The sequence below is a fragment of the Zonotrichia leucophrys genome, chromosome 3 (genome assembly GCF_028769735.1).
Source record: "Zonotrichia leucophrys gambelii isolate GWCS_2022_RI chromosome 3, RI_Zleu_2.0, whole genome shotgun sequence".
NCBI classification, from domain to species: Eukaryota; Metazoa; Chordata; class Aves; order Passeriformes; family Passerellidae; genus Zonotrichia; species Zonotrichia leucophrys.
The window spans coordinates 89399934-89470770 of record NC_088172.1 but is presented as its reverse complement, the minus strand read 5'-3'; the positions used below and the strand labels follow the sequence as shown (position 1 = coordinate 89470770).

The window sequence follows — 70837 nt, the reverse complement described above, 5'->3', positions numbered from 1 at the left end:
GGCCACAAACAAACTTCCATATTTCTCTGGTTAAATTTTTAAATCAGCTTGTGTATCTGCACCAGGACTTCATTTGAAAGCTCAGAGCACATCACCAACATGCTTTGTTTACTACATCAATTGCAAATTGCAGGTGCTGAGGGGAAAAGAACCAATCTTGGATTTGTTAAGCACAGATAAAGGCTGTTCAGAAGGGGCTGCAACTGCATATTTTGAGATTATATTTCAAAATGCATTCACCACTGTCTGCTGTCCTTGATTTAAAGTTTGATCATTGTTTAATGTAACATAAATTCTGATATTCTTCAGCTTTTTCCATTTCCCCCATGGTTTTCTTGTGAACAGCATTATCCTGTTTGGTTGCTCATGGTTAGATTCATCTCTCCCAATTTAAATATGTAAAATGTTGGTATTTAGTTTAGTCTAACGGTCTAATTTTCTCAAAAACACAACCAGATGTACATCATCAGAGGGAGGCTTGGTCAAATCTAGGACTGGAGAATCAACCTCTTTACCAATTTCAGAGGAAGCCTGGAAGTCCAAATAACTTACTGGCCTAACTTCGTAAATGCTAAAAAGAAATGGCTTTGCCAGTCTTCTCTGTGTGCTGGAAGTAAAAACTCTTCTTAGCATTTCACTCTAGGTTGCTTCTCAGCTCTTTGAGAAGGCTATTTTTTTCCTTTGGTAATAAATCTCATCAATATTTCATTCTATTCATCTGGGGTGTTAGCTTGACTGTTGAATATTGGGATTTGGATAGATCTCTCTGTTTGCTTTTGTCATACACTGTGCATTGATATTTAGTATGTAAGTCTTTCCTGCATGACAGAAAAGGTGAGTATTGCTGGAAATATGAACATTATCAGATAAGAAAAGGCTACTTTTCTATCTGAGATGGACTTTGAGGACTTGTTGCTTTATAAGTTTGAAATGTATCTTCCATGAAATTCAGTTGGACTTCTGCACAATTGCAGGATGTCAGATTTTTTCCTGTTTGCCACAGTTTGGAAAATGCTTGTAAGGGATGTTCAGAAATGTATCATTTACAAACGTGGGCTTCAGCAGACTCATTCAGAGTGCTGATTTCACTGATGTAAATTTGCTGCTCTTTGACAGTAGCCTTTGCTTTTCTTGCCCTAATCAAGATGTGCTGTTGGCTTGTGGCCTAGCTTGGCATTTTTAGACACCTGATGAGTCAGAATCTGTGATATTTATTATAACACAACAACTAGTGTCACTCATGACACTAGAGGAAGAGGAAACATGATTAATTAGATCCTGATTTTCCATCCAGAAGATCACTGGATGGAAATGAGTTCAAACAGTGTGAACTTTGTTGGATGGTTTTGGGGGTTTGGTTTTTTTTTTGTTTGGTTTGGGTTTTTTTCAGGTTATTGTTATTTTTTCTGTTTACAACTACCTCTAGATGATCTATTCTCATTTTTTAGGAAATACAGTCTTTCCATTGTTGTTTGGATAGGTGATCCTAAGGTGTAGTCAAGGGTTGGAGGTATCATCTCTCTACTAAGCCATTAAAGGTTTACTAGGCTGCAAATATACTCAGGTACTCTCTAGTGTATGACCTTTTCTCCCCTTGTGAGACAGTAGCTGAATATGATGTGAGGTATTTTTCCTTCTTCAGACTGCTCACATGTCTCTAAACATTAAAAAAATTTACATCCATTGTAAGCTTGCAGGGGCTGGGTGCTTCTGATGCCTAAGGATTTTAATTTTCATCTTTTTCAAATCCCAGCGTATAATTGCAAAACTCCATATAAAGTGTTAGCTACTGCTTCACATTTTGGTCAGACAAAATGATTCTCTAGGCCTGAAGCCCAAGGACACCTCACTGTTCCAGGCCCTGAAAGTATAAATAAAAGTGAGTTGGGGAGAAGAAACTGGGGGTACATGACTTCATTACCTGAAGCTGTAATTGGAATATTAACTCCTGATACGTAAATGGACCAAACTTATATCCGTCTGAAAAACTCATGACCATTGTCCATCTTGGGTGTAGCCCCTCGAAGGCTTCTGACTGCCCAAAGTGTACCTATTGAAGGCCTTTAATAAATACCCACTTTTATTCTCTTAATCTTGTCTAGCCTCTTTTCCAGGTAGCCACTCCAAGGAATCACTTCAGCCTTTCAGCTGTATTGAACTTCTCAGCAAAAGTTAGAATCAGCAGCTGTACTGGTGCCACATACTGTTGCTATTGAGTCAGAAACAACACAGATAAACCTAATGCCACACTCCATGCATTTACAGAAGACTAAATCATTTTATTAAGAAACCCATTCCTTTTATACTGTAGTTCACTACAGGTGGACCTGATTGGTCCTTCAATTAAAACACCGTCAGCATTGGCTAATTAAGAAACCACCCTTTTGGTAAACATATCTCCATAACACATTCCACATATTCCCAACACCAGGTGCAGCAAGTTAAGATAAGAATCGCTTATAATTCTTCTCTCTGAGCTCCTTACAGCCTTTTCCAGAACAATGCCTGGGAAAGTTGTCTGTTTCTCTTTGTGACTGGAAAGCTGCCTCCACAGCAGACCTTGGATGTGCTGATGATGTCAGCATCAGTGACGGTGAAGTAACAAAAGGATTCAGTTATGTGCAGTGCTTGTTCATGGTTTTCTTTGGAATTTCTATCATTTTACTGTGTCTCTAAGGCACCTTCTATAGTCCTTGGGCATAGGTATGCTGTATGCTGTGGCAGCTTAATTGTGCCCAACTGGCTGCACAAAAACAACTTTAAAAAAAACCTCCTGTAACTTATTATTCCAGTTTGTCTTCAAGCTTACTGTGGCCAAGCAGCAGGACCACTTTTTTCAAGCTGCCTACCTGGAGGAGAGAGATGCCTGGGTGCGGGATATCAAGAAAGCAATTCATCACATAGATGGAGGCCAAAGATTTGCCAGAAAATCCACAAGGAAGTCCATCAGATTGCCTGAAACAATCAATCTGAGGTTTGTTCTCATGGCTTTGCTCTCCCATTTACTTCCATCTGCAGTCAGTGTGTCAGACATGTAACCTTGGCCACTAAGAACAATGAGCCTGTCTGTCCATGGATTCTCTCACAGCCCCGTTTGCATGACTAAAAACTTCAGTTTGTACAATGTGTCAGAAATGAGCTGGCAATCAGTACTGGAAAGATCTTTTTGAATATACTATCATTTACCAAAATATGCTTGTTTATCAAAGATTTTTTGCTGATAAAGAGATTCCTGGGCATAATGGAGTGCAAGTGGATGTGCCAGCCAAAGTGTGACTCTTCCAGGAGAAGCATTTTATACAATAAATCATTTGTTACAAAAAATATTTTAGACCTTTTGTTTGCTCTCTATCTTCTCTTCTTCTGATGTTAGCCTAGTTTTTGCATGGTGAGGGGACTGTGGTGCCTGCCAAAGAACATGAAACTGGCAAAGGGAGAAGAGGAGATAAAGGGAAGCAATCTGTTAGTACTTTTCAAAATCAAGGATGACTTGTTTTCTGCCTCTGAGCTGTAAATACCAAGACAAAAATGAGCCTGAATTGTTCTTATAAGACAGTAAAACTGCACAGGGCCAAGATCATCTGAGAGCATGCAGGCTTTGGGACAGGGACAGGTTTTCTGCTCAGCCCAGGACCTTTGGGTGAACACAGAGCACAGCAGTGAACCCTCCTGCTGAGTCTGTGGGCCCTGTGAAGGTCCCTCAGCAGCGGGTGTTCCTCTCTTCATGCTACAGTCACCACAAGTAGTTGCATTCTCAAAATAGGGGGATGTGGTGAGCCCTTTGTGCACTCCGCCCTCTGCTCCCACAGCTGTGAAATAATGTAGTGAGACCTCTAGGCTTTTGCAACTTGAATTTTTCAGGAGATGCAAGAGATGAAACTAAGCCATGTTACAGCTCTGCAGAGAGCTGAACATGATGACAATGATATTGTTGTACAAACTGGCGAAACCTTTTCACTTGCTAACAGTTTATGTCGTTCTTTTCATGCACAGTGCTTTGTACCTCTCAATGAAAGATCCTGAAAAGGGAATAAAGGAGTTGAAGCTGGAAAAAGATAAAAGAGTGTTTAATCACTGCTTTACAGGTAAGGAGGGCCTGTCCCTCTATTCTATACAATAAAGGGAGCGCAGAGTTGAAAAACTAAAGAAGTGAAACAGCTCTAAACTCTGTAGAGCACATAGAAGTTTGATATTTTTCTTGACTAATTCAGGTGATGCTCAAAGATATATCTTGGAAAAGTGTTCAAGTGTTTATGGCCACGGTAAACAAAGGAGAAGGATGAAATTTTACTAGAGTTAGAAAGATTAAAATAATCTTTTGAGTAGATTGTAGAGTGAAACACTTAAATACAGAACAATTATTCCATTCTGGATTTTTCATTACCAAATGGTGTCCCATTGTAATTCCTGTTTCTCTCAAAATCAAATCTGTATTTGTGCTCAAAACACATAGATGTAGCACTTGAGGACATTGCTTATGGGGCAACATGCCAGTGTTGGGTTAATGGTTGGACTGATGATCTTGGAGGTATTTTCCAACCTTGGTGATTTCCAACAGCATTATGTTAGCAGCATAGCAGCCTGGATCCAGGCTTGGCTATCCTCTGTACATCCCCAGTCTCTGCCTTTGAGGCTTCCCAGCTCAGCCCTGTGTCCCCTTCCAGCTCTCTTCTCCACTAGAAATGGTGTTTGAGAGCTGTCCCGGCCCCTGCCATCAGCTGGAAAGGCTGTACCTCGCTGGATGGCCAGGAACCTCCCTAGATTAACTCCCCATATTGTTGCTAAGAACATTTTTCAGGAGATTGATGAATACATGGAGTAGGCTTGTTTCCTGTGTACTTTTAGGCTTTTTCATGTCTCTCTTAGTTTGTGGTTGATATTTTTTTCCTTTGTAACCAGGCACCTGTGTGATTGACTGGCTGGTGTCCAGCAGCTCCATCCGAAATCGCAAAGAAGGTCTCCTGCTTGCCTCTTCCCTCTTGAGTGAAGGCTACCTACAGCCTGCTGGGGACACGTCCAAGGCAGCTGCAGAGGGACTGTCAGACACCCCCTTCTTGGATCTCAGTGATGCCTACTATTACTTTGTGAGCATTGATTCTGGTTTTTTATTGTCTCACTTACTGATGCTCTGCTTTTCTCATGCTTCTTGTAGGGCTTCTTAAATCCTGGAGGAAAGATTGTACAGAAGTGGAGAAATCTGTCTTAATTGTCTTTATCCTGTGATGCTCAGAATGAGCCTGCTCACGTTAATAGTTGTAACTAGGACAGCTTTTTTTTTTTTTCTGGCACCTTCTAAGTGTGAATTGAGTGCTAAGTGTGGGAAATGAATTTGTAGAGAATTCTCAAAGCATGACAGAAGGCTCACATAGTATGCATCTTTAGGCTGGGTTCTTTTTAACTTAGACTTTGTTCCTGTTTTTGTACTGGTGACCAGAATTTAACCATCTGTTTCCCTGTTGATTCAGTGGAAGAGAAGAGAGTAAATCATTCTCACAGGGCTTCAAAGAGTGGCAGAAGCTACAAACCCATTTTTGTGCAGAGACATCAAATCTGACTCAGTGTGAACGTGCACACACACAGCTTGCCCATGAGCAAAGAAGTAAAAGTTTTTAATATCCCCCAGTAACCTGTTCTGGGTGTCATACCCAGCCTTCTCCATTTATTACTTCATATTGTGTGGACTGATTTGGAGAACTTGAAATATCACATCAAATACTGTTTGAAAGATATTTGACTTATGGGCTTATGCTAACAAAAAAGTATGCCTTCTATAAAGTGAAAAACAGTAAATTGGTATTGCAATTCTGTTTATATTTACCACATGGAATCACTTCGCTTCAGCAGAATGACTCTCCCACTACTCATTTGTTTTCCTAAATATGTTTGTGCTAGGGAGACTTTCCCTGCTAGCAGAGACACTCCTGGTAAAGGCAGCCTTGTGGCCTCCTGGGGTGCTTCTTGTAGCAGCCCATGTGTGACCTGCTTGCTTTTGGATTATTTTTAGATTGATTCAATGCCAGTGTGGTGTGAGGAGGCCACAGAAAGTCAATGTCTTCATTTGGTATCTTAGAAGTGTGGTTCCACCTCACATTGAAATGTGTCCACGGTGACTTGGAGAGCTCCTCAACTTCACCAGGAGGCTCTTCCAGTATTTAACAATAACCATAACAACAACAACAATAATAATAATAATGTCTTCTTTGGGGTGGCAAAAAACAGCATGGAGGGAAGCAAAAAGATGCCATATTGGTACATGTACATAAGCATGCAGCAGCTGTGTAACTTCTGTAACATTTCTCTTGTGGTCTTGCAGCCAGACAGTGGATTTTTCTGTGAGGGATATTCCAGTGATGATGATGTGGTCCTAAAAGAAGAATTCAGAGGCACAATTGTAAAACAAGGATGTTTGCTGAAACAGGTCAGTGCTGCCCATGTTCCATCCTGTCACTAGGATGATGTTCCATGGGTGCAAGATTACTCTTTTACATTTAAAAGCTTTAGATAAGAGAGAAACTACCCTATGGCATCTCCACTCTTGGCAGGTTTCTTCTCTGTCTCTCTTGCCTTTGCACAAGGAACACTTACTGCAGCACAGCAGCAGGACTCTGGAAAAATATTGCAAGGTTAATTGCTCTTACCACAAAATAAAACAGTTGATAGCTTTAATTAGGAAAGAGTCCTAAAACAGAAGATGCGACAAGTCATTGGTACAATGCAAAACTGAACTCAGGTAAAAAAGCTGTCACTCTGTGTCCCTCTGGACACAAAACTGGATTTAGTTGCCAGTTTTCGTGGACTTTTTCAGCATGCTTGAGCAAAGGAGTTGTTTCAGTCACTAATATTTGATGTATAAGACAGAAGATAATGGGATACCTTCATTTCCCGCAAAACTTTAAGCAATACAGTAAATGTTGTGTTTCCAAGGCCATTGCAAGCAGATATCAGTGAACTGAAGGCAAAATCAGGATTCTTCAATGAATAAAATGGATCAGGTGGAAGGGACTTGCAACAATCCTCTGGTCCAACCGCCTGACTACTTCAGGGCTGACCAAGGGTTAAAGCACATTAAGGGTTTTGTTGTCCAAAAGCTTCTTACACATTGACAGACATGGTGAATTGCTCAAGACTCTAGGTGGCCTGTTGCAGTATTTGACCACCCTCTCTCTAAAGAAATGCTTCCTAATATTGAGTCTGAACCTGCACTGTTAAAATAGTCTTTGAGGGCCTAGGAACTTTTTGGTGGTGCTAACAAGTATTTCTCTTGTTTAATCAGTTTACTCAGTGGAAGAAATTAGACCCACACCTTGCTGGTCTTTTACTCTGTCACATCCTTACCAACCTAGTTAGTAAGAGCTTCCATGCAAACAGGAGGTAATTGAGAAACTTGTATTTTGAAGTGCCAGAGGAAGTGCTTCATGACAATCTTCCACCAGTGTTAGTCTGCACTTGGTCACCCTCAGTGAGTTGAGGGTCATTGCTTGGGAGGGTCCCTGCTTCTGCTGAAAATGCTTCCATACCCATCCTTTTCAGTCATGAAAACGGGCCATGAGGCACTTATGTCCATATCTCTGCCTGAGCTTCTCAGCCATGAGCCCTCCAGGGTGTTTAAGCCAGATAAGCTTTTTTTTTTTGTTGTTGTTATCTTTGCAGGGACAGAAAGACTTTCAGCTCATCCATGCCAATAATTCAAGGTACCTTCCTGCAAGGCACTTTGCAGCCATGTTTTCTAGCAAGTAGTTAAACCCAGTTCTCACAGAACTCTCGTGAATATCATAACTACCAGACTGTGTGATATGTTTGTTTGATAGCCCAGTTCTAGTTTGATAGCCCAGTTCTTGTGCAAAAGATTAAAATGTAGAAAAGGCAGATTCAAGTGAGTATACTCCAGTGAGTATTTCCTGTCCAGAATATTCAGTTTATTTCCCTTTTGTATTTGCCCATCTTCTCACGCGTGGGTAAGATTTGCATGCAGGCCAAGCAGCTCTGTGACATTCCTGGTTTTGAATTTTCCTAGGGACATCGGAGGAAGAACTGGAAAGTGAGAAAGTTCGTTTTAAGAGATGATCCTGCATATCTTCACTATTATGATCCTGCTGGAGTGAGAGAGATTTGGTTTATTTCCCTGTTTGTTTTGAATCCAGTGCCCTGTAGAAGTACTTGAAAGGAGTATTTGCATGAGAATGTGACAGGGAAGATCAGGCAGGACAGTGGGACTGTTCTTCCATGGCCTAGCCATCCTCTGGAAAAGCAGAGTGAAGGATAGTTTCTGGGGCTGTAAAGTCAGGGTGGCAAGTGCCCCCCACACCTGGGAATAAGTAACATCAATCTTTCACCTCTTATTTGTGATTAATTAGAATTAATGCATACTCTCACTTGATCAAAACAAATTAGGTCCTAAGTGCAAATGAACACAATGCAGTAATTTTGCAATTTATATTTGAGGTATTTGCCATGCTAGGCTGAGACATGGCATCCTATTTCTTGTGTATTTCTAATGGACCCATTCCCACACTACATACTATGCAGATCCTGAATTCTAAATCACAAGAGATTCCCTATTTATTTAGGGTATTTAACCAAAACTCTAACCTTCCATGTCAACACCGACTGAAAATTTTTCTGTTCTCTCAGGTGAGACATACTAAGTAATCAAATGGTTTTGTCTCCATTCTGGAAATGTAGCCATATGTTAACATGCTGCTGGTTTCAGAAGTGTTGCATTTCATTTTGATTTCATGTTCTCTCCAGGGAGAAGAACCACTGGGAGCAATTCACTTGAGGGGCTGCGTGGTGACAGCAGTGGAAGATATGCCAGACAGTAAGGAACCATATTGAATGAGCTCTCTAAAAAATTTTTGATACAAACCCCTCCTTTCAATTTGCCTAAAATCACAAGTGTTTTTTATTCCAAAGCAATCTATGTACAATCATTCAGTAATTCTAGTAACTGATCTCTCTCCTTCTGTCTGAATTACTGGGGAAGGGCACTATGGTAAAAGTAGGAATAGGGAATCTTGTATATTGTCAGCACTTTGGGGAAGGCTGATCAAAAGGATGACACAAACCCTGTGTTAGGAGAACTGGCCTTTAGGCAAATTAAGCTGAGTTTGATCTCTTTAGTTAATGAATTTGGGATGGAAGCTTCATGTTAGAAAGGGTTATGCCAAAAAATTGTTACTGTCGATATTCTCTTCCTTCCCAAAGCTAGAAGTTGTGGGAACACAAAAGGTGTTGCTGCAAGGACCAAGAAACATTAATTTCATGCATTCTCCTCTCCACATGAAACACTGGCTATCATATCCAGCAAGAGAGTTTGTTGGCATCTCAGAAAAGAAACAGATATGACATAAACATCTTATTTTTGTAGCTGGCAAGGCATGGGATGGTTTGGGGAATAGGATCTGTCTGCAGGATTGCAGATCCTTCCATGATTTGAGACCAACAAACCTGTGACTCCTGAAAGTGAAATGTGCAGAATTCATGAGTGGTTTCGCTAAGAGAGAGAGAGACTCATGTCTTGGACCCAATGTTTGTGAAGGCCTGATCAGGCTGAGCTGTAAAAAGAAAGGAGATCCCCTTACAGTGTGTAAAGGAGGAAACATTGAAAGTACAAGACTTTATTCTCTCATACCTGACTTTCTTACTTTTTTCCTGTAGCCAAGAAGTATGATGCTGACAACATCCTCTTTGAAATCATCACAGCAAATGAAATCCACTATTACTTGCAAGCAGCCTCATCCACAGAGCGTACAGAATGGATCAAAGCAATCCAGTCAGTTTCTAGGACTGGTAAATGAAGATGATCTTCCAACAAGACAGACAAATTAAATTAGTTATTCAAAGCAAAATTTGCCATTTCCCTAAGAGAAAGCAGTATCATCTAAAGTGATTGTATGTTGCAGTTGAGGACTGGGTGGAAGTTTCAATTTTATAGTGGGCACTAACAAACTAACATTTTTTCCACTTGTGTTATGGTAATATTTTACTAAATTATCACATAGAATATGCCATATTAGTGTGTTGCTTAGAGTAATCAGTTGACCTTGACAAGGTTGTACCTGTTACCGCAGCTGATATTGGGAATCTCACCATTAACAGGGAACACAGTCATGTCACTGACAGAGAGTACCTCAATTAATCACTCTCCTCAGCCTGTGGTGTGTTTCAGGATTTTCACTGTCTTCTCCACACAAGTTTTACACTTTCTTCTTTACCAGATCTTGTTGCTGCTTGTTCACTTATACAAATAATGCCACAGATATAAGGAAAAGAAGTCAACTCATTTGGAAACCTGATCCACTCCTTTCCAATCTGTCAGCATTAAGGGAGGGAAGAATGCAGACAGCTATGGAAACACCATAGTATAACTCCATGGAGTTATATATATGCTATGGAACCAAGTATAACTCCATGACAGCAATATGAGGAAAAGTCTCTTCCACAGTATTTCAAACACAAAGGAATCTCACTCCAAACTCTGTATCACCCAATTTTAAACCTTGCCAAATTTCTTCACAAGAATCTGCCCCGGGACCATTGTTTCCTTTTATTTAGGTCTACAAAGCAGATGGTGGGTTGTTAGGTACAGCACTCTATTTGAATTAAGAATCTTGCAGGAGAAGGGCAAGGATGCATGGGTTGGTTATTTGAACTATTGATTGAAGTGGTTTTGATTAGGTTTTCCTTTTTTAACCTCCAGTACCATACTCAGTCCTTGATTCTGTGCCTTAGAAATATAAGAGAAACCTTGTGCTTGTAACTGAAATAAATATTTTTATTTGATAATCAGTTCACCTGATTAATCCTTGCATTTTTGTCTGACTCTATATCAAACAAATTTCTAAGTCTTAAAATCTAAGGAGGAGTTGAAAATCAAGTTAATGTCAGACTCTGCGTGTAGGCTGTTCCTGGTACAGACTGAGGTTTGAGTGAAGGAGACTTCAAAATCTTTAAAACTCTGTTCATAGATCTAATGAGGTACCTTATACTTAAGAATTCTTATTGGGATCTCTCCCATCTAAAAACAAATGCAGACCTAAAGCTTCTCTCCAGTTGTGCTTAATTATACCTGTAGCTGAGCTAATGAGCCTGAAGCCCTGTTGCCTTGCATTTCTTATCCCAAAGAAAACACAGCCTTGCAGGAGCAGCAGGCTGAGACACTGCATCATCATGCCCACTTCAGCTGGCCAGCAGAAATCAGTTTCTGGCAGGCATTTCCTGTCTCTCATGCAAGCTACCAGGATCGTTGAAGTCTGATGTGTCATTCTGAGGAAGGAAGACTAATAGTAAAAAGACCCACTTTTTGCTCAGCCTGCTTTCTTGATAATTGCTGCTTGTTGCTGCTTATTTTGCTTTCAGAGCTCACTAACCCAAAAATACCCAAGGGCACAGGAAAAGAGACAAAAACACCCCACACAACCACATAACAGAAACTTGTCCAGCTTACCAAAGGAGAGATGTGACTGCCAAAACTTAATAAAACTAAAATGTTTTACCAGTCCATGACCTTATAATTTTAACTTGTGCCCAGTCCAAGGTACGGCTGTCCACCGTAAATGCTGTTTTCTCAGGCAGAGGGTGATAGTCAGTGTATTTATGGGAGAGCTCTTATATTTGTACCATCCTATATTGATGGGGTCTGTGATCTCACAGCTAGTGCTTCAGAAGACACATTTCAAGGGTTTGTAGGTGCCTCTGCTTCTTGGCAGCAGTGAGAAGATCCAAGGGAATTCAGAATTAAAAAGCAGCTACATGTCAATCAGAAATGATAAGGTCAGCTCAGTAACTCAGAAGGCATGGAAGAGGCACAGATCATGAATATAGGCACAAAGAAGAGAGAGACAGCTTTGTGCAAGGAACTACCAACAAAAGGGAGGAAAAAGAGGAGCAGACCTACTTGTGTCATGCTTCCTCTAACTTTCACCCTCTAACTATTTAAATCACACTTCTACCACACCCTCAGCAATTACTACATTAACATCGGTTTATTTTTTACTTATAAGAAAGACCTAGTCTAAAGGACAGCAAAATACACAAATCATTGTAGATAAGGATTGTATTTATTATCTTCAGTCTGAAAGACTCGTGTAATATAATCTTATATATATATCCTCTTAAGTTCATGTTTGTCTTGCCACAACCTGCACTGAGCAATTTTCTCTCCCCTGGAACACTGCCTACGTGCTTACTACAGTCAGAGTCAGATTTTTTGTAATGTTGCCTAACCATGCACTCATAAAAACACCCACACAGACACAGCGCTCCTACTTCCATTTTAAAATGAAGTTTAAAAGAAAATGGTATGAAGCAAACCACAAACACAGATGCTGAAAAAATAATAACCCCAGCCCAACAAGCTTTTAGCTAGAGACAGTGTTAGTACTTCTTATAATCCAACAGACAACACATATGGATGTAGTTTGGACTTAATATGTCTCTAGCATTTTTTTTCAAACAGCTGTTTACTTTCCCTGCCCCACAGCTTTCTTCTGAAGGGTAAGGTGATATAATTTCTTCATAAGTGTAGTTATTTTGGTGGTTTTTTTTGCAGTGTGCTGTCTTTGCTTTTTATTTGAAAGAACAGTTAACAGAAAGTGTGAACTGTCTACTGAAAAGGTGTTTTAGTAATAGAACAGTTTACTTAGTAATATTTAATCAAAATTCCTTCATAAAGACAAAAAAACTCATTAAAGCCTCTGAGGTATCTAACATTTACTGTCAAACCTCTCTTTTAGAAAAGTTTTTCTTTTCATTTCTTCTTGCAATATTACCTATAACTCTTCCATGTAGTAGTACCTCTTCTGTCTTTGGCTTAGAGTTCACTTTACTACAAACATTAAACACCTATTTTTCCCCACTAATTTGTTCTCAAATATTTGAGAAGTTATTTTAAGTTCAAACTACTTGCTTCACAGGGCTCTTGGTAAGTGCTTTTCACTGTTTGAAGTGTTTCTCCATTTGTTCTGAGTTCAAGCTTGGGCAACATTGAAATCCAGAAAAAAATTCCCTAAATAATCTTTTTGGTGGGGGCCAGAAACATTTAAGTAGGGTGGGACTTTTTGGGAGGAGGGCAGTGGGGCGGGTTTTTCGGTTGTTCTTTTTCAGTTTGTACCTTTTAAAACTGTAGGAGACTGTAGGAGGAACTTGAAAAAGGAAATGAGTAGATGGGAGTCCTCTGCAGGTTGTTGGTATTTCTGTTGGTATTTCTTCAGTTTGTGTTTTGAAAAGTGTAAGTAATTTTTGTTTGTGAGCTGTGATCTTCTCGTTGATGTATAGAGATTTTTCTATGCTCAAAATGAACTCTGACGGTAAACAAAGTTCTTCTTGTGTTGTTACTCATCAGACTTCTTGAAATAGAACTTCTTTTTTGGCTTCAAAATAAGCTTGGGAGGAGGGTTTTGATAAGAACATAGCACTTCCTGCTTTGCATTTAGAACAAAAACTGTGGCTTTCCATACTTTGGGTCTTGTAGATTGCTTAATTTTTTTTTCCTTCCAGTGCAGTAAAAGGGAGACTTCGACTATAAGAAAAGTGAATAAAACACTGCTTTTCATGCTTCATTTGCCTTCCACGTGAAATTTTATGGGCTACATTAAAACTTTTTGCTTTCCTGCATGGTCCTTTGTTTTAAGATGACAATGTCATTCCCTCCTTTTCTTCAACTCATTAAAAGATGACTGAGCAGGCAGAAGGAAAATAATCAAAGGGAAATGCTAATAAAACTGATGGAACTTTGCTTCCAGCACTTGAAAGGGAGAGAGATGATGTTAGTATTGTTTAAAATTTGCCTTCAGTATGTTTTTCACCACAGTTTTGAATATTAATAAATGGGATCAAGGGAGAGGAAAAAGACCTGGGGATTGACTAGTTTAATTAAAAAATCCCAAACAATTAGACATCCTAATCTTCCTACGTTCTCAAACTCTGATATAAAATGGATATTGAGAACTCTCAAAGTATTGCCATTAGCCTCTCTCTCTATCAAATATACTAGAACGGCCTATTGCAGACTAATAGAGTATCAATTATGTAAATCAGTGTATGATCATGTATAAATCATAATCATAAATCAGTGTATGTCTTTTCCTGTACCTGCTTCCATATTGTAAGGAAAAGTCTGAAAATCCTTTCTTAATCTCCAAAGTATATCAAAAGAAAATCAAGAAACCATCTCTTTTGTCCCCTATTGCTTCTGCTATATGTGTATGTAGATATCTTGCTTTTGAAAGCATAAGTGTTTCCCAAGTACATGATGGTTAAAGTAGAGTAACAAAATCATTGCACATGTGTGAGACATTTTTGAATACTAGGAAGAGTTATTTAGATCAGGCTTTTAACACTCTTATGTAGCTTTTTGCTACAAGGAAGTCTTTAATGATTCTGGTATACAACTGGTAAAATAAGATTGGCTTGTTGGTTTGGGTTTCTCTCAATTAATATTTTTTACTCAAAGAAACATTTTATTTCCCAAGTTACATCTTGAATTTTCCCTTTATTCTCTTCTGCCCTCCCCCATATCCTTCTTCTTATAAGTATTTTGACTTAAACATCCTAAAGGTAGCTTGCATTTCTGCTTTTAGGCATCATAGAGTGGATCTTGGATGAGAAAACATAAACGCCTACTGTCATTTTAGCATTGCTACAACATAACATGTTCTTTAGTCACCCCCTTAAAACAGTAAAAACTTCCTCTCTTCTCCTCATACTTGTGGGCTGTACATAGACGTGTAACTCCTCTATGGGTACTGGGTCCCTGTTTGAGCAGGTCCCTGGTGTTATCTCCAAGTACACACATTTATGAGCTGCATGTTAAAATTACTTTAAAGAGAAGTGTAACTTAGTGAAATAAACTGTCTATAGACCAGTCGTGTTCAAAAATAAAGATGCATTAGAAAAGCCAATTTATTCTGGTCAGACACAGTGGGCGACTTTTGGCACCTTTTTAACATTGGCTATGCTGTTAAAGGCCTATATAGTGTGAAACCTAGGTGTTGGGATATCCCACATATCAGCAGCAATGTGTTCTTTAGCAATGGGATGGAAAAGCAGTAGAAACTATTGAAAATATTCCTTCAATGGAACAGACAAGTAAAGCTCTTATGGGGTATTGTAATATTTCATTTAATAGTTGCTAGATACTGCTGCAAAAAAACCTCACTTTTGTCTTTCTCAACTTTTCCTTTTTCCCATACAGGATTAAAGGCTTAAGGTGGCTGGTTTGTTTGACTGAAGTTTTCTCTCTGCTCCCAGCTTGCTCAACCTACACCTTCAGTTCAAGTCTTCAAGCTGAATCTTCCAATAGGTAGCTGACAGCATCTTTTGGTTTTGGCATTCTGAGACCATGGAAATGTTTAAAAACAATATTTGGTGCTATGAGTGATACATTAGCTCATGGCCACTGGTGTCCTGTGGCATCTGGAGAAGCCCTTGTGTATAGCTCTGGTATCTCACCAACAAAACAGCTCATGCAGTCAGCACCCCTGGATTGGCAAAAAGCAGCTCCTTTGCCCCTTAAGGTTTTTAAAGTTTTTAAAAATGCAGCTTTAACAACATTTTTTAAATGTGAGCTGGGGGAGACTGCAGCAAACTGTGCCAGTACATAGAGTTATCCTCTTGGGTTTCATCTTTCATCTAGGTCATTCAGGATCTCTGAGTTTGCAGTCCATCACCTCCCTCCTTCCCTTTCAACCCACAGCTGTAGCTTGGGTTTTTTGGTTTACCAGAATAACAGAAGTGGGTCTAGCCCTTCACACTGAGGCCTCAACCCTTCCCGGCCCCCTACACTCAATTCTTAGCATTGTGCTGATCAGAAGCTGCTGCTGACTTAAGGTGTTAAATGCAGCAGGTGATTTCTTCTGTGGTTTTGGAGATGGACTTTTCTAAACAAGAAATATGGTGAAAAACAGCTGTCAAGTGTCAATGTGCTCTTGGGAGCCCAATATACCTCATCTCAAGTTCATTTGGAGGGAAAATAAAGAAATAATACCACCACCACCTAAGCCCTCCCAGCTGTATGCTTTTATTGTCTTCCTGTCACCTCTGGTGGACTGAAACAATTGATTCCAGTCCTGAGCTCAACTGTTCTGCCTTCAGTTGGGACAACTTTGTCACTTGGTACCTTCCAAAGATGATCAGGATAAAGACATGACTATCTGCACGTTTCTGCCTATTGGCAGAAACACTTGACAAAATTAGCCTTGAAATTTGAGTGGTCTGATTAAAAGTCTGTAATGATTAAATATCTCATGCATACTTTTTCATTTAGTCAGTTAATGGCGATGGCCCAAAGCCACATCCTGCACCATGATGAAATAAAGCCACACTGTCAGCTAGTCATTTCAAAAATGGAGCACTGCAACGAGTAGTTGCAAAGAAGGTTCTAACACCAACAGGTGTTATTAAAAACACCACAGGTGGCTTTGGAGATGCAGAAATAAAATATTGACCTGGGGGGCCCTCCAGCTGAGCTTTGCTGCTAGTCTTTTTGATATCCAGCTGCGCAGCACCTCAGAGGGTTTCGTGCAGGAGAGAAGACTTTTTTCTCACAGAAGCCTGGCTGGTTTAAGGCCTTGTTGCATAGTTGAGTTCTGTGGGCAGAAAACATTTGCAAGCAGCTCTGCACACAAAAACTTCACGTGCTTTCTCCAAAGAGCTCTGTATCCAGGGAAAACCAGGTGGGTAGGATGGTGAATTGCAGGAAGGCCAGACTTGTGAAGGCTGACCTAGAACAGAGACTCAGTGGAGCTAAAGAATAAAGTACATATTTATTAAAGGCCTCAATGGATACACCTTGGGCAGCACAAGAGCCCAGCCAGGGCTACACCCAAGATGAACTCAAAATGGTCACAAAATGGATGACTGGTCACAAGGTCTCACACTTTTATAAGCTCTGGTCCATTAGCATATTGGAGCTAATTGTCCAATTATAGCTTTAGGTTATGAAGTCTCATCCTTGTTTTTCTCTCTTCAGTCCACTTTTGTTTATGCTCTTGGGTCTGAAATTTGGATCATGTGTCCTTGGTCTCCATCTGGACAAGGAATTGTTTTGTTTTACCTACTCTGTGAATTACCTACTCTGTGAAGAGAGCCTACTACCCCCTAATATGAAGCTCAGAAGTACACTCTAAAGCAGTACGGAATCAGAAAAATATAAAAGCTAAAACCTGAGGCATCACAGGTGGCTAATGGAAAGCCTAGGTGATGGACACCTTGGGCACCTTTCTGCAGCTGACACCTTCCAAATGTCAGAGGCATAAAAATGGCATGACAATGGAAGGTCAGTGGGGTTTGCAAAAGCAGAACTTTGCACTTCAGCAAAAACGTGTGGGTAAGAGTTAAGCACTGGAGCGGAAAAAGAGCTTCACCAGCCAAGGTGTGAGGGCAGCTAATGTGTGCCCCAGGTGGTGTGGGCTTTACATGCGTGGTTTTAGCTGCTGAGCATGCTCTCTGGGGAAGGACACCCACATACGAATGCTAATTTAGGCATTGGTACAATCTTCCTATTTCTGGCTTTCAGTGGCTTCTGTTAGCAGATGGAAGGGGCAAGAGATGAGCCCAAACCAGGTGGTGCAAGGAGTGCACCGCTGGATGCTGCTGGGATGTCCTTAAAGGGAAAGGCACACATCCATCCTGCAGCAGAGATGGGAGGCTGAGTAGATGGTGCAGGGGCAGAGAGGAGTAGAATAGATGACCAGAATTGATGTAATGAAATCTCCAGAGGGAATTAAAACCCTTAAAGTGTTATAAATGATAAAATCGGTAGCCAAATTTATAAAAAAATAACAAAGATTTCTTAGATCGTTAACAAAATAGAATTTTGAGGAAAAAACCTCCACAGCCTCGGGCAGCATCAACCCCGGGTGTCGGCGCTGGGTGAACCAGGATCCGACTGACAAAGTGTCAGCGTTTCCCCAGTGGTTCACCTGGAATGCTTCAAGCAGCTAGCTTATATAGAGTTTATTCTGCATGAGGCAGGGATGACCGAATGTTTCTTTGTGTCTCTTCACATGTAGAACTGAATCCATACATGTGCAGGAACAGACAAAGGTAGGTCCAGGGATCCAGTCGGATGTCTGAGCATCTAGGTAGAGTCTGTATTCATATGTAGCAGAGTTCTAGAGCACAGCAGATGTAATCTTCTCCGTGCAGGTCTGGTGAGTAGCTTAGACATTCCAGCAATCATGGTCCAGGAAGGTGTAGATGCAATCTTCCCAGGTGCAGATGCCAGGGAAGTCAGCAACCACGGCCCAGAAATGTTTCATTCATACGTTAACAGACTCGATATTATCTTAATGTTGTCCGGGAACTGATTGAATGGAAATAAGACTCTGCTCCCAGTCAGAGTGGTCAAAAACTTCGGACTTTTACAATATTTATACATATATAGCATGAATTATCTCTACCATACACTACAAAAGGAAAGAGTCAGAGTAGGGAGAGGAAGAAGACTTTGTTTTTATGTGGATTTGTACTTAAATATTTTTTTTCTCACTAATAGATTTTTCACAAGAAATATACACCACTGGTACTACAGCTTTAGAGATGCAGGCCTTGTGTAATTGCATAGCTGCATGTTTAATTCCTTGCTTTTAAAGAGGCACAGCCATTTGATCTGAATAGAGGCAGAGACCCAGCAGATACTGAGGATTCTTAATTCTCATTTGAGAGTGCGGAAAAGCTACAGCCAAGTGCACAGTGAAGTAACTGTTTTAGGATTCATACCTGAATATTATTCTATTTACAAACTGTATCCTGAGACAAGTACATGAGAACTTACAGCATAAGGGCATGAAAGGAGCAGGAATAGGGGATAAATGTCAGGGAGTTACAGACTAGAGGTAACATTGAAGGCTGGATGAGAAAAGTGAGGAACTAGATCCATTATTGAGCAGTTTCCTTATGCTATGATTAAAAAAAAAAATGGGCAGATTTGAGGTGATGAGAATGTTCTGCTAGTATTGTTTTCATCTTGATTAACTTAGATGCACTTTTTGCACTTCTAGCTCTCTTAAGTCAGGGTAAAACATACTGTGAGCAGGGAGTGAAGCAGTACCCTCAATGTACTTGGGTATGCCTTTTTTTTTTTTTAATTTGAGCTAACTAGATATAATCTTGGAGCAGAACAGCTAACAATACTGGAAGCAGTGTTTGCAGTTCACTGATTTTTCTGCTACATCCTCTATATTTAGGAATGCTCTTTACTCTGAGTTACACTTGTTGGAGATTATGATTTTTCTTTTTTCTTTTTCTTTCCCCTTTTTATCTCAGGGATTTTTTTCCCATCTGTTGCCTAAGAAAAGATAACGATGGCACTTAAGAGAGACAAAACATGTAGCCAAGAGGGAGGGGAAGCAGCTGGCTGCAGTCTCATAGGTGAGGGTTTTTTTCCTTGGAAAGGGCAGAGATGCAGCCAGGGGGTGAGGGGATGGGCTCAGCTCCTTGCTCTCTCTCTCTCACTTTCAGCTCGGAGGGGAATGGAGCATTGCTGCGCAGAGGATTCTTTCCGGTGTCTGGATCTGTCCCTTCCCCAGCCTTCCTTTGTGGGCTCTCATGTGCTGCTGATACGGTACGCTCCATGTTGAAAGGTCAAACACACTTTGGGGGTTTTTGGGGGTTGGTTGGTTTTTGGGGTTTTTTTTTGTTTTTTTTTTTTTTTTTTTTTGTTTGGTTTTTTAAATATAAAAATCATCTCTTCCAAAACAAAAAGTGCAAACAGAAATTATAATCAGCATATTTTTGACAGTGCAGTAGAACATTACAATTATAAATATAAATTACAGCTGAATATTTAGTTGTTTTTAGAATGTTACATAAAATTAATACAGTAAAATGCAAATTAAAAAAAGACACTCATGACATTTTTTTGGGGAAGTTTTCATCATAAACTCATAATCAGTTCAAAATCAGTTTCACAACTGCTGAACAGTGTGTCTGCTATTGGCAAAAGCTATCTGAGTTGCAGGAATCAGCAGCGGTTTATCATCTCTCAAGTTCTGCTTCCAAGATTTCTCCCCACGTGTCGACATCCATTGGATACATGCTTTTCTCTGGCAAACTGAATTGTGAAGGAATGTTGCTGTATTTCCCACTAAGCCATTCTTGCTTCATTTTGCTTTTCCAGTAGTTTCTCAACAATGTAATCTGGTGGAAAAACACATAGTCAGATCTCGGAAAGGAACCAATTTAAATTTCATTCAATATAGTAAGTTTACACTAGAAGAGTAGTGCTAGAAAAGGGATTTGGAATGTGCCTTTGGATATCTAGACATTAAATCCAGGAAAGGGCAATGCTGCCAAGAAGCAGAACTTTTCTGTTCCTGCCTCAATTCTTTGGTGGTCAAGATGAAAAACCCATACTAGGAATTTGTCTTACAGCTTAAAAAAGGCACCTTAAAAAAGGTGTGACCTTAAAAAAGGCTGTGACCTTTCTTTACTTTGGAGGCTGTCTGGGTTCTTCTCTTCTGCCAGCCTTTAAGGGCAAGAAAATGTAGACTTGGTGTGTTTGTAGCTTCTATTTCAAATCCCTTCCAGATAAAACAGACAATCGGTGCAGGGAGCTCTGGAAATTGCTGTGCAAGGGCAGCAAGATCTACACACCGAAAGGGTAACCACTATCTGCTCACGGCTGTGCCTCACACGGCAGAAACTTTACCGAAATGTCAGAGTCTAGCGGCTGCTTTTGTTTCTTTTGCTGCTGCTTCTCTCTTTTCACCCCTCCAGTGCTCTCAAACACACAACTAAAATAAGGTGGGAGACTATCCTATAGCTGGCCCCGAGTAATCCGTGGAACCACCTATCTGGTCTACCTGATCAGGTCCTGATCTATCTCAACTTCCAGGCTGAGTTCAACTCTGAGAGATCATTCAGCAAGTTCTGGGGCTAAACCTGCTGCAAACTCCTCAGAGTAGTCTGTGTGTGGGGAGAGTTTCTAAACCGTTTATAAAAGCTCCTGCTCATTTCCTTTTTTATTCCCCATTTTTTTGCCTTCTGAATGTGCATCACTTGAGGTGGATTGAGACAGCACTATCCAGGATAATTTTTCAGGAAGACATTCCTAACCAGCACATCTATTCCCACAAAATAAAACCAGAGAGCACACACCACCTATCGGAGTTCTGTTACCTAGTCCCTGCCGGCCCTATCGGTGGGAACGTGGGTTTTGTCTCGTGTTAGGGCTTGTGTATGACGAAGGTCAGCGCTGAGGCTGTGCGGGGCAGCAGGAGGACTAATGCCGAGCCGAAGAGGTTGTGTCCTGGGTAGGAAAAGGGACAGCTCTGCTTTATGTCCCAGTGTATTTTACCAGATGTCCGTCTGCCAGGATGCGCTACCGAGCCACGCTGTCACCGCAGCCGTCCCCCTCACAACCCTGGGATGGGTGTGACAGGATGTCATTTCCTTACACTTTTCTATTGGCCCCCAGCATTCTCGATTATGTCACTGCCGGTGTTCAGCCGCGGGAGGTGGATTTACCTTCCAGGAATAGCCATTCCCTCGGTCGCAGTCGATCTCCCGCTGGCAGACGGCGCGCACGGCCAGGCAGTGGTGCCGCCACAGCCGCTCGTTGCTGTCGATGACGCGGTGCCAGACCTTGCACGTCACGGACACAAGCGTGGCACAAGCTCTCGACATCCAGCCCACTGAAAATCCGGGAGATGATCTCGGGAGGAAGGGCGGACACAAAGTCACCCAGTCCTCCTCTTCCTCCCTCGGCGCTGTCCCGGCCGGCAGCGCGCTCCGCGTCCATCCCCGCGGCCTCGGGGTGGGGAGGCGTCACTGCGGCCTCTCTGTGTGAGGGCGGCCGCCGCCGGCAGCGCTCTGGGCTGGGTGCCTGCCTGCCTGCCGCCATGTGCCCGTCACCCGCCCGCTGCGGGTGTGCGCGTGGGGCGCTGGTTTCGGGGCGAATCTCCGCAGTTGCGGGACCACGGAGGCGGCGCCGCCGCGCGGCCCAGGGAAGCTCCGCGTCATGGGGCGGCCGCGCGTCATCAGGCGGCGGCGGTTCCTGCCGGCCTCGGCACCACCTCTGTCCCTGTCCCGGCGGCTCCGGCAACCTCGAGGTGAGGCCGGCCCAGCCCCGCAGAGCCGCGGGCCCGAGGGAGAGGCCCCCGTTCCCAGGGCCGGAGTGGTTCGTGTCCGCAGCTTTGCGGTTCAAGGAGGAGCGCTGTAGCCCGCGGCGGCTCTGCCGTGGGTGGAAGGGGCGGGGAAAGCTCGGCTCCAGCGGGAGAGTGGAGCATCGAGAGTCTCGTAGTAGGAAAGCCTGGAGGAGCTGGGTCTGATCAGCTTCGAGAAAAGACGGCGGAGAGGAGACCTCATTCATGAGTATAAGTATCTAAAAGAAGAGTGCCTAAAGGATGGACCAGGCTGTGCCCACTGGTGCAGAACTATAGGACAGGAGGCAATGGGCAGAAACTGATGCCCAGAAGTTCCCCCTGACTATTAGGAAGAACTTCTTTACTGTGCCGTGGCTGCGCATGGAATAGATTACTGAGAGAGGTTGAGGAGTGTCCCTCAGTGGGGATATTTCAGAACCATTTGGATGCCATCCTATGCCATGTGTGGTAGGATGAGCTGGGGCCAGATGACCCCTGTGGTCCCACTGAACCTCTCCCATCCTGGGGTTTTGTGAGGCCCTGAAGAGCTGAAGGGGTAAGGGCAGAGCTTAGCCTTTGGTGTTTCTCTTCCCAGGGTGACACAGTTCATCTGGTCAATGTGCCATCTCTGCAGTGCAGAAAGTTCTGGAAGGGTTGGCAGAGACTCCCCCGGGATTCTGTCCTGGGAATACTCCAGCTATTATTTTTCCCTGATTATTTGTGCTGGTGAATTGAGTAGTGAAAAGACAATGTGTTGAAGGAAAAACAGTTACAGTTTGGGTGTGCTTTCATAACCTAAAAAGCTTTTTAGATGTAGTGGCTCTGCACTGTGGCTTTTGAATCTAGCACCTGTGTATCTAGTGTCACTTCAGTGCTGCAGGCTTATAGCCTGTAGTGAGAACTTGCTGGGAAGTGCTTGATTCATTTGGCATCTGATCCTGAAAACTGCCTCTTAAAATTGTTGCCTGACTTTTAAAGTAGGATCAGATTTTGGGGAGTTGTGCAGATTTACCATAAAGCAAATTCTAAGATGCAGTTTCAGCTTTCTCAAAGTTTTGTCATGGCAGCAACCACTGTAAATTATGTACTGAAGCCCCAAAGCAGCACAGTCGTGGTCAGCAGTTATTAGAGAGTCTATTATTCAAAACCCTTTAGGTATGAGGTAAAAGGAAGGTGCATTTATTTCCTCTGTAAGCTGATGATAAGAGGATGTTGATGATCAGTTTCAAACTGCATTTGTTAATGGCAAGCATTCAGACCAACTTTTGTGTTTGAGTCAAAAGTGCATTTTTATATTTGTAGTGTGTGAGTAGATAAAATTGATTTTGTTTTGTCAGAAAAAAATCAGGAGGCTGATGCAGAAGCACCAACGTTCTTGCTGTTGAGATGTCCTGTATTCCATTGTTAATGGAACCAGCATGTTCCAGCTCTGACGTACAGGGAGCCACAAAAACAAGGAATAATGATGCTACTTCCAGATTTTTGGTGGGTGTTGAAGTTTTTAATGAAGTTTAATATTTGTAAGCATGTGTTGAAAGTTAAGGAGGTGTTATGTTCTCTATACAAATGAAATGTCAGCCTTTGCTGTGGTTGAGATCCCTGGGGTGTACTGGCTCAGGAAATTCAAAATGAGAGTGTTATTTTCAGTAAATAATTAATGTGACTTTGGTGTATTTGCATTGTTTTTACAGAGATTTAGAGTCTTGTTACTTTCTGGGGAAATAAATTATAGGAATTTAAGAAAGACTTTTATGTTTGCAGGGGTTTGGGTTTTTTTTCTTGGACATAATTGTTAATGTTAATTTGACTTTTATTAAACTTGCTCTTTCTGTTATATCTATGTAGGGAAACTTTAGAGCAAGGTAGTGGTAAAGCTCTTCTATGAATCTTTCAGTTTGTAGCCTTTTAGATATTTATTCCAAAGATCTAAGAAGTTCTGTTTTATTTTGTTTCGTTTTTACTGCATGAAGGTTCCTATAAATGTTGTTTTTCTGAGTGGGTGGAAACTGCAAAAAAAATTTAAATATTTGAGCAATGGTCCCCATACAAGAAGTAGGTGGTTACCCAGACTGCTTTTGAGGGGCATGAACTGTGGGTCTAGTTTCCCCCCACTCTTCTGTGCCTGGGTAAAAGAACTAAACAGTAAATGTTCTTTCAGGTTCCTCTTTCTGACAATAATGAAAGCAAAGAGTCAAAATCTATTCAAAGAAAGAGAGTGCTTCCATCTTGGATGCTGGAAAGAGATCTTCTGGTGCAGAGGGTTTCCAAGCCTGTTACGACAGGAGGTAGGTTTGCAATGTGATAATGATTGCATTCCAATATGCATTCCTGTGCTTTGATACACTTTTTAAAATTATTATGGTGGTGATAGGAAGTATTAATTTGCTACTTCTCTTTCCATGCTCTGTGTGGGGCCAGCTGACAACGACTGACTTCTGTTGTCTCCTTTGTCATCAGTCCTATGAGTGTGATAGAGCTCTTTTTCATCAGTTAATTTTCTTTCTGTTCTTTTTGGTTTTGATGCTAGATAAATAAATTCTGTTTGTACAGCTGAGCATTGGACGTTCAGGAGCCCTTTGCTATAAACTTGCCTATTTTGTATGTAAATTCTAAGTAGTTTCTATCTCTTTAATTCCTAGAGTTCTCCACACTTAAGTCACTGATGTTTTGCACTTCTAAATTTAGCTTCTAAATTTCACAGGTTTTAAGGGCAGAAGGGTTTGGGTGGTTATTGGAATATGAATCCCAGTATAACCAGTTAGATGGTGCCTGGGCCAGTTCTGACCTTCGCTGCTGGGCCAAAGGCAGCACTGCGGTGTTTTACCCCAGAGATACCTTGGCTGATGGAGAGTGCAGCGGGGCAAGTCCAAGCTGTCAGGACTCCGTTCTCCTCAGGAGAGAGAGCTTCTGGCGATAGTGGAGAGAAAGGGAGTGGATTCTGCTAGAAGGTTGCCAGATGTTTATTCCATTGGTACAGAGATGTCTGCACTGGGCCACTGCTGCTAACAGAATAAGGCCGCATGGTCTCATTAACATTTTAAGCTCAGGACAGGGGAAGGGGAGGGGACAGGTGAGCCACCAACCAGGTGAAGGGGCAGGGTCTCAAGGGACTAGGGACACCTATCACACGACGCCTTGCTGGTATGTTAGCCTGATTGACAGGGCACACTCAGCGAGGGGCGAGGGGGAAGGGAGAAGGTAAAACAGGATATTGCAACACACCACAACAGGTGGTGTTGCATGTTAGTTTTTTAATCATTACTGAATCAAACTTGGTTATTTAGTCCAAAGTTAATTCCTAGGAGGAGCAGTTCATTACAGTCTGATAGATTCTTACCAACATAAGGCTAAAGTAGTGTTGCATTCCCTCCCGTTCTTGTGGGAAAAGAAATTGCTGGATGTGTCACGTGCTGCTGCTGCCTAGCAGCAGTGACAGCGGCAGAAGGCTCTTTTCAGTCACTCTCAGTGGGATACACGAGGTGCCTATGCATTGGCACAAGCTTAAGAAGACTTTATAACATGTCTGCCTTTGCTCCTGGGAGCTTCTAAAACTGCCATTAGACAAACTCTCTACATGGCATTTATTGCCCTTGTGACTTTTATTGATGGAACAGGAGGGCCAAAGAAGGGAGAGGGGGAAAGTATTTCCATCACTCCCTGTGCTGAACACAGCACACCCCACCCTGTTTGCCCTTCTGTGGGGAGGTGTGAAGTGGTTTGGGGGCAGACTTGAGTTTCCTTTGCTCATCAGTCCAAGTATATGAACTGTGGCTGGTGAGTGTGTGTCTGCTCCCGTGTGCAGCAGCTCTACCTCAGTGACTCTTTCCAGCTGCTCTTTCTACTGAGATGCTGTTATGGATTTGGCTCTTAATATGCAAGCAAACCCACAGGAGTATGTTAAATGCAGTGTCTGGCCAGTTGCTTCTTCCCTCCTGTTGTAAATACAGGTGTCTGTGGACACTGATAAGGGCAACTGTGGCTTTAAAAACCTCAATCATGTGCCATCCACCTCACTGCCTATTCTTTTCCTCAAAAGCTAGTTTGGAAAAAAATTATAAGATGACAAAGAAAATCTGTGTTTCAGTATTTTTCCTTTCATCTCCCTTCTATATCTAGACTGTTCCTTCCTGCCATTTTTATATAAAAATTGCATGGTGTTGAGTCCTGTACTGATGTAATAGTTTTCTTATGTTTGTGCTTTTGTGTTGTATTTTTGGGGGAGTGAGGTTTGTTTGTCTATTTATTTGTTTCTCTGCCAGTACTATAATGTTTGCTATTTGTGTGAATATAATGTTTATTTCAAAGACTGAATGTTTTGCTTTTGTCAGTGTTGAGATTAGGAGCTGTGTGGGTAAGTATCTCAAGCCCTGACCTTGGGGAAACTGGGGATAGATGCAAACATTGAAACCGTTTAAAAAGTCTTTTTCACAACTGCTGCTGTTTCTCATGCCATGTGCCCAGTGTTTTACTTTAATGATTTCTAGTCAGGATTTCACTAAAAAATTGCATTCCAAAAGTACCCTTTTTCTTTTTTTTAAGGTAGTAGAAAGAAAAAAGGCCAAGGAAGGGGAGAATGTCTTACAGAGTCATTAAAATCAGAAGTACATGTACAGCAGAAAAAAAGATTACCTTCTGAAGAAACTATAGTGGATTTTGAAGGTGGAGAGCAAGATCAAGGGAAAAGGAACTGCCTTCCCTTCCCTGTTCTTTTATCTCAGGTAACTTTTTGGCTCAGGGCGCAACCATGATATTGCAAAAAATGAGAATGTAGTTGGCAATGTCATGTTGAAGGTTAGGTCTACAACATAACTTTTTGTTCTCTGTGTTCTGATCGTGATTTGTTGTTTTGAAATACCAGTCTTTTGGATAGCTCTGTAGCAAGGATCATGGAAGCCTCAGAAATTTGGTTTTCTGCATTTCCTTCAAAGGATTTGGGACATGGCCCCCAAATGTCCCACAGAAGTACCAGACTGAAAACTTTGCAGCAAGAAGCAGGAGCACATGGGCCAGAGCACTGCTCCTAGGAATAGCTGGTGTATGTGGCTTCTTTTTCTGAGAACCTCTGGGGATAGGTGATGGTGTGAAACTGATGCAATGCAACACTGGGCTTTGCCCAAGCTATTGCCATTGTAGTAGGTGAGGGTTGATGGTCAGATGAGGATGGTGTGTGGCTCAGCAACTGCTGTTTCAAAGGAAGTTAGCATGGAGTGTGCTTATGCCACCATCTCAAAATCTGAGTCAAAAAAAAGGAAGAAGAAGTAACCTGAAACCCAAAACTATTTGTGGCAATGAGTGAACAGACCTTTTGGTCCAACTGGTCAAGTCTCTCTGTGACCTCACAGTACAGCTGCCTTTTTAGGCAGTCAAGTCCTTATTAACGACATCCTGCAAGTGGTGAGAAGGATCATTGCTAAAGTCAAACAAAGCATATTCTGGTGAGAGCAAACAGAGTTTCACTGACTTGTTTCCTTTAAGTGAACCACTCTGGAAGGTGTTTTTAATGACTGGCATTAAAATTGCCTGGGTGTGTTCCAGGATCTGATAAAATGCTTCTGACACTGAAAATTGTTGGGGGTTTTTTTTGGTTTTAAGGTTAATTGAAGCAAACTGTAGATGGAGAGCAAGTAGTAGTAGTAGTTTTGGTATAACAGTGGTCCACTAGGTCCATTAATAACAGCTGCTGAGCTGTTTTCTCATTGCCTGGTTATAAAATGAGTAACTATGTAATGAATTTTTCAATTTTGCAATTTGTACGTAGGAAGCCTTACTTGTTTTCACCTAATAATTTCATAAATCATTTTAATTTCAAGTACAGTTTAAGAAATTGCTTTCAGGACTTTGCAGAGAAGCTGATGTATTAGGGCAAGCAAGAGTAGTAACCATAGAGAGCTCTGAAAGACTGTAATTTGGATAGCAGAGCCTAAATCATGGTCCTGCTGTCATGTTTAAGGCGATTGATAAAATGTTCTGTAGGAAAGAAAGCAAAAGTATCTAAATTGTTGTGGTTGGCAGCAGCCTCCAGAGGCTGTCCCGTTGCTGAGTGCTGGTGGCTTTTGGTTTCCCTGGATCACAGCCTGGTGTGTAACCAGGGTATTTGTGTGAGCCTTCTGTCTCCTTATGTACAGTACAGGCAATGGGTGGAAATACATGGTAGAGAACTCAGAAGTGGTAGTGGCAAATAACAGTAATTTATGCTTTCTTTTGCAAAGAAAGGCTTATTTCTTAAATTGCAGTTGATTGCTGAGCTGTATTTTGGGAGTTGTCTTTGTCTCCTAGTTGAGTCACTAAATGTGCTTCTGTAAGGATCATCTGATGGTAATGCTGACTTCCCCTTTCTTAATCAAGTTGCTGCTCAAATGTAATTGGTTTTGGATAGCATTTCATGAGACTTACTTGGAAAGGAACAAAATCCAATAGGAAATCACTGTTTGATTTTCAAGCTCTGCAAAACACACCTGTGTAAATTAAGTATAAATTTACTGGAGGGGAAATATAGATAATAATCTTTAGAAAGCACAGACATTTGAATAGTTCTATGATGTATCAAAGTAATTCAGCCTTGAATGTAATATGCTTCCAACTAATGTCTCAATTGTCAGGACAGTGTTTTTTCCTGAATCTGTGTATCTCAGATTATTTTCCTAAAGAACACATTTCTTATTTTACATGTACATTTTTTTCCAAAATTTAAAATGCAGTTAGTGTCAAAACTGAAATATTTGCTTAATGGTGTCTATGACAGACTGTTGTGATTTAGAGTCATGAGCTGAAGCATTTAAGATGTATCAGTGTGGGATCAACCTCAGGGTATGTCTCCTGAGTTCCCATATATCTTCTGTATAGATAAATACAAATATACTCCATATATCTGGGTGCTTAAATTATTAAGAAACTCATTAAATTAGTAAGTGATTCCTTAATCATTTAAATTGATTCATGGGTAGGAGTCTGTCCAAATTACATTCTTCTGCAGTCCACTACATCTTCACCTGTACAATCCCCATTAATTTTTCAGGAGCAGTACTTTAAATTGGAAGTTAATTTAAACTAGTTCTTGGACTGTTCACAAACTGAGGTAATGAGAGAACAGGTCACGTGAAGGAACGGAAGCTGAGGAAGGAAGCTGTTAGATAAGTTTTTCTTTGAGTTTTTCTTTTAAGATAAGTTTTTCTCTTTGTGTTTTCTGAACTTGAGGTTTTCATTCAGCAGCTGTGTTTAGCAGTGAACTTGAGTTTAGGAAGTAGAGTAGAAGATTTTTAGTCTAGAGCAGATGAACTTTCAAGGTCCTTTCTAAATCGGGCTGTTCTGTGACTGATTTTGAAAGCAGGGATGATGAGACACAGTTTTACTTCAAAGCTTTTCATTCTGAGGAGTGTAAATTTTCAGGTTTTTCAAAATGTAACCTTGTTCCACAGGATACATTTGGATTACCTCTTGAGACTACCATGAGAGATACGGAGGGAAGTGGCAAGACTGGAACAAGAAACCCTGGAAATTCTCTGGAAAAAAATGATAGGCAGCTGCATAGCAAATGGTCTAAAAGAGAAGGTCAGGTCTCCATTAAAGACAACAGAATTGAGGAAACAGAAAACAAAAAGCACATTGCTGGTTCTACCAGCCGACAAGCTTACTGGGGCAGGACTTCCCAATATCTTGGTGCTCAGGAAGGGATTCTTGAGCCTGATGCAAATCTGGACTACAACACTAAGATTTCTGATTCAGCCAGAAGTGCAGATGCTTCAGAAAGCTCCAAAAAGATGCAGCATAAGAGGACACCTTGCAAGTATGGAAGTGGCTGTTACAGGTAAAGCAAAATCAATACTAGCTTGGTCTAGCTTGTTATTCAGAAATAACATATTAGCTATGGAAGAGAAAACTGTAAAGTTGTTACAAGCTTTGATTTGGAAAAAAAAATCTTTTGTTGAACAGGGATCTGATGAGAAACAAATAGCAGAGGGATAAAAGGAGGAGCCGGGATTGCTAACTCCTAATACAACCCAAACAAGGGATGAAGTATTTGAGCAAACTAAAAGATGAAGTGTTGCAGGAAATAAAATATAAAGGTCCATTATAAAAGGAAAAGAAATAAAAGACCTGTGTGTATGGTATGAAGTACTAGCAGAGAAGAGATGTAAAAGGTTCAAGTGCCCAACACAGACCCTATAGGTTTGTTTTTTTAGTTTTTTTTGAGATTTACATGAAAGATTACTGTATTTATTGAAGTTACTGCCTGCTTTGTGATCTGAATATTTAAAATACTTACTCTTTGTCATTCATAAATAATCAAGAATTTATCTTATTATAACATGATATTTCTGCAGTTTTTAAAAAGCTTTCAGTCACCCCGAAAACCAGAACAAAGCATACTTAGAACTTGAGATTAACTCTTATCTGGACAGTCCTTAGAAATACTGCAAGTGGGGAATAACAGGGGCTTTTCCTCTTCTTTTCACTCATATCCTTTCAAGATGGACATGGTAGAAGATTTGTCTTACCAGAGAAGTTCCAGAACACCAGTGCTGGGTGCCTGGCCTCCTGCTAGTTCTTTTTGCCCAGAAAAGATCTGTGGTGTCCTGTCGTGTTACATTAAATGGAAGGCTGAACTCTAGAAGTGCTCTTAAGTTGAGAAAATGCCCACTGACCTGTGAACTACATTTAGGAGATGGTTTTGAGCTCTAGATAATCCCATGTAATTTATTTTGTAAATACAAAAGGCTAATCCAGGAAACAGCAGATCCTGTGACTTTTTTTATCTTCCCCCAAGGGGCTTCAACAATAATAAAAGCAGTGAGTTTGGTTAGGAACCAAACAAGCACAAGTGACTGGCTTCCTCTATGTTCGGTGAGGCTGATGCTGAGATAACTGAATATCAAAATTATAAAGCTGTTGTGTTCATGAACACATCACATGTTGGTTTTCATGTAACTTTGACTTATCTCATTTTTTCCCCTTAATGATTATGACAAAAGCATGTCTTATTAGACAGTTCTGTTGATCCGGTAGTGCAAATGCAGCCTCTGGTTTGCTTCAGCTACTTTGAATTTTGCTGAGACAGGTTTTGCCCTGTGTGGGTATTAAGGAGATTTAATGTTCTGCTATGAAGAAATATTCCTTATCTTTAGGAAGGCAAATCTTAGGTACTGGTAGTAGGGAGCAGGAGTCTATATGTGCACATTTCTTTCTGGGTCTCTTGATTGTGAGACGTTCGGCAGCAATGCTTTTGGAAAGTATTGCTTTATAAAAAGAAAAGAATGCTCTGAAATAACAGTCTTACTTTGTCAGATAGGGAGAAAAATAGGGAGAATTTTGTAAATAAGGAGAATCAAAATATCAGCTTTGATCTTCAGGAAATATTATGGAACTTGACTTGTTGGCTTGCAGCAAAAGAAATGTGCTTTGTAGCCTGCCTTTGTATTTGCTTTTAGTTCAAGGCCCCTAAGTAGTTGTTTCTGTGTGGTGGCAAAAGTGTGTTAGGGCAAAGATCAAATGTTAGATCTAGTTATTTGACTACATTTCTATTAGCCTGTAGCAAACATTTAGTAAGTAAATTTGTAATCCATAGTTTAGTTTCTTCATTTATGAATTTGAAAACACTGCTTTTGAAAGAGCTAAAAATGCACACCTCTTGCTCCAAGGAGTCATCTTGTCACCTTCATTCACTGTCATTTCTGAAGTGGCCAAATTCAAAGGAGCTGCTGTTATCATTAGGAGACAAAGTGCTCTGTGTATGTTGTAGCTGCCTTTACTTGTTATTGAGGAGCTTGCCCTCTGAATGCTGTCACATGTTTTTGTCTGATGCTTGCTTTTCTGAAGTTAGCAGAATAGGGAATTAAAATAAATCTACCACCACCACCCTTTTTAAGGGCCACCATAGAAGAGGTATAGTAGACCTGAGCTCTCGTGTCTGAAACAGTGTCATGGTTTGAGAGGAAGTGAGTTTTTTTGGGATGCTGTGGTCAAACCAATAGGTGCTCAGATTTGAATATTGGCTCCTGGTGTGGCCACTGAGGACATGGATATGCCTCTGAGAACACAGGAGGTTAAAAGCAGAGCACTCCCAGGAAAACTTTCTCTCAGGTTCCAGTGGGTGAAAGGTTCAGATCTCTTCCCCTGCCCAGCTGCTGTGGCTTGGCGGGGAGGGGAAGACATGCGGTGGAGCGAGGTAGGCCGGGCCCTGAGGATGGACGAGCACCAAGACACATCGGGCAGCCACCCCTCCCCCATGAGAGAGAGAGAGAGACAGAGAGAGCGAGAGAGCTGGTGTCTGTGCCTGGGCCACCTTGTAATTTGATAGCAGACCGGCTGAGAAAAAGTGGGGGGTGGGGCGAGAAGGTGCCTGGCAGGACAGCCGTGGGAGCTCTGGATGGGCAGAGACTGAGATTTTTAACCCTTTTCTTGGATGATGGAAAATTTACAAATGCTGATCCTTCTGGAGCTGAATGAGGAGAGAGGTAAAGATGAGATAAGAGGAAATGGGCCACGAGAGAAGTGGAGAAGAATCTTAGGTGAGAGGGATGATGGAGTGGCCTTTGCCTGGACTTTTCTTGTATAACCGTGGACAGAACCATTTTTCATGTGACACAGAGACTTCATTTAGGGGGAGGCAATGGCTTGGAGCCAAGAGAGTGCAGTGATGTTATGTGAAGGAGTGTGTGAACAGGGACAACGGATGAGGAGAGTGGTGGTGCCCTCAATCTTCAGTGAAGAAGAAGACCTCTGTTCTTGAGGCCCCCTCGGCCCCAGGGGGTGAATTTGGGGGGGACTGGTGTCCCAAAAGCAAGAGACTGTGCTTTTTTTGGAACTGGGCAAAGCATCCTTAAAAGGAGAACCCTTTTAAGTTGGAGCCTGCTTTGCTGGATTCCTGGTTGTATCTCACACCAGGGAATATATATTTTCATGGGGGCACTGGCATCGTGCCAGTGTCAAACCGTGACATGTGGCAACCATGATGCTTTATGTATCTTGATGTAGGAGTAAGGATTAAAATTAAATCAAGGAACATCAGTTGCTGCTGTATCCCTTTCAGAAGATAAATTGGATTTCATGTGACTGAGAATTCTTGCTGTTACTGCAAGTATGTTAGTTCTGTGCATTAAGAAAACAAAGTGGTAAACGGCCTCTAAATAATTTGGTTTCATCCCATTTATTTTAATGGGGAAAGAAGTAGGCAGCCAGTCTGAATTTGTCACAAGAAGTGATGTTTCATGAGAATTTGTTATAGAATAAAAGACTGCAACCCTGCAATAGTTTCTAGTGAAACATTATTCAATTGTCCTACAGGAAAAGAAGCCTATCACCTATGTAAGTAGATCTTTGATAGTGGATCTTTGATAAGTGGCTTATGGAAGAGTTAATCTGTAGCTTGCTTGTGGAGTTTCCTGAGTGAAACATACCTAGCAAATGGAGATTTAAAGAATTAATACTAAATAGCTGGTATTTCTCAAATGCTAAAAGGAAGCCTGAATGGCCAGCAGAGCTCACGGTGTTTAAGTCATCTTTGTAAAAGCTGTAGCAAATTCTTTTTTGTTATAGTGGTAGTTGAAATGCTAAAATGAATATTGACTGTCCTCTGTGAAGTTCAGAAGTACTTGTGAGTTTGAAGGTATTTCTCTGATCAGTGAGGAAGTTGCTGTGTATGGAGGTGGCTGCACACATCCTTGGTGTGTTCTGTACCTGCTTCTAAATGCAGCTGAAGCAAGTCAAAGCTAAATCAGTCACTACTCTGCAGCTGAAAGTTGTTATTCCTCCTGCTTGAGGCAGGCAGCTCACTTTTATAATTTGCACAAACACACTAGAGGTTATGTACTCTGGGTATGATTGAGGTAATCAGTAAAGTATTTTGCAGATGTCTTTTGGAAAATAATTTATTTAAAAATCTCACATTTCTTGCTTCTCAGTATTACACTTGGAAAAAAAATCTACAGGAAATTATAGGGAAAAAGTAGATTTGCTTTTGCTACTATTATGTTAATTTTGATGTAATTTTTTTATCCTGTTTTGATCTGTCACATTAATTTCTCCTGAAGTGGAAACTTGATTTTCTGTGTTCTTTTTAATTCCACTTGGAACAGTTATAGAAGGAAGAAACTCTTCTTTAAGTGATGTTTATGACTGTCTAGTCTTGAGTGGTGTGTGTACAAAGCTCTTGCCTAGAAGTGGTAGAAATGTTGTTTCAGCGATGCATAAATTTATGTTCTCTACTTGTTCACCTCGGATTCAAGTGTTGTAGAGCAAGAAGTTGTGGATGATGATCTTGTGCTGCCCATCTTGTGCTGCCCTCACTAACATTGGTGTGACTCAGCTACACATGAAGTTGTTAATGTCTTATGGTACAACTTCATGTCAGCATGCTAGTTTGTAATTCAAATAAAGCCTTTTGTACATGTGTTGGAGGTCTGAAACTTAAAGCTGATGGGAAATAGGAAAATTCCTGGTTTAACTTCTGTTGCAGCAGGTGCTAAGACAAAATTTCTTCTGTTGTCCTGAAGGTAGGTCATACAGTCTGTGTCAAGTTAAACATTAAAAGCTCCTCTTCATGTAACCACAGAAAAATGAGCTGTCATTGATTCAGTAACATGTTTTATATGTCCTCTCTTGTGTTGAAATGGATCAGTCAGTTTCAGTGTGTATTTGTCTTTTGCAGGAAGAATCCCATTCACTTCCAGCAGTTCAGTCATCCTAATGATGATGACTATCACAACATGGAGATGGTGGCTCAGGACGATGATGACAGCCGGCCTGAGTGTCCGTATGGAACAGCTTGTTATAGGTGAGAAACACGTGCACAGTGTCTCTTCTTGTGTCCGGTTAAGAATGTTCTCCTCTGCAGTTGCAGAAGGACAGTAGAAAAATGACTAATTCTTGATGTTTACATTGCCTGTAGCCTTCCGAAATTTACTGCGGTCAGACTTCTACCCTTAAAGCAGCCAAGTCTGTGCATATTTTTAACACTGACACAGTAAAAATCACTATTTTGGTAATTATGTCAGCTGTCAGAGATGAAAACTTGACTGCTCAAAGAGCCCATTCAGTGACCTGGAGATCAATACTGCATTTCTTTTCAACATTCAGTAAATTGTTCTCTTATATAAGCAATTTATTGTTACATGTTGTTCTTGATCTGTAACTTTTAGTTTAAACTTTGGTAATGTATTTGTTGTGATTTTGCAAATAGACTATTTTAGTCAGTACTTGATTTATTACAAAGCATAATTGAGGTAACAGCAATAAAATCCAGTTTATGGCTGACTGCTGTTTCTTTTAATCACTGTTGATTTTCTTCAAAATATTGTTGTATTCCATTGTTTTTCAGTATCTCGAGTTTACATATTTAGCAGACTGCATAATTATCACAATGCACAAGAAGATATCTTTTGAAGCAATAGCATTTCTATGGGAGCATATTGAAACTGGTGGCTGTTGTTAAAGATTGTTTCCCCATATAAACATTTTCTCCTGGAAAGTGTGATTATCCTAAAAAGCATGATCTCCATGAAATGTAACAAAATGAGAACAGCTCTTAGGAAAAAGCCTTGGTGATACTCAGCTAATGCAGAAAACGTGGTTCTCTTAAAAACATGTATGAGATGAATTTTCCATCTCAGGCTGAGTGATACAGACTTATATCAGTAATGAAATTGCCAACATGCTTCTCAGGAGTACAACAGATGTTTTATCTAAACCCCAAACTGGCTCTTCCTCCAGATGAGGCAACCTCTGTGTTGCATGAGTTAGTAATTTCTTAATCTCTGTTTCATTCTTTGGGGATAGAGGAAAGGAGGCACCCATGAAAAATTGATCATTCTTTTGATGAAGCAACAGATATAATTTGAAGGGGTTTTGTGTTAATTTTTTTTGTCCTTATCTATTGGCTATTATCTGTCTGATCTAAATGCTGTGCCTTGAAAATTATCCATAAAATACCAGGAAATTCTGCACTTGTGAAATGTGGAACAAGATGATGGAATCAAGCTTTTACTGTTTTCTTCTTTGCAGGAAGAACCCCCAGCACAAACTGGAATACAAGCACAGTGCACCTCCAGGTAGGCCAATTTATTCAATATTACAGAATGACAGAAAATTCTGAATTGGAAGGGACCCACAAGGACAATCATGTCTATCTCATTAAAAGACTCTAATCTCCCTTTAGGAAATAAAGTTGCATTTATAGCTCCCTCTGTATTAGGATTATTTTTTTTTTTCTGGGATTTTTTTAAAATCAGAAATTCTCAGGTAAGATAAAATTTTAAAATATTCTGATGCTCTAAACAAAATACTGCAACCGTATCTGTCATCTTTTTGTGTTGGGTTTTTTTCACCAGTGATTTTCTTACTGTGAGAATTAATTTTTGCATATATGTTTTCTTGAGGCCTGGAGGGAAGATAACTAAAACTGAATTTGAGTTCTTAATCTAACACTTTGTAGTCTTTTTATATTCCAGTAACTTGATTTGGTGAAGAAACACAGGGGAATGTGCTGTGTACATTTTGTCTGCTCTTAAAGAATAGAAAGAGATACTTCTTGGTTTTATTTTTTTATGGTGCTTTCTCTTGATTATTGAATTGGAGCTTTTCCACATGAAATCCCAATGCTATAAACAGTGGTTTAGAGCAGAACACTTAGGAAACTGTCATGATAATGCATTTTGCTTTGAAGATTCAGGGCTATGACATGATTAAGTTAGAACAGCATTTATGGAAACAGTAGTGTAAAATACTTAAATGCCCTAAAATATTCCAATTTCCTGCTTAAAAACCCCCAGTCAGATTTGTTGACATTTGTCTACAGATGGCAAGGGTAATGATTTTAAGAACAGTTTATCTGGGTAATCTCTTGGGAATGATTCAAAACAAAAATGGTATTTTTGAGGCATCAGAGTAGCTTTTATACCTGGAAGTACAGCACAACCATTTCAGCATTTGTTTAATAGGTCAGTTTCCTGTTGTAGCAGCTCTAAGAATAACCCTTATGGCAGGGTTCCCTCTGTCCTGATGACAACTTCCCTTTCTTTAGTAACTGGAAGAGGAACACGACAACGAGCTTCAAGCAATGGTGAGCGTATTCTGTAGTTATGAGTGGGCACATCAACCTGGGACACCATTGGTCTGCTGTGGCTCTTTTGGCATTTAATAGTGCTGGAGATGCTTGATAATACTTAGCTGAGGAGAAAATAGTCATTATTTTAATAAAATCCTTCTTGTTTTCTTACAAGTAATAGTCCTTCAGTTGCATTTGTGCCAGCCTTCCTGGATAATCACACCTGTATTTTCCTAGAAGCAGACAAGAAAACAAACATATTTTAAGGAGAGACACATAGGGCTAAATGGTGTCTTCCATCTTCACTCCTTACACAGCAGCCATAATAGGATTAAAGGAATCCAGTATTTCATGCACAGCTAGTTAAGGTTGCCTTATAAGGAGTGGTTGCTCCTGTAACATGCAGATATTCCCTCTGACATTTAACTAACTTCCAGGTGATAATCTGTGCATGTACTGATGAACTTCCTTACTCTTACAGTGAGGTACCGAAATTTCAGGGCTTCTTAGGATCAAAGTATAGAAGTTTATGTATGTTGGGGGCACATAGACTCAAGTTTTAAACATTCTGTCTTCAATTGAAAAGACAGATGTCTTCTAAAGAAGGCAGGAGCCTTCCTTGAAATGGAAAATGTAAACAAGCTCCCTCTGAAATATTATAATTTTGAAATTAAAAGGCTCTCAGGCAAAGACGTGGGGATAGGAAGAACAGTTTTTTACTAGGAAAACTAAAAATACAAATGCAATAGTACAAACAAACAAACAAAAAACAAAACCAAAAAACACTGACAGAGTCAGAATACAACCTGACACCCTGTTGGTGAGGGTGGTAGCAGTACAATTGAAATGGTGGCTGCAGTCCTCCTGGAGTGACAGGTGTGGTTCTGTTGAAGCAGTGATCCTGTAGAAAGCTGTACTTTTCCTCTGAAGGCCCAGTGGTGGTGAGATGGGCCTTGTCTTCTTCTGGGAATCTAGTGGAGAAGGAAGCTGCTCGTCTGGGAATTCAGTGGGAAAAGGCTGCCTGCGGTGTTCCAAATCTCAGATTATATCCAGGTAGGAATGTTTGGCTCCTCTCCCCAGGTAGAGCTTCTCACAATAGGATGATGTAATTTTATCAGTCATGCGGTGACACTCAATGAGCCACTAACAGAAGATATTTCCTGGAGAGAGGATTGGTTGTGGAACAGATAAAACTGCCCAAATAACAGAAGTTAACTGCCCCACCTCTAACAGATAGGAATAGAATACCCACATATCTTACAACCCAGGACACATGCTTAGGTCTGCTTCCAGGATTCTTTTTTGTCTCATCTTCCAAATGTGAAGCTTCCTATGTTTTCTAAAATTAAAAGTGAGCTTTAAAGAGCAGTCTGAAAGTCTAATGCTCTGCAGTCTTCGCTTTCAGTGTCCAGAGTAAGGCAGGAGGGTGTAGAACTGTTGCATTTTGAGTGGGAGTGGGAAGTGGCTTGTCTTCTTTGAGATCACCAAGGAGAGGCTGGGAATTTCCTAAAGAAATCTTCAAAATAGATTTGCTTTCTACAGAAAGTAAATAAAAGTGCAAATAGTTGTATGGCAATATGGCAAAGTGTTTTGACCTCTCTTTCTGTTCTGTGTGAATGCAGGAGGTTATTTTAAACTTTCCACTGAGAAATTTCTTTGCCATATCATTTCTTATCCAGTTTGTGTGCACTTTGACTATCACCAAATATTTGCTATGCTTATATCTGTGCACCAGAATATTCTGAGGCATGTTTGTTACGTGTGTGTTTTAGTGTATCTTGTGATACAAGTACCAGCCCCACTGTGATCAGAGGTCTGTGGTAGAAATTTGTGTTGCAGAGTGTTGAGGCATGCACTGAATGTTGAAGATTTTAGAATGAAGCAGGCTAGGCTGTGTGCATATCTAAAAGTCCAAATCTATTCTTGAAGGTTTTAAATTGCAGCTGTGCCTCTCATAAGAGTACATTCCTTATCCAAATAGTAGGGTGCACCCTGCCCCTTGTGTGTGCAGCTGATGGTCGGGCTGGGGTGACTCTGAAGGAAGAAGTGCTGCTCTTTTAGCATGTAAAACGTGCACACAGAAGTGAAATTCAGCCTGTCAGATTCAACTTTTCTTACTAAGAACAAACTGTGGAAGAATTGATATTCTGCATACATGGGAAAGAAGGGAAATAATTTATTAAGTTCTGTTTATATTTACTATTTAAAAAAAAATTGTAATGTTTTGTTGACTGGTTGACTTAGCTCTGTGGAGGGCAAAGCTTATAAAAGGTGGTGCTCAGCAAGTTCACACCTGAGGCTATCATACCACGTCCTGCAAGGTCAGATAGACAGTAAGAGCTCCATTAACCTTTATTTTGTCATATTGGGCACAACTGCACCATTAGACACAGCAGGATTAAATTCCTTACAAGGGTATTTAAATTCCATGAGCCAAGAGAAGAGGGGAGCCCTCTACATGACAGTTAACATGTTTAGCTTTCAAATCTAATTGCTGCCAGAATTGCCTGTAGAGAATGTCTGAAAAATAATCTGAGGCAAATTACTGGGGAATAATTGTAGGGAAGGAATTTTAAAAAATGTCAGAGTTATGCTGTTGTTAAATTGTCACTACTGAATGACTTCTCTAGGTTGTTGCTGCTGAGATGAATAACACCCTGTAGCCATGGATTCTCCTACATGCATTCTTCTACATACTTTTGTGCAGGTTTTCTAGAAAGCTGATAAGCTCACTTCAAAATAGAATGTTTTGGAAGGAGCAGTCAGCAAGCCTTTTTTCCCACATCAAGGAGATACTTCCGTAGAAAGTTTCAAGATCATCTTTATAGATAGGCTACTAGAGAAAAGGCTGAATTAAGCTTAATCATCAGCTTTAGGGGCTGCAGGGCTAAATTAAACTACAGCAGAAAGAAATGGAGAGGAAAGGCATAAAAGGAAGTGTATCACTCACTGCTCAAATCAGTGTTGATATATGAGGAGGGAGAACATAGTATGCATATCTTACATTTGTAAGAAGAATATGAAAGTTATCAGTATATTGCCAGCATTCCTGCTTCTGTTGTAAAATACCACTCACAGTGCTGTGAAAGTGGCACTTCTTTGATAAGCAGCTCTTGGGCTTATTATTCTCGTAACCTTAGTCTGAGAAGGGGGATTTTGCTTTTACTTTATTCAGCATCTTCATTTTGACCCCTCCCCTCCAATTCTGCAAGGACTATAGTCTGTGATTCTGCTGGTTATGGGCTAACACAGTGTCTTGGTTTGAGACAAATTGGGAGGAAACATCCTGAAATGAACGTGCCCTCCCAGTTATGGCATTATTAATTTCCTCTGAAGTCTCTTAAACAATAAGCCAGCAAGCATAAAAAGAAAGGTAATTCTGGAAGAGGAGCGTTCCTACTCACAGAAGAGTGTGACTGAAAGAGGCTGTAGTCTGGCTATGTGAGGTACTGGTGGTAGTGTTTGTGCCTGGAGCTCTGACCTGAGGTTTCAGGAGTTTCCTGAAAATTGTTTATGGTTAATTTAAAGAGTTAGGATTTGGCCTGTGGGTCTGTAGCTAAAGAAAAAAAAACCCCATATTAATAGTTCCATATGAAAGCTGCTCAACAGATAAGTTAGCTAGACCGATATCATTGTGTGGTTATTTCTAGATAAGGTAAGAATGCAAAACTGGGAGGGAAGCTGGGGAATGAACATGATTTTACTCAGAGACGTGACTTAAGGGTAGAATAAGACATGATTGGAATATTAACAGGCCATAGCTAGTTAGGAATTTTGGAAATTTAAGAAAAGAGGTGTCACAGATATTGAGAGCAAGGTTGAAACACATCTGCCAAAATGCATTTCTGAACAAAATTACTTTCAGAAGGGAAACACAGACTATCCAGCATGAAGGCAAGTGGAGAACATAGGAGGTGAGTGATCTAGAAGATTTTATTCTCTCATGTGAAGGAAGCTATTAGCTTTCAAAGACTAAGAATACGATGGATGGATGGATGGATGCAGAAAATTTAGGGTCAGATTTTCAATAACTAGAGGCTTAACTGGAAGACAGATGTACTGTTTAGGTGATTCTTTCTTGTGAGGAGAGATGCTTTACTATCTGGGTTCTGGGAGTAATCTTGAACTCCACCTTTATTAGTAATGGATACATGACATTTTTGTCCCTACAGGAAAAAGGGCGGTGAAGAAGGATGGTGTCAATGATGGTGAAGCCAATGAATATGACCTCAATGACTGCTTTATAGATGACGAGGAGGAGGAGGAAGAGTGCGAACCTACTGATGAAGACTCAGACTGGGAACCAAGTTCAGAAGAAAAGGATAATGAAGATGTTGACACACTTGTGCAAAAAACATGTAGATTTGTTAAGCTCAAGAAATAGCTGCTGAGAACAGCCTTATAAATGTCCTGTGTGGTTGTGTTAAAACATGGTTGCACAGAGGAGAGGAATTGGTTAGAAAATTTTTTCCTTCATGATGTAGGCAGTACAGGAAGATAATAATAGGGGTGAGGAGATTCTCTTTCTTATCCGTATGTATTATTATGAGGCTGGTGTGGTGTTTGTTTTTTCTTGTTTTATTAAGTTGTGGACCCAGAGGATAGAGCTCTGAAATTTTTGGTTTTTTCTTTTTTCTCTCCTTTTTTTTCTTTTTTTTTTTTTTTTTTTTTGCAACACCATTGGTATCTTGTATTTTGAAATACAGTTTTAAAGGTTGTTAAAACTTCATCTTCCTGTGCTCAAAAGAAATACTGGTAGGAAAGCCTAAGCCATTTTTATTGTTGAGTTAGTGCAGTTTTAAACTTCGTTATTCTGCCTCCATCTTTTCCAGATGTTGTTGATTCTCTTGAGGTACAATAGTTAAATACAGGTTGTCTAAATCACTTGAGAGCAGGATCTCAGTGTATTGAAGCACTTGATTGGCTCAACAACAAGTATTATTTGCTCTGATTACAACAGTACCTCTTTCCATGTTCATCACTGGAACAGTTTCTAGTTCTCAGCAAAGTCTTGATGACTGTATTTTTGCACAGTTAAACTTGTAACATTCAGTGGGAAAAGCATGTAACTGTGTCTCTGATTTCTAAAGACCTTGGAAGATCTTGCTTTCAATGTGTTCATCACTCCTCTGAGCTTCCTGGAAAGCAAGTTAAAAGGTTCTACTATATTTTAGGACAGATGACTGGAGCCCTGTGAATTTGGCACCTTTTTTGGTCAAAGTCCTGAAGTTCAGCTAGAGAAGCATTCTGGTATAGCTTCCAAGTAGGCATCGACATACACACCAGCTGGTTTTACAGACTTTTCAGGAGGACTTTGTGGATGTGCCCTCTACAACTCTAATGCCCTGGTTTTTGACTGAGCTTGTGTGTTTGTCTTGTTGTGAAGAGGCTCCCCTTACAAGAAAAACTGCCAAGGGGGAATCAAGCCAAGTGTTGCCCGGGCCTTGCCACTGCTGCATTGAGCTGTGTGCAGACTCAGCTCTCAGCAGCCCTCAGATCTCCTGCTTCCGTCACACTGGGGCTGTCTTGGGCAGGGAAATTGCCCTGTGAAGGAAGCTGCTGGCCGCAGGGAAGCTGCCCTGATGGCCAGGAGGCAGGAAAGCACAGAGCTGTCTTGGGCTGGGCTGTGTCACAGAGGAACCGTCTCAGTCCTGCCCAGGAGGCACCTCCACAAGCAGGTGCATGCAGCTGCCACAGGCTGGAGCGGCGCTCTTTGGAGGAAGAGGAGGAGGGGGAGCCAGCTTTATGTTGAGGTGTTGGCAGAGGGAGAAGCCACTTTCCTCTGGGGCACGGGACCGATGTGCTCCAGACTATGGAATGCAGGATGGGACTGTGCAGTCTCAAGTCCCAGCAGTTCAGAGATTGGGCACTGGGGATGGACCTTGTGAACCTCATCTGCTGCCCGTTTCTACCTCAAAAAACCTCATTATACACACCCCCTTGCCACTTGCAAACTTGCATTCTTGGAGGGTCATCTTGGTCCTTACAGATTCTGCTGAAAGGGGAAGCATTCTTTTTGACAGATTTCTCAGATAAAAATAAAGCACCAATGTGGCAATATTATATCTGAGAACTGTTTCTTTGTAAAGAAAGGGTATGGACCCAACTAAAGTGGGATAGAAAAGAGTGCAGAGAGGGAGAAAGAGAGACAGAGGAAGAAATAGAAGACAGAGACAGCATCACTGCCAGGACACAGGGGCATCCCGCCATAAAAACATAAATTTCTCGTGGATTAATTTTCCTGACACCTCCATTTTCTGCTTATCACATGGTACGTTAATGTTCCCAGCATATCTAACAGCCCCTATAGTAATTTTTCACCCTGTGTATAACATATGTTGAGACATAAAAAAAGTCAAATTGGTTCCTTTCAGGTCTCCTTCCCTCTGCCAAAAGGGAGTGCATTCCCATGAGGTGAATTTACTCAGTAGGGTGAAGGGATTCCTGTCTGCGTCTTGGGTACAGTGCCATGTCAGGGACTTGTGGTGGCATCTGGCATTGGGGAAAAGCTGCCATGAGATTTGTGCTGCTTGTGGTCTCTTGTTTGTTGGGCACACAGGGAGGGTGAGGTGAGAGTGACCAGAAAAGCACAGATGCAGATCCTGAGTGAAACAGGACTGTCCAGGGTCATTTGAAGGGGCCACCTTGTATCTTGGCCACAGAGGGCCTAGTGTGAGTTGCAGGTTTCTTCAAAGGCTGAGAAGTGGGTTGTGCATTTCAGTGTGTACTGTACCATGTGGTATTTACTGTATTTTTTTGTTAGGAAAATTAATCCACAATGCCAGAGGTTTATGTTCTAAAAGGAGACAGAGGAGTCCTGCAACTTTATTCAAATAAAGGGAGAGGCCATGGGACATTTCCCGTGAGGTCTCTCAAATTGCTGGAGGATGCAGCCTTCTCTTTATCCTCATTTCCCTGCTTAATTTTTTTCTCCACCTTGGCTGAGGTGCTTGAGAGGTACAGACTTCCTGAATAGCCTAATACAGAACCCCTTCTAATGTGTACCCTCCCCGCACCGTTCCCCCATTTTTCTTTGTATTGCTGTTCTTTTCCTCTTAAGTCCAGAAATTTGGCACAGTCTTGGATGAGCAACTGAGTCTGTGTCAATTAGTGGGATTCCTTGGAATTTATGGTTCGTTCCATTGCCTCTTTCACCTATCAGTATCTGACTTTTATCTGCAAGCAGACCCACAGTTTGTTTGTAAAGACACATCCCTCTCATTCCTTTCATTATGGTCCTAGATGTGTTGTGTGCTGTCATTCATGTTTACTGTAGTTTACATATTTTGAGTGTATTGCAGAGTATGTCCTGCATTATATCATGGTTTCTTGTATAGCTATTGTAGCATATGGTACAGTATTGTATTATATTCTGCACTGTATGCATTGTAGGGTTTTTATTGTCTTGTGCTCATTATACCCTGCAAGAGCCAGTTCTTTGCCACCCCATAGGAGCCTCTTTCCCTTGTCAACCTTCATGGTGCCATTCTCAGGAGCCCTTTAGCCTGCAGCCCCACAGGAGCCCTTCTCCCTGTCAAGCCTCAGGATCCCTTTGAGCAACATTGAGTGACTTTATGCTCAGTTATGTTTCTTACTATCCATGAGTATTTGGTGACTTTTATACTGGCGTTTGTTCCACATTCTTTTGTTCTAGCTGGTGTTACGAAGGTCACTTTTGAAGCTTCAGGAATTCCTGCCTTGTCAGTGGTTTTGAGGAACAGCTGAGGGAGCTGGGTGTGTTTGGCCTGGAGAAGATGGGGCTCAGGGATGACATTAACAGTCTTTACAGCTTCCTGAAAGGAGGTTGTAACCAGGTAGGGGTTAGTCTCTTCTCCCAGGAAACAGGAAAAGAGGACATAGTCTTAAGCTGCACCAGGGAAGGTTCTGGTTGGGCATTAGGAGGAATTTCCTTCAAAAAAAGGGTTAGAATAGAGGTGGTGGAGTCACTGTGTCTGGAGATGTTTCAGGAAAGACTGGCACTCAGTGCCATGGTCTAGTTGATATGGTGGTGTTTCGCCAAAGGCTGGACTCAAGGATCTCAGAGGTCTTTTCTAACATAATTGAGTCTGTGAGTTAAGGCTTATCCTGGCAATGTGGGTTGCAGTGCAGCCTATAGGACAGGATCCTAACAGAGTGAATGAGAGCAAGATCTCCAAGAGTCTGAGGGACAAGTGTCTATCTTGCCTCAGTTCTGCTTTTTTCTGCTCAATGGTGTGTGTTTTTCTGCACTGATGGTGCAGAATATTTAGAAAGGGGACAGCCCAAGCACCCAGTGTCTGTCACAGCCCTGCCAACACAGGGAGAGGGAGAATGCAGACACTACAAGCATTGGATAAGTGCCTGGGTACCCAGTTCTCGAAAGCTGAAGCATCTGTTGCTACTTGTTGGAGTAATAGGAATCCTGGGAATACCTGCTTGACGCCATTCCCACGGTGTTTGATGTGAGCTGATGCAGTTTGTGGTGACACTGTGCTGCAGAGGCAGCAGCTGGATGGTGCTGTTGCCACGCGAAGGGCTCAGAGAAGAAGGATCACAGCAAAGTCTTAGCTCCTGAATGAGTCAGTCAGTCTCTAGGGAAATTTTCTGTACTACTTTGATGTATGATGGCCTGTGATCTTGCAGGTCCTCCCCCTTTTGTAGAGGGACAATTGTTTTAATGACACAGCCTTTGTTTTCTTGATTCCTGTTACTGATAATAACTACTTTTTCTTCTCCTAATGCTCTCTTAGCCATTTCAGGTCACTGTTTTAGCTTCCAGGTGCACCCGGCTTTCTGTTTTTCAGCATGAAAGAGCAGAGACTGGATTTTACTCTCAAGTTACCTCTGGAGAAGCTGATATAGAAGGAAGTGAGGCTATGGTTTTGGAGCTGTGCTGCAGGAGGACAGCTGAGCAGTGATCTGGTGTGGTAGCACCAGTTTTGCATTTGGCAGCAAAAATTGGAGCTAGCAGAACCGAGACATGCTAGTATCTGGTTGATTTCACTGCACGGTGATCTAAACACTGCCAAAGGATCTCAGATCCCACCCACTCCTCATCCATGATATATGCCACAATTCTTGCATGATAAAGCCATTATTGCAGCTGTTCCCCTACAGCTTCCAGCAGGCAGCTTCCAGTAGGCAGCTTCCAGTAGGCAGAAGTTGTGCTGGAAAGGCAGCATCTTTCTCCTCTGAGACAGATGCTGCCTTCTTCCCAGCTTGTGCTTGTGTTTCTCTGTTTACAAGCATAGCTCCAAGTAGGTGCAGTCCATATTCAATTCCCTCTCTAAATGTTGTCCTTTAGTAAGTTCTGAGGGTACAAAAAAGGTGTTTTGTTCTTTTCTTCCCTGCACAGCTCACATAAGCCCTAGGGAATGTGAGGTCTGGTCCTCTCTCAGACCCTTCCCTACCTGCTCTCCCCTGCCTGAGGGTGCCACTTGGGTCACAGCCTGTTCCCACTGCCTTCACACTTCAGGAGTTTTCACAATAGTTTTTAAGTGACTTTTGGTCCCCCTGCAAAGCCCTGGGCCTCTGCTTGCTGGATCTCAGTTTGGGAGCAAATACTGTCCCTGAAAGTGCCCTGTTTTGGGCTCTTTGGAGTTGGTGCCAACACAGGCTAAGGGTAATGTGACTGCTTCGTTTTTGGACCAGAGAACAGAACTGTCACCCTTCCTCGCTGGGAGTCCCCCTCTCTCTCTGGATGCAGCTCACAACAAATGCAGTTGAGGGCAAAGCATGACTTCTGCTCTATCCAGAGGTTCAGGCAGCAACAGTGCTTTGCTGCTTGGAGGACCTCAAAATGTCAAAAATACAACAGTCCCAAAACCTAAACCCTCAGCAGGGGCTGTGGAGGATGCTGCTTTAGTACCCTAATTCACAGGAATGAGAACAGTGGTTAGGCCAGACCATAAGAGCTCTCTTGGAGCTCTCAGGGTGATTTCCAGTGTCTTAAAGCAATTCTTTGCCCCAGATTTTGTTCAGTACTATATTTCTTGGCAGAAATTGCAGAAATTGTTTTTGTTTTTTTTTTTTTTTAATTAACTCGGCCTTAGATAGATTTCCCTGGTGTGGAAATTGTCAGTTGAATTTGTTGCACCAAAACCATGTAGGGAAAACAGGTGGAAGGAGTATCACACATTCTAATAACAGGCAATAATGCTAGCTAATCCCTTACAACTAGGGCAGGTTTCAGAAGAAACCATGAGATTTCAGGTGAGATTACAAGATTAAGCCTTTTGATAGTGAAATACTTCAGCTCTCTGGTCCTTTAAATTTCTGTGGCAGGCTGGAAAACAAATGAATTTAGTACTTACCCCTGTTCAAAACTGACATTTTGAAGGATGATTTCAGTCATTGTTTTGCCTAACAGCAAATTATTAAATACTCTTCAACATATATTTAAGAGCAGCTAATGATGAGAGGCTTTGAGCATTTTAATGGATTTTAACATCCTTTTGCCCTTAAATTTAATTGGTCAATTTTTCTTCAGCAATGGGATCATTCACATTAATCATTTGGGTAAGAAAGTGATGGCTAAGAGAAGACAAAAAATAATTCAGAATGCTTATACTGAGGTCATGTTTTATTTGCAGGATTTGCTGCTCACTTCAAATTCACAAATAGACAAGTTATTTACCAAAACAACTTACTCCAAAAGTAAGGCACAACCACATGCACATTTGTCATCACAACAGAAAAGATTTTATTACCATACACAGAAGTCCATTATATCTTATGTGTAGTTGAAATGAGTATGTATTACTGTCACGTGCTTTGTCACAATTATCATTTAAGAAACATCCAAACTGGAGTTTCACTAAATCAGAACAGTAAAAGTAGCACTGCAGAAAGAAAAGCAGAATTCATCTGGAGTTGCGTCATATCTGAGCAGACAATAAGCTTCGCAACTCGACCAGAGGCTGGCTCACTGAAGCCTAAGCTTGTCTTGCTCCCAGAAAGATGGATGGATCATCTCAGGATCTCCTAGATATTTTGGTGTTGCTTATCCTTTATCGTGAAGGTGCACACAGACTTGGTAAGATGTCTGGTTGGATTTTTCCCACCACCATGATGTAGGTTTATATGGATCCCGCTGACAAGCAAGGTAAAACACATGAAACTCCATCTGAACATAAGAAAACACTTTTTCACTGAGTGAGAGCTGTTGAACACTGACACTGGTGATCCATGGAGACTGTCAGCATTCCCTGGAGTCAGTCAAAGCCTAGCTGGACACAATCCTGGCTAACATGGGCAGAGGGATGGGCTAGACAATGTGGAGATATTATTCTCAAGTTCTACAATTTTGTGATTGATTCTGTGAGGAGCTCAGCATCTCAAGGTAGCAGAAGCTGGCCACAGGGTGCCTGGAGATGAGGGAGTAGATCCTTTTCATATATATCTGTGGCATTTCCAAATGCATAACAAAGTTAAAACTCTCCATAAAACTAAAAAGTGGAGTATTGATAAAGCATTCTTAAACAGGGTGTGACAGGAAGAAACTTGAGGTTTTCACTTGCCTGTGAAGCGGATTTTAGCTTTCAGAGCATGTGCCTTTCATAAGAGCATGCTGTGCATATTGTCCAATGACAATAGAAAGCTGGTGGTCTATAGACTTCAAGAAGATTCATCAGGAAAGGTAAACGGAGAGGTTAAAAAGTGACTGGAAGCAAAATGGGCTTTCTAGGAGTCCTTTCTCTTCTGAGCAGAAAGAAAAGGACACTAAATAGCTTAAAGGTACAAGTCATAAGCTCAAAGGTGTTAAGAGGTTTCTCTTAAGAAACAGAGAGGCATCACTGCTAGGGTCAGCACTCAACTTTTCCACCATTGTATTCATAGATTTCTTTGTTCTTATTAAACAACTATAAAATTAGTGTCTACATCCCAAATTGACAGATGTATGAACTGAAGCACAGCATCTTTTCAAGTGTAAGGATTATCCAGCAGTACAGTGAGAAGAATTCTGGTGGGAATGCAAAGCAGGCTGCTTTTTTGAGGGCTCTCACCAGTGAGAGGGTATTCCCACAGACAAGGAAGAAGCTTCTGACAAGGTATTATTTCCTCTTTCCCCCTCTCCAAAAAAGCTGAGATTAGAACCTCAGAAAAATTATTGTAATTTTATGCAGTCTACTTCCTCTGTGATTGCACTTGTTCTCAGGTCCAAATCTATGCTAGATTTGCTTCCCTTATACGTTGACCTCCATCTGAGTAGCATGATCTTCTTGAAGTACTTCATAGTGTTGTTTTTCACGGTTACGAAACACATGGTGTTTATCATGCTGTTACTCATGGCGATGCACCTGACTATGTAAAAGGCAGTGAGATAATGCTTCTCTTTCACCAAAAGGGTGGGGAAGAAGTCCCGGACAATTGTGAAACCATAGAAAGGTGCCCAGCAGAGAACATAGGCAGTCAGAATGCACATTAGTACCATAACAGTTTTCCTTCTGCACTGAAGCCTCTTTCTGATTTGTTTTGTCTGAAATCCTGGGACAGTTTTAAACCAAAGCTCCTGAGAGATCCTGGCATAACACAAGGTCATTGTAATCACAGGTGCTACAAATTCAATGCCAAAGATGAAGAGAAAGTATGATTTATAGTACATCTGCTGGTCAACTGGCCAAATTTGGCCACAGAAAAATTTCTTCTGGTTTTTAACTATAAACAACACAGTTTCAGTAGCATAGTATGCAGATGGAATTGCTAGAAGTATGGAGATGACCCAGACCAAGGCAATGAGGACGGTTGCTGTTTGATAATTCATGCGTGGTTTCAGTGGGTGAACAATGGCCAAATACCTAGAACAGAAAAATATATTCAAAATGAAGTCTGAAAACACTGGTCAGAACACACTTCAAAATACAAGCAAACAGAATTGGACAGGAGGAAATTGCTGTCATTCCTGAGGGGAGAGCCTGAACATACTCATCTGTAAGGACATAATCATCTGTAAGAACATGTTGTGAAGTAGCAGCCTGGAGCTGAGTTACAATTTTGTATCACAACTTTTCCTTTTAAACAGGAGTAAGAGTTAGAAAAATGCAGTATTAAACATCTAGTCAGGTCCAAGGAAGAAAACACAGACATGTAGAATCAGGAAAATGTTTTCCCTAGGCAGAGAGCTACTTAAATAGCTCTTTTTACAAAGAGGTGAAATATACATTACAGTGTTTTTCTTATTTCTGTGGTTATTCTGTGGGGTGCAAAGACCTGAAGGTGATGCTAATGTATGGTTACAGGTGAACATGATTTTAATAGATGTGTATCTATTTTCTGCCCATGCAAACCCTTTTTGTGTGTATTCTGGAGATGACCATTGCTTAATCATCTTAAATATGCAGTATTAAGTAATATGGCAAAGCAGAAAACTTGAGTTAGATATTTGCACTGCTGTAAAGCTGCAAGGTTGTAGTATTCCTGCTAGGAGGAGATTTTTATCAGAGATCCCAGTACAACTGTGTTTAACCCAAAGTATTGTTTCAAAAAGTGGAATTTCTCATTCCTTTGGAGTCTGTTACATCTGTATACATTCAATATATAGAATAGCATCCATAAGATATAGTTATTCTGAAGTAAAATGGAAAGTCAGCAGCACTTTTCATCAGCCAGTTATTGGAAGCAGATAAATTGTTCATGGCTCTTAATAGTGCAGGGTAAATGTCAGGGGACAGCAAAATGAGTCAGCCTCATTGTGGAGCAGAAGGTTAACATTTTTATGTCAGGTCCTCGGGAAGTAAGCTGTGGCATAATGTATGTGTATGTATTCATAAAAGTGCATATCTGCTCAGCAGAACATTTGGCTGGATGGGATCGATCTGTCCAGTAGATTCTGGAGGAAGCTTTTGTGGTGGATTTCCTGATTGTCATTGCTTACCATGGCTGTTACTGTGCAGTGGTTCTGCAGTTCACAAACTGAATTCAGATGAAACCATCCTGGAAGTTGTGCTCCTACATAAAACACACTAAATGCCTATGGGTGTTTGGTCCAGGGGACCAAGCTAAATATTTGCAGTGTGGATATTAGACCCTTACCACGCACTCTTCCTCTTCAAATGTTGCATTTTTTCCAGTGTAGGTGTGGCCTTAAAAATGTGAAATTCTGTTTATTCATGTGAATAGACATGGACGAAGAAGAAAGAGAGCCCTCCCTAAAGTAAGTCCGCAGTGGGACAGGCTTACTCACTTTACACAGCTGATTCCTTTTAAAAGATCTAAACATGGGAAGACCTATGTTAGGAGCCTGTTCTTTTTAGAGACAGAAGTCAACAATCCACATGACATAACATGGAATAGGTGATTGTTAAACAAAGGGGTTTCTCTCTGTTTACCAAACCAATAGCTTGCAAAAAAAAAAAAAGAAAAAAAAAAAAAGAAAAGCCATAAAACCAAAACATGGTGTTCTTACAACAAGCTTCAGTGATTAATCTTATTAATCGGGCTTGTTTTTAAAGATGTGTGGGAAGATATGCTATAAATCTGATTTCTTGGCAGACATAAGGGCGCCATGACCCGTTACTTCATCAGCCTGGGATGCACTGGCAGAGCTTTCAAAGGAAACCTTGTAGAAGCTGAAAAACTGATAGAAAATGGTAATGCATACATGATAGTGTTTAGAAGCTTTACCCTGAGTCCTCAGCTGCTGTTGAAAGCCTGCTCTGTTAGATGCTTGTTAAGGATTTGTTTTGTAGGAGCTGATCGTCCCCTTGCCCACACCAAGGAAAACACCTCTGAACTTCTCCATAGTCTCTTCACAGACTTCCATTCATATCAGGAACAGCTGAATCAGCCATACACAAGCTGTATCTGTACAGCCCTCAGCAGGGCTAACTATTCCTGAGCTGACTTTTGCATCAGGGACTGAAAACTGCAACACTACACTAAAGTTTGAAATGGCACATGAGAGAAGTTGGGGAAAAGAAGAGGAAGGAAGAGTGGGAATCATATATGTATGTGCATAGGGTCTACAGACATGTGTATTGTGTTTGAACATGAAAGAGATCTTGTGATGATGGCCTTTCTGTAAAGAGTTTACTGAGCCAGCCTCTGGCTTTCTGTGAGTCAGTCATGTCACACTTAGGTCAGCACCAGACTTATGCTCATGGTCTTGGTCTGTCAGAGTCCGTGGTGCACGAGGCTCAGAGAAGAGTCTTGAGAAAGGATACAATTAAATTAAATTGTTAAAATTCCTGGAGTAAAAGGCAGGCAGTGTCTCAGGACTGCTACACAATTAGAAAAAAATTATTCACTGAAAGAGTGGTCAGGCATCGAAACATTCTATCCATGGAAAAGTTCACAAAAAATGTGGATGTGACACTTGAGGACATGGTTTAGAACTTTGGAAGCTGTGGCTACATCTTTGTGCAGTCATAGCATCCCACTTACCTGTCAACAGCTATAGCCAGGAGAGCATTGGTCGAAACAAAGAGGGAGGCAGTTCGTAGGTAGTTGACTGAGGCACAGAGGACATGGCCGTGCTCCCAGGACAGCTGCTGCACCACGTAGTAGTCCATCTCAAAGGGGCAGCACACAATAGCCACGATGAAGTCTGAGATGGCCAGGTTGGCAATCAGCAGGTTGGTGAGGTTTCGCAGCTTCTTGTAGCGGGCGAGAGCAGCAATGAAGATGAAGTTGCCAATGCCACAAACCAGCATGATGCCAACCAGAGCAACCCCAATAACAATCTTGGCTGTGAAGAAGGTGCGGGTTTTGGTCATGTCATCTTCACTGTCCAGTGGCAGGTCATAATCACTGTAGGTGAAATTGAAAGGGAAAGAGAAGTTTCTCAAAGAGGTGAAATCCCCATTATGGATGTTGTAGATTGAAGCAAAATTGAGGTGGGCGGTAGCATTTAGGTTGCGTTCAGTTTGCTCCATGGCCATCTCTGTCGTCTTTTGGCATGTGCAGCTTGGCTGGCCCTCAGTGTTGTTAGCCCAGTGTGGCAGGGCACAAGATCGGCAGGTGAGAGACCTCACCCAAAGCTTCCTTTTGAGCAGTGAGTAACCTTGTCTTTGTCCCCAGAAGATTATAGGACAACAGCCTCACTTATCTCCTTCTGTGGAAACAAAAAGAGGAAAATGTTTCCTGAAAGGAAATGACAGCAAAAGTACTCATCTTGAAGGAAAGCAATAGCCATCTCATTGCCCCACAGATCTGTTGCTGCATGTGCACAGAAGGAAGAAATACCCTGTGAAGGAATGCTTCTGTTCTCACAAAATAAATGCTTCTAGTTGCTTCATGCACTGTTTGTTACAACAGTTACCGTTTTATTTACCAACAATGAAATTTTCACCAGGCAGTGAAATGACAGTCTAGGAGGAATGTAAAATCAAGTTTAAAACTCTACCAGCCCGCAAGCCCATGGTGCTGTCATCATCGTGCAAGGTAAAAGACACTAAAGTGACAACTCAGTGTTCTGTAAAGCATTTGATGTGCCTTTTGGACAAAGTTTATGCTTTATTCTGGTTGTTTCACAGGGATGTGGTAGAGGACAGTGAGAAGAGAACTGATGTTCTTGCTTCTAAATACATTTCTTAAGTAGAGTAAGAGTTGAAGTAAGAGTTGCAAAGTCCCAAGAAAATACCAAATCCAGCACTTCCCTTTTGGCAACCATTAATTGAGTACAGGACAAAATTTTTCCACCAGCATAATCCATTATCACTTCTGTCAAACAGGTTTGACAGAACTCTGCCAATTTGCAAAGACAACAATTTTGTCTCATGAACTTGTAGAGCTTAGCTGTAAAGGCAAATCTGCCATTCACAGGGAAAGTGTTTCCACAGAGAGTGAAAGGTGAAAGATAAAATCTTCTGTAAGCAAGACAGAGTACCTTGCATTTTTGATGCTGGGGAGGAACAGGCTCCCCTCTTTGTACTGCCAGTTGTACCACGTATAAAAAAAAATATAAAATTCCCACACAGAGGGGAAAAAACCCATTTAATCTACTCCTTATTTTTTGCCTCTCTGCATCAAAATGCTGAGAGGCCATCTTCTTGTATCTTCTCATGGTCTATCCAGGAATCTTCACACCAGACTCCTAGCTGCCAGGACAGTCTCACCTCATCCGAGCAGAGGATCAGGGAGCATTACTGCTTCTTCTGCCCTGAAGCAGTAAGTCCTCGGGGTGTCAAATGCTACTGAACAATAGCATTCACAAAGGCTACAAAGGGTAATCTGCATAGTGGAGCTGTTGCTCCCTTCTTTCCCTGGAACCACCCTCAGACCCTGATGTACCGTCACTTAAAAAATATCTGTCAGAAACTCTGTTTTACAGCTTTGGTCACGACATTGTTTTTTAAACTGAGCATTGCAGAACAGAATAACAAAAAGCCAAAGCCTGAAATGAAACAGTTCTGACAAGGGACTGCTTCAGGAGACACCTCCACAGCTGCCTGGAAAGGTAAACATTCATTTAAGAGAAGTGCTAAATAAACTCTTGGATGCAAAATCCGTTGGCCAAAGCAAGGGGCAGTATCTGTGTCAGGTTTCACTGCTAAATACCAAAAGATCTGTAAAATAAATGCAGACAACACAACCATCTACAAACTGACATAACACTATCAGCAAAGGGTACCTGCAGTTGTGCTCATCATCTTGGAGGTCTCAGGCAACCTGAGAGAGAGCCAGGTTTCTTCTCTGGTGAGAGAGCCGCCAGGTTTCTCCTCTGCACGTGCTGCTGTTACTGGAGGAGAGAAAGGATCACTGGAAGTAGCGCAAGGACTCCGCTGAGTGCTGCTTTCTCTCCCATTAGGTTATCCCTGTGCTCAGGGGAGGATGGCTCCTCTGCCTCTGTGCCGGCATCCAAAGCCTTTGCTCAGTGGGAGGCACCTTGAAGCTGTCCGCGCATTTCTGATTTTAAAGAGGCAGCACGATCTGAAGACAATAGACCACAGCCCTTTTGGGGTTCCTCTGCTTTAAACCCCCTGAATGCAGGAATGGAATCGGCAGAGTGTCATTGTTAGCAAGCCTGAGCATGGGACATATAAATCCCTGTCTGCCCTTGCTCTTTGGGTTTTGCCTGTGCTAGGCAGCAGCAGCCTGCACATGCTGTCCCACAGAAACAAAATACAAACCTCCCCCTGGAAAGTAGGGGGAGGAAGGAGGGTGATGTGCTTTCCTGGGAGCCTTTCTCTTTGTGTCTCTCTCTGGCTATTGTGTTTTGGAGTGCAGCTGCAGTAGCTCCAGCAGGAGAGACACACAGTGAATAGCCATAAATCAGAGGACCCATGACAGCTTTCCTTGCCCTCTCAGGGAAGGAAAGAGCAGAAAAGTGGCAGTGAATCCTTAAAGACTTGGTGTCCTTTGCTAATGCTGTCTCCTCACTGCTCTAAACCACTCACACTTGAGGGAGCAGTTCTTTTGCTTTCCAGGTCTCCAGAAGGAAAGGAAATGTGTGGCACATCACCTGTCTTCTTCACCTCCAAACTTGTTCACTTAGCTGACATTTTCACTTACCTGCATAGACACCTTGGGGACACATTACACAGTCCCTAGCAGATGAGACCATCAGAGGCTGTCAAAGGTCATGAAGGGTGTAGGAGGTTTGCAGAAAACTTTGACTGTGTGTCCCGATGCACATTCACAAGGCTCTTGTGAGCTAGTGGACACTTAGCTCTGGAAAAATAAGGTAAGGAAAGAAACCTGTGAATATAAAACATGTCTGGGGTAAAAGAGCCACTACTGTGGCATTCCTTTCAGAAAACTTGAAGAAGATTGGTAAGTCCCCAATGTCTGCAGATAGCAGAGAGCATTAAGAATTTCACAACAAATACTTTGCTTGGTTTTATTTTGAACAGCCAGTTTAAAATTTGAAAATACACTAAGGGATTTTTAATGTCCTGAAAGGGTGCAACCAGATGAACAATGAGGAAATCAGATCCAGTCCACCTGTTAAATTCTGTCACAAAAAAATGTAAATATAGTAAGTATGAAGAAAGAGGCAAAGGAAACTGTGTACATCAGAGCCACATTAAAATGATCCCTAAAATGGGCCACATAAACCTTAAATGCCCCTGAAGAAAAGCTGATATGCTAAAGGGAGCTTTGCATTCAGAATGTTCGTGATCTCTTTAAGACTTCGTTCAGCTGTTTCACATGAAGTTATCTAGTGAGCTAATCAAGAAATATGATATCCAGATATTTATATTCCTTTAGGCCAAAACCTCATCTGCTGCAGAACTGTCTCTCCCAATTGACTCAAAGCAAGTTGGCATCAGAACCTTGATCACTCCAGATGTGCACTGCGTGCTCAGTGAGAGCTTCTGTACAGCACTAGTTCATCTCCTGTGCTCCAAGGAATTGTGCTATATGTGTCAAGTTGTTTCTCAGAGAACACCACTAGCATTGTGAACCAATGTGATTTACATGTGCTGTGCAAGGCAGTGCTTTGTAGCTGTTGACTGGGAGTCACTGAATAGAGAACAAAACCAGTGGTGCTGGAACTGCTCTTGGGCAGAGTGGAAGTTCGGGGTGTGTCTAGAGCCTCAATGACTGTCCCAGCACCCTGCCCCACTGCAACAAGGGCTAGTATGGTAGTCTAAGGGGTCTAAAGCCATGGGGTAAATGCAGCAAGTGTATGCATATGATTTGGGTGTACGATTTCTGCAGAGGACAAGGTTTCTCCTTAATAACATTAATTGATGATTCCCCAATGGTGTCACAAAATCAATACAGCATCACAAGGCATTTCCTGGGACCAGTGTTACCAGTGTGATACATTCAGGCTGAGAAAAAAAAGTTGCTACTGAAAACTATAATGGAAAATACTGTGTTGGTTTTCTATGGTCTGGTTTTTAGTAGCAGGGGGGGCCACAGAGGTGGCTTCTGTGAGAAGCTGCTGGAAGCTTCCACCATGTCCAGCAGAGCCAATCCCTGATGGCTCTGAAGATGGACATGCTGCTGTCCAAGGCTGGGCCAAATAGAGATGATTGTAACGGCTCTGTGATAACAGATTTAAGAAAATCAAAGCAATGGGAGACATAGGTTTTTTTTTTTTGTTTTGTTTTTTCCTAGCCAGAGAAGAGGAGGAGCTTCCTCTGAGAATATGTGAAGGAAACAACATGGAGACACCAAGGTCAGTGGAGAAGGAGGGGGAGGAGGTGCTGCTCCAGATGCCAGAGCCAAGATTCCTCTGCAGGCTGTGGTGACACCATGGTAAAACATGATGAAGGCCATGGTGAGGCAGCTGTGCCCCTGCAGCCCACAGGGATCTCTGGAGGATTCAGAGATCCACCCACAGCCTATGGGGATCCATGGGGGATGCAGAGATCCACCCACAGGCCATGGGGATCCATGGGGGATGCAAAAATCCACCCACAATAAATGGGGGAGGTGCCCATGCCAGAACAGGTGGGTGATTGGAGGAGGCTGTGATCCAGTGGGAGACCCAGTGGAGGGCGAGGGCCCTGCTCCCTGGTTGGAGCAGCCTGTTCTTGGAGTACTGCGCCCCGTGGGAGGAGAACCATGTTGGAGCAGTTTTGGGAGGGCTGCTGCTTGTGAGATTGGGCCCATATCAGAGAGGTTTGTGGAGATGTGTCTCCTGTGGGAGGGACCTCACGGTCTCACAGGGAAAGGACTCCTCTTCTGGAGTAGCAGAAGAAAATCTTGGGTGACAAACTGACCAAACTGACAAACTGCCCTTTCTCCCTGCATTGTCAGTGTGAAGAAGTGAGGGGTTGGGGAAAGAAAATATGGTTTTAAGGGCTTATTTTGCTTCTCATTATCTTCATGTGATTTTGTAAGTAATAAATTCACTTTGTATCTCTCGGCTGATCCTGTTTTGCCCTTGGAGTGTTTTCTCCCAGTCCTTATCTCAATTCATGAAGCCTTCATTAAACTTTTCTCTTTTGTCTGCCTAGCTTAGGCAGGGGAGGCTGAGTGAGTGATGTTCGTGGGTGTCTGGAATTTGGCCAGCATCAAATCACGACAAAGATTCACATTCCTGTTTATTTGTTTTGATCATTAGTATGCTCACAGGTTGAATAGGAAGGTTATTTGGAGGCTGAATGATGCAAAAATAATTGCAGTGTAAAGTACTTGTTTGGAGACTTTGAAATCATGAAGTACTAAACCCAGCATTTAGCCTGGGAGCAGACCTGAGGACTCAGGCCCTTCATTTCAAAACAGCAAACTCAGTTACTGTCTAATTTTTCCTAATTGCTAAATAAATTGGACTCTGAGTGAAGTAACTAATCTTACCTAAGCTTTGCATAAAGCATAGCTGGGGTTTTCCAAAGGTTACTAATTTAAATCAGGCAGTGAAGTGGGATGAAGCATCAGACTTGTGATTTTCTGGGAAAACAAGCAAACAGATGGTGCAGGCACACATGGATTACAACCATGTGTATTTTTGCTCAGTATTCCCACCATTTGGCCCAGGGGCTTTACTCAGTCTGAGAGTCTGCAACTGATGTTAATGAACCCTACATTTGCCTGGAGAATGTCAGGTATATGTATTTTTTTTTAATATATGGAAATGTGCCTTGTGGCACAAGAGGAAAGTGACTTTTGGATACAGTTTGGAAAAAATACTTCGCACACCGAAGGAATCCTACCCTACTCAGCTGTTCCAATGGTAACTTGGGATGTGGAAATGCTGGAAAGGAGTGAGTAGAGAAGAATCTGGACTTTTCTACTGGATTATGTCACCATGTTAGTTTCCTTTTATCACTTCTGCCTCCTTACTGAGTGTATATCACTTTGTGGCTTGGGAAAAGGCATAAAGCATGTGAAGGAACCATAAAGCAGGCTGTCAACAGCCACAATGACACACTACCAGGATGGCTGTCAGCACTGCAGGAACAGCAGAAGTGGCACTTTCATCCAAAAAGTCTTCTCCTTTCAGAGCAGCAGAGGTTTCTGTGGACAAGGCCATTCAGGTGGCTCTCACAGACGAATGACACAAGATTTAGCTAGTCTGCTCAGGGCTCACTTCATGTGCAAGGTGACACAGGGCAATCAGCATGAGTCTTGATGCCACAGTATAAGACATGAGTGACCACAAGAAAAATATTTCACTCTTTAAACATTCAACTTTTTGTTTAATTATTAACTATTCCTTTGAGGGTTTTGAATGTATTTTTTAGGTATTGTGAGTTTATTTATTTTTTTTTTAATCTTCCTGTCTTAGAACAAATGTCTGTTACCACAAACCCTTCTCTTGAGCAGGCAGCCTCTGCAAGGCAAATGTTAATCTCAGGATTATTGTCTAATCTGTACTGCTGTTCCTGGGCTGTGCTACATATACACAAATGTTGGGGTTTGGGATTCTTCCTCTTGCTTCTTTCTTTCAGGGAATTTTCCCCCATATGTATTGCTAGGAGACAATAATAACTTAAGAGAACTTAAGAGAGATAAAAGCAGTTGCCAACCTCAGAGGAAGAGGACACTGGCTGCACTTCTCTTGTCTGAGGGGTTCTCTTGGAGGGGCAGAGATACCAAAGAATTTGGGTGGGGAAAAGGGGGCTGGGGCAGGTGCTAGGAGGCATTCCTTCTTGGTCTCTCAGCATTCAGAGGGGAAGGAGGCTGCAGTTGCTGTAGGAAGAATTCACCACCGCTGTGGGGTTCTGTCCTCTGCTGCCTTCTATCATGAGCAGGGCTCTGCTCATAAGAGTGGCCGATGCACTGGGACCTTATTAACACCCTGACCTCACTAAACAAAGGACCTGTCACCATCTCCTTGGGTGCCTCTGGGATCTCCAAGCCCTTTCACCCTCCAAGGGAGTTTCTGCTGGCCCTGTTTGGGGCCAGCCACTGCCCATACCCCACTGTTTCTCTGCCACTTCTCTGAGGTTTCTTTGCTGCACTGTAACCACTCACCTCCTCCACTGCCAGGACCTCTCTGATATATTTCACCTACCACTCTGGGACTTTGCTCATCCCTGCCTTCTCAGCTTGCTACTCCAAGGTTCCTGCTACAGATCCTTTTGCTATCCCAAAGGGGCATCAGGATTGGTTCCCCCTGTGAGTTCATAAAGGAAGCCTTTTCTCCACCCGCTCCTGCCGGCTGCGGCCATCATCATCACTGTGTGCAGAGACACGACCGAAACTCGTGTCACAGCGCCCCCTGCAGGCGCAGGGGAATCATCGCACTCGCCCTGCCCAGCCGGGAGCCACCCCTGCCGGCTGTGACTGGAACTGCACCAAAGGCTAAAGTGCCCGCAGCCCAGAGGAGGCCGAGACAGGGTTTGTGGTTCTGCTGTCACAGCCACTGTTGTTTCTTTGCCTTGTTATACATCCTGGTAGAGAACTTGTTTTCATTTTCTCATATCCCTGCCTGAACGCCCCTTAATTTCAGAATTATAATAATTTGGAGGGAAGGGGGCCATATCTTCCATTCCAAGGGAGGTTCTTATCTTCCTTAGCTGACACCTGTTTTTCAAAATAAGACAACAAATAATCTGTGAAAAATGCTGTCGTGGCCTAATAGCAAGTAAGCTTTTTAATGTAGAGCTTATATCTTTGGTATGAAACTATTAAATGTTTCTTAGATGCTTCAGATAGAATTCTAGTGGTCCTATTTTAAATTCCTTATTTTACTATATCTGATCCATATCTGAAGTTTGCATTTGGCCTCTTCTTCAAGGTTTATACAGGTTTATAAAGACCTCATATTCAAAAGCCTTTGAATTTAGAAATATCCAAAAGGAACTTAATATGTCCTATATCTCATTTGGGCTTGTCACTCCTTTGGATTTTCAGTCTTTGTTGGCTTTGGATTTTACTCAGAGACACACTTGGTTTCTCTTCTCTTTTAGTGGGTGCTTGGACCTGTGGAATGTTTTTGGAAATGAACTAGCTTTTTAATTGAAGTGTCTTAGTAGGAGATAGATCCTTCCAAAAACCTGCCAATTTCTTTGGTGGTCTAAGTAGGAAAAATTGGATGCTGCATTAATTTAAAAATTAAGTGTTATTCATTCCAGCTACAGTCTCAAATTTAAGCTCAATTATCAGCACTTTCCTTTGCCATTGCTGTTCTCTGTTAACAAAGTGATTACCATCACTGCAGCATCTTTATTCTGCTCTTGGTATTCAGTGATCATTACTTTCTGTGCATTTGCAGTGGACAGAATCCTGCTCCTTCATGTCTCCTCTTTGGAATATTGTGGTGGATTTACCGTTGCTATTTGTCATTGACAATTTGGTATTTCAGCATGGCAGGCAGAATGGTTCCAAGATTTTATTGAATTCTAATTGAACAGAATAATGCTTAATGGTGGTTTCATTTGAAACTACCCAGAGCATGAAAACACAATCTTGGTGTCAGGATGAGTCATGAAAAGATGGTGTCACCTAATTTCTAACATAAAAAAGGCCTTGTGGTACTTCTGATATGGTGTCAAAAGTGCAGGGCTTCATCAGCTTCCTTCTCCTCCTCATATTTTTGAAGTCTGAGAGTAGCATTGTAGAAGGGGCAGGAGATGAAAGGCATGCCCATGCTCCCCAGACTAGGTGGAGATTAAGCAAATCCATGCCAGAAAGATGTCCATCCATGTTTTGTGGTGGAATCTGTGTCCGCCCAGGCACTCCAGGGCCGACTGCTGACCATGTCGCTGGCAGAGTGGTAGAACAAGCTCTTGTTCAGGGCCCTGTGGAATATGGGTTATTTATGATCAAAAGGAGACAGATACTGGTTTGTCTGAGAGTACAGTTCAGGGGCATGAATGTTAGAGCCAAGGGCTCAGCACCTCCCTTTTGGTGTGATACACAGACTGATGTAACACTTTGGGGCAGGAATGACAAAGCCTCCACATTGCCAAGGGAACCGCTTTACCAACTGGTAGTGGTGAGGAGGAAAACCCTCCCTTTTCTCTGCAGGTGGTCACAGTTGTCAGGCAATTATACTCCCATGTTTCTTGTCTTTAAAAGTGCAGCCACACGTTCTTGTGTAAAAAATCCTTTTTTTCAGTAGTAGGATTGATGAGTAGGATTTGAGAAAATCCTGTTAAAGCTCAAAACACTAAAGTGTGGAAACCTTCCTATGGATGTCCATCAGGATGATGTGCTTGGAGACCCGCTGAATAAGGTACAGCTCAGGGGTCCCACCTGAGTCAGGTAAGATTATCCATGCTCTCCTTTTTGTCATATTAGCTGTATTAAAAGGCATTTTAGGTAATAATTTACAAAGTTTGAATGCCTTGCTTACTGGAATCACAATGAATTAGCACCTCCTTGTTCAAAACAGTGGTGGTATTTTCCCCAGAATATTTAGAAATACTGTGGACAAATTAGAGGCAATAGGAGAATGTGGCATGGCTAGAGCTGTGTGGGAATAGGTATCCCTCAATTCCTGAATTGAAAGCTCCTGAGAAATAAAATGCATGGTAAGTCCCAGCCTTTTCTAAGGGACCTATTTATAAATTGTTTCAATTTGGTAGAGACCAAAATTGGCAGGGAATGGCCCTTTTGAAATCAGACCCCATTAATTGTGATCTTAAAAAAAACCCAGGGGCTATGGCACAGTGCCACAAAATTAGCTCAGGAGGAATGAGCTGTTCAGCCCAAAGTCACATCTCTCAGCATTGGGAATGTCATGGTTTAACTCCAGCTGGCAAAAAAGCCCCATGCAGACACTCACTCACTGCCTGTTTCCTTCCAGATGGATGGGGAGAAGAATCAGAAAGAAAATTTAAAAAAACCCTAGTGGGTTTTTTTAAGAACAGTTTAATAATGGAAGCAAATTTAAATATAATAACAACAACAACAAGAATAGATAACTAAATACCAAGAAATTCAGCTACTCACCACTTGCTGACCAAAGTCCATCCAGTCATTGAGCAGTGGTCAGCCCCTCTCATCCAACTGCCCCCAGTTTATGTACTGGACATGAAGCTCTGTGGTATGGAATATCCCTTTGGCCAGTTCTGGTCAGCTGTCCTGGCTGTGCTCCCTCACTTGAGCTGCTCCTCACTGGCTGAGCAGGAGACACTGAGAAGTCCTTGACTTAGTGCAAGCAATGCTCAGCAACAACCAAAACAGTGTGTTATCAACATTATTCTCATCCCAATCCAAAACAGAGCCGTGTACCAGGTGCTAAGATGAAAACGAGCTCTATCCCAGCCAAAATCAGGATAATGGATGAATCAGCCAGAATACAATCTCCAGAATTTTTTAGGAAGAAATTTAGCTGTTCAGAGGTCATTTGTATCTCCCCTCCCCTCCCCTTGCCTTGGAAAAAGTCATCCCATGGCATATAATGCCCAAAGGCCAGGATAGTGGATCTTATGCTGTTTGTGAACCAGAGCATAACTGAACTGCTGTGAGAGACCCTTTGGGGGTGTTTCTGTCCACATGACTGCAGAAGGAGGCAAGAGAGATCACCCCTTCCAGACTGGGAGTTAGCTCCCAGGCCATGAGATGCAGTAGCATGGCCTGCTCTTTCCCACTATTCTGAGAAAACTTGTATTTAAATGAGCTTGGAATTTTAAGACCAAAATTCTCCCAGAAGAAATACTTAATCAGAGCCCAACTGGCTTTTTAAAATGAAATTCTATATTAACTGATTTGTTGTCATTAGTCATCAGGAAATGCACTTGTACAGACACTAGATTAAAAAAATTACAGTTTCCCAGTACCCTAATTTAGGTAATTTTGCTGTAGGGAGTTTACTTGGAAGAGAAAAGGATGACTGACTCATATATTTGCTATATGAGTATATTTGATTTATTAGGATATTCAGGAGGTTTTTTTCTCACTTCTCCCGCAAATGCAATCTGAAATCATGTCATATTCTTTTCTATCTAATAGCTGATCCATTACTTTACTCCACTGGAGATCTTTACCATTTTACTATTTTCTTTTGCAGCTTGTGGAGCCAGCTGCATCTCCATGATCTGTAGCCCCTGTTGAACCTGAGACAGCCTTTAAAGAAAGATAATGAGGAAAGGTCACCCACTTCCTAGTACTCCACGGACTCACGGCAGTGCTCTTTCTGCCAGGGCAAATTGATTTTTTTTTAGCTTTCTGCATTGGTTTCTTGGGCAAAGGAACATTTTTTGCTTGTGTTTTGTTCTGTTTGGCTGATTAAGAGGTTATTTGCTAACGCCCACAGAAAACTAGCACGTGTAAATTTGTTTTAGCCCACACAGTGAGAAAGATACCAACATGATGGTGTGAAAGTCTACCTTTAGGATACAAGGAACCTGCTTGTGTCCCCTGCTAAGAAAGGGCAATTCCAAAACATGCTCTGAAACTCAACCAACCAGTGCTACTCAGAAGACTTTGTTGTCTTCAGGGTGTGCATTTTTTTACAGTAAGATGCAGCATCCTCCAACCACTGTACACTTGACTAAAGAGATTTAAGTCAGGAAATTTAACACCAGGCAGATGGAAGTGTGCCAAGTCTGCTCTCTGGAATGGAAGCACCTCCTCAGTTGTATTTCTATCAGCCATAGGAAAGTCTGTAGGTACAGCTGGCAAGGCAGCAGGAGATGACAAGAAAATATCGAGAACCCTCAGCTCTACCAATAACAGGTCTTAAAACCAGAGCCACTCAGAGATGATAAACCTCTCTAGAACTCACACTGGCAGACAAAAGAGTCATTGTTAAGATGGGTGGGGTAGAGGGAGGTGGAAAGGGGCTCTTGTGTTTGAAGCACTCATAATGTCTGCTGTGGTTAAATTTATATTATGAAGTGATGTGTTTAAAACCACATTGAAGCTCTCACTGTCTGTCAATGTCAGCTTCACACAGTGCCTATCCACAGGAAGAGACAAGATCTGTCTTAAAAAAAATGTTATGTGTTTTAGAATTTAGAGAAGATTCATTTCTACTCTTTTCCAGTAAATATCAAGCAATGGATTTCAGGAGTTACTCAGATGTTTTATATGTGACTAACTCCAAACCTTTGAATTTTCTGTAAGTTTTTGCAAGATGTCAATACTGGATCAAAGATTTAAATCTATTTCCTAAAGGTCAAATTTTATTTTCTATGTCATAATACCACTTAATTCCTGATAGATTATTTCAGGAACTGTACATAAATGACAGAAAAATTCTAAACTTCCATTGTATATTAAACACAAATTTCCAGACCTTCTTTAGGATCTCTCTCTCCTTCTCTGGGATGGACCTGAGTTTTTGTCTAGCAAACCACCCTTGCTAAAACATTTGCTTTGAGAAGTGTGCTTTGAAAATGTAGATTTTATTTGGATTCCATTGTCTGCAGGCTCAAGAAAATGTCAAGTACTTAGTTTCTAAGCAGCTTCTTATGGTCTCTGGTCTGATGTCTACAATGATAAGCAAATGTGAAATCATATACATGTGCTGGATTTAGGAATGGTATTAAAATAGGTAGATAGGTAGGTAACAAAAGTCTCTGGTGCAAGAATTGTGATGCTTGAAAATTGATAGTTAGTCTCAAGATATATATAAAAACCCCATTATTAAATCTTGAAGGAAGCTCAGTAATACAAAATTTCTTGATGTTTTTGTAATCTGGCATGTAATTTTGCTGTGAGACAAAAATTTCTCCCAAATCAATTCCAAAGTCTGCACAACAAGGAAGGGGAATTTTAGAAAAATCTGCTACTCTGTGTCTTGATTATGTTACTCTTGTGTCTTGACCAGTATCTGGTCAAGGGCATGGAAAAGAGACTCAGATGGCCATGCTGTTATTTCTGCTGTTAGTATTAGAATTTAAAGGTTGCAAAAATTATATTTTCAACAGTCTCTGAGTTCTCATATGTAAGCATATGTAAAGTTTGGGACTGGAATTAAAAGAAGTCTTTTCTGTTGACTTAGCTATTTACTCAGTGGGTAATTGTGGTTAACTTACACACTTCACTTCTTTCTCACTTAGAAATGCAAGGATCATTCCAGTGGTGGTAATATTTAAAACTGAGAGGTTTACATGTTTAGGGTTTAGAGAGCAAATGAGCCTGACCAGTTTGCATTGGGAAGGCAGCAACAATAACATGGAACCTTAAGTAATTGCATTATAAGTCAGTGGCTAGTGGAGGAAAATAAGTGAGGTCTGAGGAACCCTTGGTCTGGTGTGAGTGCAGATGGTTACTGGTTGACTTCCATTACCCACAGGACACAAGAGATGAGCTGGGGAGTAGTGACTTAAGTGAAACAAAGTCAAATTTTGCAATGCCTAGGAGAGACCAACATTCAAATGAAGTTTTTGGATTGGAATATCTCAGTTTTGGATCTGGAGTGTCACAGAGGGAGGTATAAATTGTTGGATGATATCCTGAATCAGACCAACACTGATCAACACAGGAATCTGTGAGTAAATCTTAGCTTGGTGTCCTGGTTCAGAGCAAATACGGAAGAGAATCCCCAGAGGAGCTCCTCTAGGAAAGCAGATCCAATTGGCCCCTCCCCTCAACTGGTCCAGGAGAAAATATCTCCTTTGGGAAAAGTAGAAAAAAACTGTTTATTAAACAATAAAACCTAAACAATATCAAACAATAAAACAACTTGCCGCTCCAAAAGAGATGACAAACTGAGAAAGTCCCTCCCCGGGTTGCAGTTCAGCTCACTCAGTCTCTGATCAGTCCCTCCAGTGCTGGAAGTGTCGCAGGCCAGGCCCAGCCCGGTGGACCACAGCTGCAGCTGCCGGTGCTCCCCTGGATGTTCAGTCCAGAGCAGTTTCAAGAGGTCCAAAGAAAAGGGAAAAAACCACAGTCCGGGGAACTTCTTTGCCTCAGCTAGCTAACACTAACTAAAAGCAAAGGAGAGCTCTGTCCTGCTGTCTGTCCATCCGCAGACAACACAGTCAGGAGCAGGAACGTGGAGGAGCGAGTGCAATGTCTGAAAACAAACTGCCGCTTCTTCTCTGCCCACTTCACTCTCTGTAATAAGGCTTAAAGGTGCAAAACTTATTATTCAACATAAACAGAACAAGATGATTGGGGATAAAAGCATCATATAATCAACCCAGGACACTTGGCAATTCCTGGATCGTATACCAGAAGCAAGCATTGAAATTGATTTAACATTTATTTTCTAATAGTTTGGCACCATAGCAGGTGGTGAAGGGTCTGGAGGGGAAGCTACGTGAGGAGCAGCTGAGACCACTTGATCTCTTCAGCCTGGAGGAGACTGAGGGAAGACCTCATTGCAGTTACAACTTCCTGTGAGGGGAAGGCACTGATCTCTGTGTCCAGTGACAAGGCCCTAGAGAATAGCCTGAAGTTGTGTTAGGAGGAGTTTAAATAGGATATCAGGAGTTTCACTCAAGAGGTTGGTTGGACACTGCAACAGGTTCCCCAGGGAAGTGGTTACAGCACCAAGACTGACAGAGTTCAAGGAGCATTTGGACAGCACTCTCAGGCACAGGGTTGGATTGTTGGGACTGAGGTGCAGAGCCAGGATCTGGGATTTTGAAAATCCCTGTGGATCCTTTCCAACTCAGGAAATTGATTGTATGATTCTAAATATTTCAGATATTTTTCCCTCTAAAATTATTTTGCCTGGGATAATAACACAGCATTCTGTCCTTGAGATTGAGTTCAGTTCCCACAATATGCAGAAGTAACTGCTTTTTCTTTTGAAAGACTGTGGAAGGAAGTTTGCATAAGCTGTTTTCTTTAAGTTCTTCATGGCCCTTCAAAGCTGCAAATGATATTTTTCTATTGAAATAGCTCTTGAAAGAAATTTCTTAAGGGAACTATGAGTGACTTCTGCAATGAGCCTAAAATGAGCTGTGAAGCAATGACAGGATACTTTTAGAGGAAACATTGTTCAACCCCTGGTAGCATGATAAGTTGATGAGATTCTCTGACGTAAATGCCAATGATTTGACAACGTAATTCTAGAACAATTATTGGAGAAGACAGCAACGACATGAATAAAAAGTCAGGGCTGAAAATGTGACACAAGGACATATGGATCTAGAAGAATATGGTTCAACTGTATTGTCCACACATAAGATAATCTTCCCCCAAAGCCCTCCAAACCTCTGATTATTCTTTTTAAAAGCTTCACATGAAACTTTTAAAAATACCATAGAAATTAAATTAGTCGTTTGCAAAAGAGCTGTAGGAATTTGGCTGACAGGAGAGCTACAGCTGTCCCCAGGAGAAAACTGAGCAAACAGGAGCTAGTGACTTGGGCCAAATTCTGTTCTGAATTTTACACTTGTCTGAGTTTAAGAGACAATTTAAATGAGGACATTGGAATGAGTGTCATCTCTTCTACAGGATTCTAATAATCCCTTTCCACCAATAGGAAAGGAATACCAACAAATGAAAATGAAAAAAAACCCCAATGCTCCAATGCTTTATTAAGAAACAGAATGCTCACAAGCCATTGGAAAAAAAAAGGCAAATAACTGTTAGATATTAAGCTGTCAGACCTTACCCCACGTGTGAACACTTGGGAAAAAGACCCAAAAGGCCAGACAAATACCCGCTCACAGCACATGGTACAAGATGGGGCCTTTCTCTCAAGGAAAGGAAAAAAACCTTTGTAGATGTAAAAAAAAAGGTGTAAAAAAAAAAGATGTAAGGCCAGTGTTGATCTCCTCCCCATGGCAGGGCTCTACAGAAACAGCTGGGCTGAAGGCCCAGTGTGTTTTCTTGGCCCAGCTTGCAGGGCTTTGGACCAGAGAGGTGCCGCTTTGCTCCTGCCTGCGCAGAGTTCCAAATCTCCTACACAGCAGCTGCTCTGTTCACCTCAGGGCCGTTTAAGGCTCGTCACTGCAGCCTCTGTGCACCAAGGCAAGGAAAAGCTTGGGCCAAAAAAAAAACTTCAGTCAAGCAAAGCACACGTTGCCCAGAGACATGAAATACCTGGGGCAGTGATGCTTCAAAATGCACTCCTTGGCCCCACACACACTGGTCCCTGGCCTTAAAGATACAATAACCATTTTTTGGGCACAAATCAGATGGTCGTGGAATACACTATCCAAGAATACACAGAATCATGGAATACACTCACTCCAGGAGAACACTTCATATTAATTTACTCACTGTAAGAAAAATGCCTTTCCAAAATGTGTTGCTGTGCTTTCACATTTCAGACTGTGAGAAATTATACTCCCTTTCAAAAAATTTAAAAGGTTTATTAAAACCTCATCAAAAATACAATAGAAGACTGAATAGAGAAAATATTATGGCGCTGGGAACAAAGGATTTTCCCACCAGGTGCTCATGTCCACAATGGATATTTCACCTTTTAACTCTTTGGCCCCTCCTAAAGTTCTGTCCATCGACTCCTTCTTTGCTGTCCAGTGGTGGTGATCACTTCCTGACATCTTGATTGGAGGTCAGGTGTTGCCAGTAATGAGCTGACCCTCCCAAATGCCCTAGCTTCCCCAGCCATCCCATGAGAACAATGCAAAAGGGGGAAACATAACTATAAATTTATAAAACTTCTTTTAGCATATACATAATATTTGCCCTTTAATTGTGAGAGTAAACTACTTCATTACTTATTTATCGCAAGATCTAAATTCTTTGTTGGGCTTTCTTTTCTTTTGGGGAAAGAGTATTGACAGCAAATTATTTTTATTTAGGGGGGAGAAAAAAAAGCAAACTATGCATTTCAAAGTTTCATCTTATGCTTTTTATCAGGCAAAGAACTTAAGCTAATAATGTTTTCAGCAGCCATTCAGTCAATTAAAAAACCCAAAAGCAGAATGGCAGCTATTGTAATTGTGAGGAAAATCCACAAACACCAGAGGTATATGTCTAAAAAGGAGACAGAGGAGTCCTTCATTCGAATAAAGCGAGAGTCCACCAGGGCACATGCCCACAGACTTTTCTCTCTCAGGGTTTGGGAGGGTGCAGCCTCCTTTTATCCTAAAGTCCCAAACCACCTATCACATATCCCCCCTGAACCTACTGTTTTATCCCGAAGTCTAGCCTTGTGCAGACCACCTTATCTCTTTCAGGAGCCCAGATGTCTGGACTCTCTAACAAACCTGCTGCCCAAAGTCAGCAGAGACATTAAGACCCATTTCAAAGATGTAACAGCCATACCTTCACACATCAATGTATTTGTAAAGACATTAGCACACATCTGTCCTCTGGACTGCCAAACAAGCAAAATTATAGGTGACTGTAAAAGGCTTCATTGGAGCCAGGCAGCCAAAAAATCTGAATACATGGAAGAAATTCAGTCATCTGCTTTTGTTGGGAGCAGGTAGACAGAAAGTTGTTTAACCATCACTAATATTAAAGGGTGATTTGTTAGTAGGTGTATTGCACAGGACATGAGTGTGGACAATTGAAAAGTTTGTGTATGATGGAAATGGGACAGACCACAAATCAGCCTGAAGACCTGGAACCCCATTGAGGCAGATGACCTGCAACAGAAGTTTTCTTCAATTAAAATTTCTGGTGACTTTGAAATTTGCATCATAAAAGACTCTATGGCCTTCTACAGTGCCCATAGCTTTCTCACAGGAATAGTGTCTGATGGGCCTAGATGTAATGACTGGATGGTCCAATGCCAAGCTGCTGATTGTAGCTTTTAGTCATGCGGGTTTCTGCCAAGCTCCAAATTGTCAGACAAACTGGGGTACCTAACAACATTTGCCTCTTCTCCATGACTTATTCCAAGATTTAGAAATATCTAGAGAACAAAAGTTTCTGGATCTGCCACTCCACTTGCAGTGCCCTATCCAGCTGGTTTGTGGGTGTGTGTTAAAACAGCTGGATCCCATTTGTCTTGGCATACTCACTGCTGCTGGCAGGAATGGTGAACACTTCGCTGGCAGAGAACAGCAGTGTTCTGTCCTCAGCTGCTACTGCTATTCCTTGAGTAAAATTAAGAGAGTAGAAGCATAGG

General features: G+C 41.6%; 4 protein-coding genes across 6 annotated transcripts in view; 2 read left to right on the top strand and 2 right to left on the bottom strand.

The window, feature by feature from the left end:
* The window catches only part of PLEK (pleckstrin), a 14819-nt gene extending 3057 nt beyond the window's left edge, over window positions 1-11762 (top strand). Inside the window, exons 3-9 of one of the 2 annotated variants that reach the window (XM_064707041.1) lie at window positions 2793-2974; window positions 3994-4085; window positions 4900-5084; window positions 6314-6418; window positions 8015-8098; window positions 8749-8818; window positions 9658-11762. In XM_064707041.1, coding sequence (XP_064563111.1) covers window positions 2793-2974; window positions 3994-4085; window positions 4900-5084; window positions 6314-6418; window positions 8015-8098; window positions 8749-8818; window positions 9658-9797 — 858 coding nt within the window. In that variant the 3' untranslated portion in view covers window positions 9798-11762. The remainder of the gene's footprint in view (window positions 1-2792; window positions 2975-3993; window positions 4086-4899; window positions 5085-6313; window positions 6419-8014; window positions 8099-8748; window positions 8819-9657) is intronic. The other variant, XM_064707042.1, reaches the window with a different exon arrangement.
* Window positions 11763-19700: 7938 nt separating this feature from the next.
* FBXO48 (F-box protein 48) lies at window positions 19701-22173 on the bottom strand. Its single transcript, XM_064709200.1, is given in 3 exon segments — window positions 19701-20139; window positions 21469-21603; window positions 21605-22173. Coding segments are annotated over 3 exon segments (537 nt in total). The 5' UTR covers window positions 21845-22173; the 3' UTR covers window positions 19701-19977.
* APLF (aprataxin and PNKP like factor) lies at window positions 21843-44235 on the top strand. The gene is given in 10 exon segments (XM_064707192.1): window positions 21843-22242; window positions 23423-23446; window positions 23449-23570; window positions 24244-24374; window positions 26629-26803; window positions 29501-29889; window positions 34729-34854; window positions 36081-36127; window positions 37099-37137; window positions 41295-44235. Coding segments are annotated over 10 exon segments (1665 nt in total). The 3' UTR covers window positions 41507-44235.
* Window positions 44236-47657: 3422 nt separating this feature from the next.
* PROKR1 (prokineticin receptor 1) lies at window positions 47658-63009 on the bottom strand. Of its 2 annotated transcripts, XM_064709199.1 has the most exons (5): window positions 62839-63009; window positions 55552-55710; window positions 54671-54778; window positions 52483-53152; window positions 47687-49898 (listed from the first exon to the last, which is right to left on the bottom strand). In XM_064709199.1, the coding sequence occupies exons 4-5, from the start codon at window positions 52977-52979 to the stop codon at window positions 49208-49210; spliced, it is 1188 nt and encodes a 395-aa protein (XP_064565269.1). In that variant the 5' UTR covers window positions 52980-53152; window positions 54671-54778; window positions 55552-55710; window positions 62839-63009; the 3' UTR covers window positions 47687-49207. The 2 variants fall into 2 exon arrangements, with proteins under 2 accessions (XP_064565268.1, XP_064565269.1); XM_064709198.1 differs by lacking the exons at window positions 55552-55710; window positions 62839-63009 and having other exon boundaries at window positions 47658-49898; window positions 54671-55116.
* Window positions 63010-70837: the final 7828 nt, after the last annotated feature.

Excerpts from the sequence above, each read along its gene's own strand:
- PROKR1 (XM_064709199.1), bottom strand. The coding sequence starts at position 52,979 with ATGGCCATGGAGCAAACTGAACGCAACCTAAATGCTACCGCCCACCTC. Across the intron at positions 49,899-52,482 it reads CTGGCTATAGCTGTTGACAG|GTATTTGGCCATTGTTCACC; the intron begins GTAAGTGGGATG and ends TTTCTGTTCTAG.